Consider the following 72,089-nt stretch of genomic DNA (forward strand, 5'->3'; position numbering starts at 1 on the left):
CAAAGATGAAACTTACCCGCCATATCCAGACTTGCGTCAGTCATCAGGTCAAGCATATAATTTTCTCGAGAGGCAGCCTGTAAAGCCTCGGCAACCGCAGTTTCTTTCAATTTTAGAGCTTCTTGAGCCTGCTGAAGAGCTATTTTTTCCCGCTCGAAAGATTTGCGAGACTGATCCATAACGACAACAGCCTGTTTCTTCATTGACTGAAGTTATTGTCGAAGTTCACTCAACACTTGCGAAAGGTCGATATTCGAAGAATCTTCAACAAAATCGTCGACATGAGTTTTTCTTGAGTAAGATGTAGCAGACGAAGCATCAAGGGGACCAGGTGCCACGGTATAGTTATCAAACCAACTGGAAAAGAAAAATCTCAACATCAATCATTTGGCAAAGTGGCATTCCATTAATCACCATGATATTTACATGTTGATTACAAAAGTTGACTCCTAGTGAGCCGATAAATAAGTTGTCGCAAGTCATAACTAAAGCGACAACATCAAAAGAGGAGGGAAAAGGAAAAATATAGGGACATGATGGTCTACTTGACCTCCGTCTTGGCAGTACTGGTGGAACCAGCAGGCTTCGGCGTGAAGAAGGCGACGATCTTCTTCGAGTGTGGCTTGGCATCCTTCACCAGCGCCTTCCTTTTTTCCTTGTTGATCTTCCCAGAGTCTCCAGCTTTGGCCCAGTCAACATTTTGACCGCTGTTAGCAACCAGGGCAATGGTCCCTTCGACTCCAATCTTCAGATTTTCTTGTCGATAGGCCAGAGCAAGGTCTTCCTTGGGAAGGAAGCGCTTAACAAGCTCAGCGAAGATCTCCGACTGCGTCTATTTGGAAAAAAATGAAGGTTTCAAGATCGACATGTTCAGTGATCTTGTCGCTTAACGCAGTCTCTGCTTTGGCGACACGCTGGCGAAGATCTTCGAGAGAAGAAGCATCGGCTTTGGCTTTCTTGCGAGCCTCTTCACTAGGCTTTGGCTTAGCCTCGAGAGCCTCAGCGTGTTCTTCGGCTTGTCGCAGCGAGACTAATTAAAAGCAAAAGGATAAGGACCTATTATCCAAGAATCAAAGAAAGAGGCATGCTGAAACAACGAGTTGTACAACATAAAAGTTACCTTTCAAGATATCGCCCTCGTTGCGGAACCCAATAGATTGGGAGCCAAGGCGGATGAACTGATCCATCAAAGGCTGTTGAAAAAGAGTGTCGCAAAAGAAACTTAGAAACAAATATTCGAGTAAAAGAAGCATAAAACTCAGGACAAAAAAGGAAAAATGCGACAAGGTGCAGCAAAATAGAATACTAGACAAAACTCACATCATTTAGCATAGGAGTCGAGGAACTCCCGAGGATAAACGTTTGTTCATCGCCAGCCCCGGTCTTGGTTCTTTTTGGAGAAGGCGCTCGGGGGCTGGACTATGGAGTCGACGTTTCGATGATCTGCTGAGGAGGAGGTGAAGATCCCGCGACAACGTGTTGTTCTTCGGATATGACCAAAGTGTTGGACGTGCTCGTCGGAGCAGTGCCAAGATTTGTGGGTCCTTCTTATTCCCCCTTCTTAGAACTGCAAAGATAGGAAAATAAGCATGACGAAGAAAAAGAGTTGTGCTTACAATAAAAGTAAAGGAAGGTTACGAGCTGACAGAGCCAGCGCCCTCATAAGGGTCGAAGGCGTCTTCTTCTTCAGGAGAAGTTTCTTCGGCAGGTGACCCAGCGGGTTTTGAGGTGCCAGAATCTTCGAAGTCACCCCTCTTCCTTTTGCTCCTTGGAGAAATGGCGAAAGGAGTAGAGGTAGAGCGGCCAGACATGGAAGGTTCTGAACCACTCCCTTTCTCGGAGGAAGCCGCGGATTTGTTTGATGCGGCGACTTCACTCTCGATATGAGTAGATTCTGGCGGGTCGTCGTGGACAACGGCTCGTTCCTCTACCTCTCCGCCTTCGGGTAGGGGAGGAAGAGAAGTCAGGACTTGGTGGTTCTGCAGAGATAAGTCTCTAGATAAATACACAATATTTAAAAAATAGAAGCGGTCGAAAAAAATAGCACTATACACAAGTATCTTATCTTTATTAAAAGGTAGGGTGCTACAGAATGGTATCATAGCATAGTGTTGCCCGTAGGATCGAGACCCTAAGTTTGGATTAGAAATAGGAAGACTCTAGGAAACGCAAATCCAATTACCTTGTCTTTATTAACCAAACGTCTCCTATTCAAAATTTTCTCATATTCTAATCCCCAATGATTTTGAAACATTTCCCTTCTTTTCTTAGATGACCAGCCTCATTGAATCCCTCAAGAAAGGACCGGTGATGATCATGACCCTCAAGTGTGACACTGAGTTCCCAAAGGCATTAAAGAATATAATGGAGAGCATGGGACTCGAAGGAGAAGCAGTGTACAAGGGATTTCCTGTGATGGATGATGGGCAAGAGTATTGGTGGGTACAACTTCACCTATACAAGGATGAAGAAGACGACCACGAGAAGATGTAATATTGGATGTTCACCAACCCTGAACTCCACACGTCCTTCTTCGATTCCGCAAGATGTGTTGCCTGGGCAGCTATCAATGAACTTGGAGAAAGACTCAAGTATAGGCTGCACAACACCCAGAAGGACCTCAAAGAAGAAAAGGAGAAGACTGCTGATACGTCTCCAACGTATCTATAATTTTTTATGTTCCATGCTAGTTTTATGACAATACCTACATGTTTTGTTCACACTTTATATCACTTTGATGCGTTTTCCGGAACTAACCTATTAACAAGATGCCGAAGTGCCAGTTCCTGTTTTGTGCTGTTTTTGGTTTCAGAAATCCTACAAAGGAAATATTCTCGGAATTGGACGAAATCAACGCTCAGGGTCTTATATTTCACGGAAGCTTCCAGAGAGCCAGAGAGGGACCAGAGGGGCGCCCTGGGGGCCCCACCCCACCTGGCGGCGCGGCCAAGGGGGGGCCCCCCCTATGGTGTGGCTCCACCAGGACTCCTCTGAGGCTGCCCTTCCGCCTATATAAAGCCTCCGTCGCGAAAACCCTAAAACAATAAGCCACGGGACGAGAAAAGTTACGCAGCCGCCGCCATCGCGAAGCCAAGTTCGGGGGATAGAAGTCTCTGTTCCGGCATGCCACCGGGACGGGGAATTGCCCCCGGAAGGCATCTCCATCGACATCACCGCCATCTTCATCGCCGCTGCTGTCTCCTATGATGAGGAGGGAGTAGTTCTCCCTCGAGGCTAAGGGCTCTACCGGTAGCTATGTGGTTCATCTCTCTCTCCCATGTACTTCAATACAATGATCTCATGAGCTGCCTTACATGATTGAGATTCATATGACGAGCTTTGTAATCTAGATGTCATATGCTATTCAAGTGCTTAATTATGTGAACTTTGGGGTTACTGTGACCTCAGTGTAATGGTGACAGTGTGTTCGCCGTGTGTAACTCCCTTATGAATTGTGGTGTGTTAGTACCTCCTATGAATGCTCACGGTGACGGTGTGGGGTGTTTATTAGTACTTGGGAATACGTCTTTGAGGTGTGCTTTTGCACACTTGCCCAATGAATTTGAGTTCTCTATCCAATAAGAGAGTAGTATGATGAAGTACTTATATTTATATTCAATTATGATTGCAATGTTGAGAGTGTCCACTAGTGAAAGTATGATCCCTAGGCCTTGTTTCCAAATATCGAATCACCGTTTATTTACTGTTCTACTGCATGTTTGCTTGCTGCCATCTTTATTTCAGATTGCTATTACCACTCATATTCATCTATATTACTTGTATTTCACTATCTCTTCGCCGAACTAGTGCACCTATACATCTGACAAGTGTATTAGGTGTGTTGGGGACACAAGAGACTTCTTGTATTGTAATTGCAGGGTTGCTTGAGAGGGATATCTTTGACCTCTACCTTCCTGAGTTCGATAAACCTTGGGTGATTCACTTAAGGGAAACTTGTCAACATTCTACAAACCTCTGCTCTTGGAGGCCCAACACTCTCTACAGGAACAGAAGCGTGCATAGACATCAAGCTATTTTACGGCGTTGTTTGGGGAGGTAAGGTAAAAGGTATTCACATCCTCCGACTACTAAGCTATTTCCTAGCACTTATTGTTTGCGTGTGAGTGCTCGAAGATATTTCCTTTAGATCCTGCAATTATATCTTTTTGTTTCTTGTTTTCACTAGTTAGGCTTAATGGAAAACAACAACAAAATGAGAGATCTTTATGAACTTTATCTTGAATTAGGACATGATGTGTTTGAAGAGAGAATTAAAAAACCCATGGAACTTTATATGCATGCTAATGGGAATGTTATTAGTATGAATGCTTTGAAAACCATTGTTGCTAATGCTATGGAAAATTCTAAGTTTGGGGAAGATGGTTTTGATGAGCATGATATTTTTAGTCCCCCAAGTTTTGAGGAGAAAATTTTCTTTGATGATACTTTACCTCCTATTTATGATGATTATAATGATAGTGGTATTTTGGTGCCACCTACTATGGAGGATAAAGGTTATTATGATTATACCATGCCTGCAATTTATGATGATTACAATGATGGTTATGGTAGTTTTACTCCCACTATTACTAATAAAATTGATTATGCTTATGTGGAGAGTAATAATTTTATGCATATAGCTCATGATAAGAATGTTTTATGTGATACTTATATTGTTGAGTTTGTTCATGATGCTACTGAAAGTTATTATGAGAGAGGGAAACATGGTTATATGCATCTTAATAATATTAAGTTTCCCCTCTTTATGTTGAGAATCTTGAAGTTGCGCTTGTGTTATCTTTCTATGCTTGTTGCATTATGCTTACATGACTTGTTTATTTACAAGATTCCTTTTCATAGGAAGTGGGTTAGACTTAAAAGTGTTTCTTATTTGCTTCTTGATGCTCTCTTTTACTTCAACTCTCATCCTTATATGAGCATCATTAAAATTACTGAGCCCATCTTAATGGCTATAAAGAAAGCACTTCTTGGGAGATAACCCATGTATGTTTTTACTACTGTTTTGTTGTATCTTGGAAGTTGTTACTACTGTAGCAACCTCTCCTTATCTTTATTTTAGTGCATTGTTGTGCCAAGTAAAGTCTTTGGTAGTAGGGTTGATACTAGATTTGGATTACTGCGTAGAAACAGATTTCTTACTATCACGAAATTGAGCAGCCCCGTCAGTAGGAAACTCAAAAAAATCTGCCAATTTACGTGCGTGATCCTCAGATATGTACGCAACTTTCATTCAATTTGAGCTTTTTCATCTGAGCAAGTTAAGTGCCACAGAAATATTCGTCTTTACGGACTGTTCTGTTTTGACAGATTCTGCCTTTTATTTCGCATTGCCTGTTTTGCTATGTTTGATGGATTTCTTTGTTCCATTAACTTTCAGTAGCTTTGTGCAATGTCCAGAAGTGTTAAGAATAATTATATCACCTCTGAACATGTGAATTTTTGATTATGCACTAACCCTCTAATGAGATTGTTTTGAGTCTGGTGTGGAGGAAGTTTTCAAGGGTCAAGAGAGGAGGATGATATACTATGATCAAGAAGAGTGAAAAGTCTAAGCTTGGGGATGCCCCCGTGGTTCATCCCTGCATATTTCAAGAAGACTCAAGCATCTAAGCTTGGGGATGCCCAAGGCATTGATACGTCCAATTTGCATCACTATTTTATATCATAATTTGCTGTTATTCATTGATATATTTCATATTGGGACACAATACTTATATTATTTCATCTATTTTGCATGTTTCATCATTATTGGAGGATCAAGCACCGGAGCCAGGATTCTGCTGGAAAAGGCATCGTCAGAACGCGATATTTTGGAAGATCAACTGTGGAAGGAAATTATACCAAAAATCCTATTTTTCAAGATGACGAAGGAAGCCAGAAGGAGGACCCAGGGTGGGCCCACACCCTAGGGCGGCGCGGCCCATGCCCTAGCCGCGCCGCCATGTGGTTTGGGGGGCCCACGACCCCTTTCGCCTCCTTTTCTTCGCGAAACCCTTCGTCCCGAAGACCTAAGCCACAGAGGGTACCTCGCGAAGAGTTACAGCCGCCTCTGCGGGGCGGAGAACACCAGAGCGAAAAGAGCTCTCCGGCGGGCAGGAATCCGCCGGGGAAATTCCCTCCCGGAGGGGGAAATCGACGCCATCGTCACCGTCATCGAGCTGGACATCATCTCCACCGCCATCACCATCATCTCCACCATCATCACCGCCATCTCCTCCGTAGCACCTCGTCACCGCCGTAGTAATTTGGGTTTGATCTTGATTGTTTGATAGGGGAAACTCTCCCGGTATCGATCTCTATTTGTTGTTGATGCTATTGAGTGAAACCATTGAACCAAGTTTATGTTCAGATTGTTATTCATCATCATATCACCTCTGATCATGTTCCATATGATGTCTCGTGAGTAGATCGTTTAGTTCTTGAGGACATGGGTGAAGTCTAAATGTTAGTAGTGAACTATGGTTGAGTAATATTCAATGGTATGATATTTAAGTTGTGGTGTTATTCTTCTAGTGGTGTCATGTGAACGTCGACTACATGACACTTCACCATTTATGGGCCTAGGGGAATGCATCTTGTATTCGTTTGCTAATTGCGGGGTTGCCGGAGTGACAGAAACCTAAACCCCCGTTGGTATATCGATGCAGGAGGGATCGCAGGATCTCAGAGTTTAAGGCTGTGGTTAGATTTATTCTTAATTACTTTCTTGTAGTTGCGGATGCTTGCAAGGGGTATAATCACAAGTATGTATTAGTCCTAGGAAGGGCGGTGCATTAGCATAGGTTCACCCACACAACACTTATCATAACAATGAAGATTATTTAGCCGTATGTAGCGAAAGCACTAGACTAAAATCCCGTGTGTCCTCGAGAACGTTTGGTCATTATAAGTAAACAAACCGGCTTGTCCTTTGTGCTAAAAATGATTGGGCCACTCGCTGCAATTGTTACTCTCGCAATTTACTTACTCGTACTTTATTCGCTTGTTATATCAAAACCCCCTAAATACTTGCTTGTGAGCATTTACAGTGAATCCTTCATCGAAACTGCTTGTCAACACCTTCTGCTCCTCGTTGGGATCGACATTCTTACTTATTGAAAATACTACGATACACCCCCTATACTTGTGGGTCATCAGGCATCCCTTTCTTCATCGACAACTTATCAGGTCACCTCTAGTGAAACTATATTTTTATTCAGTCACATCTTATGTACTTTACTTGGAGCGTCTGTGTGCTTTTATTTTCGTTTTGTTATTTTCATTCTCTGAATAAATTCATGCTTGTATGGGAGAAAGACACGATCCGCTGTTGCATATGAACACATGTGTTCTTAGTGCTACTTTTAATGTTCATGGCGAAGGTTAAAACTGCTTCGTTCATTGTCATATGGTTGGAAACAGAAAATGCTTCATGTGGTAATTGGTATAATGTCTTGAATAATTTGATACTTGGCAATTGTTGTGCTCAAATAGATCATGTTTAAGCTCTTGCATCATGTACTTTACACCTATTAATGAAGAACTACCATAGAGCTTGTTGAAATTTGGTTTGCATGATTGGTCTCTCTAAAGTCTAGATATTTTCTGGTGAAGTGTTTGAACAACAAGGAAGACAGTGTAGAGTCTTATAATGCTTGCAATATGTTCTTATGTTAGTTTTGCTGTACCGGTTCATACTTGAGTTTGCTTCAAACAACCTTGCTAGCCTAAGCCTTGTATTGAGAGGGATTACTTCTCGTGCATCCAAATCCTTGAGCCAAAAACTATGCCATTTGTGTCCACCATACCTACCTACTACATGGTATTTCTCTGCCATTCCAAAGTACATTACTTGAGTGCTACCTTTAAAATCCTATCCCTTGTCTTTGCAATACATAGCTCATGGGAAAATAGCCTTAAAAACTATTGTGGTATTGAATATGTTGCTATGTATCTTATTTCTTGTAAGTTGCTTGTTGAGCGGTAACCATGTTTCTGGGGACGCCATCAACTATTACACCTTTGTTGAATATCATGTGAGTTGCTTTGCATGTTCGTCTTGTCTGAAGTAAGGGCGATTTTCATGATCAAATGGTTTGAGTATGCATATTGTTAGAGAAGAACATTGGGCCGCTAACTAAAGCCATGAATCATGGTGGAAGTTTCAGTTTGGACACAAATCCTCAATCTCTTATGAGAATATTATCTGTTGTTGAATGCTTAAGCATTAAAAGAGGAGTCCATTATCTGTTTTCTATGTTGTCCCGGTATGGATGTCTAAGTTGAGAATAATCAAAAGCGAGAAATCCAATGCGAACTTTCTCCTTAGACCTCTGTACAGGCGGCATAGAGGTACCCCTTTGTGACACTTGGTTGAAACATATGTTATGCAATGATAATCCGTGTTAATCCAAGCTAATTAGGACAAGGTGCGAGCACTATTGGTATTCTATGCATGAGGCTTGCAACTTATAAGACGTCTTATACATAACACATATGAATTATTACTACCGTTGACAAAATTGTTTCTATGTTTTCAAAATAAAATCTCTAGCACAAAAATAGTAATCCATGCTTCCCTCTGCGAAGGGGCCATTCTTTTACTTTATGTTGAGTCAGTTTACCTACTTCTTTCCATCTTAGAAGCAAACACTTGTGTCAACTGTGTGCATTGATTCTTACATGTTTACCTATTGCACTTGTTATATTGCTTTATGTTGACAACTATCCATGAGATATACATGTTACAAGTTGAAAGCAACTGCTGAAACTTAATCATCCTTTGTGTTGCTTCAATGCCTTCTACTTTGAATCTATTGCTTTATGAGTTAACTCTTGTGCAAGACTTATTGATGCTCGTCTTGAAAGTACTATTCATGAAAAGTCTTTGCTATATGATTCAGTTGTTTAATCATCGTCTTTACCATTGCTTTGAATCACTTCATTCATCTCATATTGGTAGCATGTCACTTCAGAAATTATTCTTGTTATCGTTTACCTACTCGAGGGCGAGCAGGAACTAAGCTTGGGGATGCTTGATACGTCTCCAACGTATCTATAATTTCTTATGTTCCATGCTAGTTTTATGACAATACCTACATGTTTTGTTCACACTTTATATCGTTTTGATGCGTTTTCCGGAACTAACCTATTAACAAGATGCCGAAGTGCCATTTTGTGCTGTTTTTGGTTTCAGAAATCCTACAAAGGAAATATTCTCGGAATTGGACGAAATCAACGCCCAGGGTCTTATATTTCACGGAAGCTTCCAGAGAGCCAGAGAGGGACCAGAGGGGAGCCCTGGGGGCCCCACCCCACCTGGCGGCGCGGCGAAGGGGGGCGCCCCCCTATGGTGTGGCTCCACCAGGACTCCTCCGAGGCTGCCCTTCCGCCTATATAAAGCCTCCGTCGCGAAAACCCTAAAACAATAAGCCACGGGACAAGAAAAGTTACGCAGCCGCCGCCATCGCGAAGCCAAGTTCGGGGGACAGAAGTCTCTGTTCCGGCACGCCGCCGGGACGAGGAATTGCCCCCGGAAGGCATCTCCATTGACATCACCGCCATCTTCATCGCCGCTGCTATCACCTATGATGAGGAGGGAGTAGTTCTCCCTCGAGGCTAAGGGCTCTACCAGTAGCTATGTGGTTCATCTCTCTCTCTCCCATGTACTTCAATACAATGATCTCATGAGCTGCCTTACATGATTGAGATTCATATGACGAGCTTTGTAATCTAGATGTCATATGCTATTCAAGTGCTTAATTATGTGAACTTTGGGGTTACTGTGACCTCGGTGTAATGGTGACAGTGTGTGCGCCGTGTGTAACTCCCTTATGAATTGTGGTGTGTTAGTACCTCCTATGAATGCTCACGGTGACGGTGTGGGGTGTTTATTAGTACTTGGGAATACGCCTTTGAGGTGTGCTTTTGCACACTTGCCCAATGAATTTGAGTTCTCTATCCAATAAGAGAGTAGTATGATGAAGTGCTTATATTTATATTCAATTATGATTGCAATGTTGAGAGTGTCCACTAGTGAAAGTATGATCCCTAGGCCTTGTTTCCAAATATCGAATCACCGTTTATTTACTGTTCTACTGCATGTTTGCTTGCTGCCATCTTTATTTCAGATTGCTAGTACCACTCATATTCATCCATATTACTTGTATTTCACTGTCTCTTCGCCGAACTAGTGCACCTATACATCTGACAAGTGTATTAGGTGTGTTGGGGACACAAGAGACTTCTTGTATCATAATTGCAGGGTTGCTTGAGAGGGATATCTTTGACCTCTACCTCCCTGAGTTCGATAAACCTTGGGTGATTCACTTAAGGGAAACTTGCTGCTGTTCTACAAACCTCTGCTCTTGGAGGCCCAACATTGTCTACTGGGAATAGAAGCGTGCGTAGACATCAACTACTAAACTGAATTCTACTGTAGGTCGACTTCGAAGTGACATGGTTGACTTATCCCTTAAACTTGGTGTCTATGAAGAGCTCAATAAAGCCAAGGACAGTCAGATTGCAACCCTGAGGAAAAGAATGTTGCAGTATAGTGGTTCTACCTGAAGTTAACCAAGAAACCTTAGTTCGACCTCCATTTAAAACTTATGTAATTCGTTACGCTCTTTTGTATTGTCCTACACTTGATGTATGGCAGTACCCACATTTTATTTGTATTCCCAAAAATAATTTTGTTTTAAATGAATGTTTGTGTGATACTTTATTATTGTGGTTTGATGGAATGTTTATTGCATGACTTGTTTGTGCATGGGTAGGAATTTTTATTCCCTAGATCTGTCTATCTTGTTTCTCATCTATGCTAAAACAACCCCAGATGCCGCCGAGACGTGATCCAACCCAGGAAGCATTACATCAGATGATGACAGCCCAAGCACAACTTATGCAAATGATGACTCAATTCATCCAAACCACCCAGAACAACAACAATCCCCCACCGTCACCTCCACCACCACCACCCCCACCCCTAGTGGTCCGACTCGCCAGATTCTTAAGACTCAGACCATCCAAGTTATCAAGTGCCACTGAACCCATTGTAGCTGATGATTGGCTTTGTTCTGTCAGCAAGGACCTAGTCACCTGTGAGTGCACAGAGACTGAGAAGATAAGGTTCACTGCCCATCTGCTGGAGGGACCTGCTGCTAGGTGGTGGGAGACCTATCAAATCACCCACCCTATTGATGACCTAGACTGGGAAACGTTCAAAGAAGGTTTTCGTACTGCCCATATCTCATCGGGCATTATGAACCTGAAGAGGGATGAATTCCGCAGTCTGAGACAGGGAGGAAGGACTCTGAAGGAGTATATGGATGACTTATGTGCCTTGGCGATGTACGCCCTAGAAGACATTGACACTGATGTTAAGAGGAAGGAGAAGTTCCTCAATGGACTTAAAGGTGAACTGAAGATTCCATTGTCTGTAGCCTATGCACCCAACTACCAATCCCTGCTTGATCAAGCCATCACCCTGGACAATAACATCAAGAAGGAAGAGAACCGCAAGAGGAAGTTCAGCAATAGCAAGAACCACACTAAGCCGTTCCACAAGAAGTACCATTGTTCTGAAGGAAGTGGGAGTCACAACTCACACAAGCATAATGGTCATTTCAGTAAAGGGAATGACAACAACTACAATAGTCATAGGCACAATGAAGGATTCAAGAGAGCCATTCCAATAGTCACCACAATGGAAACAATGGCCATCACAATGGAAACAATGGCCAGCACAGTCACAATTCAGGGGACAATAGGGACTTGTCCAACGTCACATGCTACAAGTTTAAGAAGACTGGGAACTTTACCAAAATATGCCCCGATAACAAGCCTGAGGAGGTTACCAAACCTAATCCATTCCAGAAGGGACAGGTGAACCACCTGAATGTGGAGGGAGTGATGACTGAACCTGAAGCTGTGATGGGTATGTTTCCACTCAACTCGTTTACATCATTAGTTTTATTTGATACTGGTGCATCTCATTCATTCATATCAAGAGCTTTTGTGAAAAAAAATGGAGTACCTACTGAAACTATAGGGAAAACAATTAAAGTAAGTTCTCCGAGTGGAGAAATGATAGTCAACTCTGGATGCCCTCAGTTGATCTTAGAATTTGGTCCATATAAATTCCCAACTCAATTAGTGTTTTTTAAATCCCAAGGTCTGGACGTTATCCTAGGTTTGGATTGGATGACTATCCATAGAGGAGTCATAGATTGTGTTAGTAGATCAATCACACTCACTACTGTTGAAGGAAAAAAGGTTTCGATTCAAATCCCAATTGGATGTTGGTGATATTAGACTAAACATCTTAAGGGGGTTAGCCTAGATTAGGTACACATAGTAAATGAATACTCACACCAAGACTAGCAAGTTTTGCAAAGTTCAGTGGAGTCACCATACTGAGGAAGAAGCTACTTGGGAGCGTGAAAACAATATTCGAGAAGATCACCCTCACCTATTTGCTAGCCTTTTCGAAGCCCGAGGACGTGCTTCATCTTAAGGGGGTTAGTCTGTAACATCCCAATATTTTCAAAAAAATTAAAAGTGCATGCATTCATATCATTCTTGCATTAAGTGCATCACATAAAATAACAAACACCTGTGGTCAAACACCGAAAACCTTAAATCATCGGTTTATCGCCTTGTCTATGTACCATTTTATTTTATTTAGCTTTCAATTTTGTTTAAAACACTTCTACTATAGTCCCAAAACAATCCTCTTGTTTTTACAAAAAATTATAAACAAATTTGAGTTAATTCGGAGCTACGGTTCAAAAGTTATACGAGAAACAAAAGGGAGAAAAGAAAAAAAAACAATTTCGGACCGAACGACCGAAACTGGGCCGGCCCAAGCCAACCCAGTCCGGCCGAATCGGCCCAGCCGCCCTGCTCTCTCTCTCCCCCACGCGCACTGATAGAAGGGCCCCACCTGGGTCATCTTCAAGCTCCGTCTTCAACAGCCTTCAACACCATTAACGCCTTAAAAGCTTCGGTTACCGAAAACGGCCATCGCCGGAGTTTACTCCCCCGCGACCCCCACCTCGCCTCCTGCCCCCTTGAGCCTCCTATAAAACCCCCTGCCCCCCCTCTCTCTTTTTCCCACCTATCTCTCTCTATCGCGCCCCCAGGCCGACGCGATTTCTCGCCGGAGCAAGCACCGGCCGCCGCCCTTCGGCCCCGCGCCCCGGCCGCCCGTGACCGCCCCCGGCCACGCCGCCCCTACCCGCCCGTCGGACTCGATGACGCCGACCCCGTCTGCCCGAGCCGCCCGCCGCCGCCTCCCTCCATTCCTGGCCGGCGGGTGAGCTCCCTCACCTTTCTTTTTTTTCTTTTTCGTTTTAGACCATAGGATCTGATCCAATGGATCACAGTAGTGATCCGGCCGAACAGGTATAGACCAATAGGGACGTGGCCTGCCCAGTCAGCACATGCAGTCAAACTCGTTTCAAACTCAATTTAAATAACATATTTGATGTCTATATTATAAAATTCATATAAAATCAACCGTAGGTTCAAATTTAGCAAATTTTATACCGTTGGAAATCTAGTAATCTGTAGAATGCAACTCTGCAGTAATATAGTATAGTTTTTGTAGAAAGTTTTGCACCGTAATTCAAAATAGAGAATTCAACCTTTGGCACTATAAAAATTGTGTAAATTAATCCATTGGGCCAAAATTTATAAATTTGTAGTCTCTGGAATCCTTAGAACATTTAGAACACCATGGAACCAGAGTTGGTCAACTTTGATACGTGCACAAACTTTCTTTTTCAAATTATGTGTAAATCAGTATTTTACCGATAATTCAAAATCTATAAATTATTTTTGAGTGAATCCAATTGCTATGACCTTGTATTAATGTACCCTATCCAGAGATATGAGGTTAATTTTTTACAATTCATAAAACTTGCAGCAGTTAATTATTAGTGGTTTATGTGTTATGCAAATCACTAGTTTTAATATTTAGGAAAAACCCAATAAAACTTTTTATTCCAGAGAACTTTACCAACCTACTAAACATCAGAGAGCCACTATTACAATTTTTTCAAATCAACTAATTGAGTGAACTTAAATCGTGCATATCATGCATGCATACATGTCTATTGTTGTTCATCTAGAATGCTATGTTTATTTTGGATTGTTTATTTGTTTGTTTGATTAGATTGTGAAGAAGATCAAGGTTACGCTTGAGGTTGCTGTGATTGTACTGGTTGCGTTGATCAAGGCAAGTGACATTCAATCCTACCTATTTTCTATTATGCATTAGTGTTTTTCAACTAGTATGCATGATAGGTTTTGTTTTCAAAAGTGAAGTGTATATGCTATGCTTAGTAAACCTGGTAGTGTGAAGCCGCTCTCAAGATACTTGCTAGGATGCTATTTCGCTTTGCAATATAAAATGCCAATGTTGTTTCGTTGTTGGATGAGAGTGTTTGAAAGTTAAAAATTAACAACCCTAATGAAACACCTGGGTGGATTGGTTGAATGGTGGGCGGCTGCTCAGGTCCACGCTCCTAGTCGTAGCTAGTGGGCTGAAGTGGTGAATCCCTGAGAGTTCGCATTTGTAGAGTTGTCGCTTTTAACTGTACACTTGGTTTTCACCAGGGGATCGTGTGGGGGTTTATTACCTGGGATGGGTTTTAACCTTGTGAGTTCCACTTGTGGTTGACCACCCAGGATTAAAGAGATTACCATGTCGTCCATGTTTTAGATAGCTTCCAGTGCAGCCTTATGGTATTATGGGCTATGCCAAGATTAATTAAGTTGTGAGGATTCAACTTGTGACTAGACAGTGGGTGGAGGCGACGGTCAAGGGAACGGGTCTAGTTTGTATGGTTGGATTTTCCTTCTGAAAGATCTTGTCTCATTCTTCTCTTGGGAAGGGTGGGTCGTAAGGTGAAAGTGCACAACCTCTCGAGAGTTAAACCTAAGATCTTAGCCGTGTCCCCGGTTATAGACAATATGAGCTTCTAGGCAAGGAATGTACGGAGGAATCTCATCATTGTTTTCTGAATGTATTTAAAATTTGATCAACCTTGTAAAAATCATGGGAGATGAAACCATGTGATTATTCTAAAACCCATGGAGAATTTAACCATGGTGTGATTTATAATGTCATTCAAATATTTTCAAAATGTTTTGTTTTAAATAAAATATATGATAAAATGGCTTTATGCAAATTAGCCCAAGACTCCACTAGCCAAATATCATGTAGTTAGTCTTTCATAATAGCCACAAAATAAGTGTTATTTGCCAGTACATCATTGTACTGACCTCCATTCGTGGGGCTGCATATTCAAACGTGCAGGTTCGTCTGAAGAGGATTACTAGTAGGATCTCGAGTCTACATTCCAACATGTCTGCCCGTGGCGCATGAAGATGATGGAGACTCATTGAAGTTTATTTTCCGCTGTGTTTGCTTGAACTCTGTTATGTGAGCTAGTCCAAGTGACTATGCAGTTTGTAAAACCTTGTCTTATCTCCTGAGGATCTACGTTGTAATAATTTGATACTATTGAAATGACTACTATATTTTGTAATGTGTGTGCTATCAGTGATCCCGGGAATAGCACTATACACATGTATCTTATCTTTATTAAAAGGTAGGGTGCTACACATAACAAAATGGTACTCAACATGTCCTTTATGAAATAGCAAAACATAAATGCTAGGACACCTTCAAAATTCAGAGGGTGACTATATACAAGTAATTTGAGAGCAAACAATAACACAATCATGAATCACTCAATAACAATTTTGGAACTATGCATATTGCACTAAGAATGACAACTATGCTCTCTTAATTGGTGCATAAAGTAGAAGATGAAGACTAAACATAATAGCAAAAAGGGTCTCTTTGTAGAGTAAGCAAGATAAACAAGTTTTATAAACCTTCCAAAAAGTATGGTACTTATTAGTTTTGAGCTCTCATTACCCCTATCATAAGCATCTTGAATGGTTAAAGTTAATATGAGTCAAAAATGAGCTATATGCTTGCAAATCACAAGTTGAAAATCGCATGCCCCTTGAATGTGAGTACCTAAACCTCATGCTACTCAACTTAGGTCCCAAATAAGTTCTTGTCATTGTAAGTGTACATGTATCATGGAGAACCGCCAACGGGGTACCTCTTGCTCGATGATATGGAGGCACTCTTGTAAGAGCAATCTGATACGTCTCAAACGTATCTATAATTTTTGATGCTTCATGCTTGTTTTAAACCAATCCAAATATGTTTTGTTTATACTTTGTTGCACTTTTATATGATTTCTGGCACTAACCTATTAACAAGATGCCACAATGCTAGTTCCCTGTTTTCTGCTGTTTTTGTATTTCAGAGAAGTTGTACAGGAAATATTCTCGGATTGGACGAAACAAAAGCCGAAGTCAATATTTTACCGAAACGAAGACGAAGTCTAGAGGGGGTCGAATGCCACAGGGCGGCCAGACCATCCCATGGCGCGACCTAGGCCTGGCCCGCGCCTAGGGGGGTCTGGGCCCACCAGGATCCCAACCTACCTAATTCCTCCGCCTATTTATACATCTTCTCGGGAAAACCATGGTTACCCGAGCCTCCATCCACGAAAATTTTCGTCACGGCCGCCATCGCAGAACCCATCTCGAAGGTTCTGAAGCTCTTCCCGGCACCCTGTCGGACCGGGAAATCATCGCCGGAGGCATCTACATCGCCATGTCCGCCTCCGAAGTGATGCGTGAGTAGTTCATCCCTAAACTATGGGTCCATATCAGTAGCTAGATGGTTGTCTTCTCCACTTTGTGCTTCATGTATCGATCTCGTGATCTGCCCTACATGATCAAGATCATGTTTATGTAATCCTATATGTTTGGTTTGCTGGGATCCGATGAATATTGAATACTATGTTGAGATTGATTATATATTCATGTCATATGTTATTAGTGATCTTGCATGCTCTCCGTTGCTAGTAGAAACTCTGCCCAGCTGGATACTTGTGACTCAAGAGGGGGTATTTATGCTCGATAGTAGATTCATGCCTCTAGTTTTCTGGGAGAGTGACTTTATAACTTCTACAATCATAACTTCTAAGATTGTAGATGTGTTGTTGCCACTAGGGAGAAAACAACAATGTTTTATCCAAGAGTAATTCTATTGTTTACTTCAGACACATTGCTTAATGCGATAGTCTGTTGCTTGCAACTTTATACTGGAATGGGTGCGGACGCTAACCTGAAAGTGGATTATTAGTCACTTGGAAAAATACCCGTGCGTTGCATCGGGGGAAGAAAAAAACTACGTACTAAAAGATGAGTACTTTTACTAAATGCATATTCCCTAAACACAATAATTTTAGTTTGGTACGAAGAAACAAAATTTCATCTAAGTTACCTAAGTTTCTAGAATAACAGAATATAGAATACCCATAATTAAAAATTAAAGGGCATGACAAATATCTTGAAGATGCGAGAGCTGACAAAAGACATAATCTAGACAGGTTTAGACTGTAGATAGGAGAAGATAATGACTACATCATTCCTTATGAAATCACACAAATATTTAGTTTCCCTATCTTCTCCAATCAAGCATTTGTTGGATCATTATTTGCAAATATAAATGTCTATACATATTGCATTCATCACCAAAAAAAAAAAAGAAGAAAACACGCAACACCAGAGGCAGGCGCCTCCTCGCACAGACACTGACACCGCGGTCCATCCTGCGCGGCCCCATCGGCCCTCACACAGGACCAGCCTACGCGTCGCTGCCGGATTGGCCCCACGCAAGGCGTTCAGCGACGAGTCCCAAACAAAAACACAAACGCACCATAGCAGAGAGGAAGACACAAGAGAAAAGAGGAAAAAACTTATCTGCCCTCTAATCTCCCCTTACCCCTCTCCTGCCTGATAGATAACCACCCCCACCCCCTCTCTCTCTGCGCCGCCGCCGCCGCCGCGGCGCCACCGCGACCCCTCGCCGCCCGCCCCTCTCCGGCGCTCGCCGCAACCCCGCACCCCTCTCCCCCGCCTCCGATCCGATTTTTTCACGGGAAAAATCGCAAAAAATCCCCTGGAATTCGCCGCGCCATCATTTTTCGAATAAATCGCACGGCTGCTCGCGCTGCCCCGCCCACCCGCCGCGACCCGCGCGCGGCCGCCGGCGCCGGCGATCGCATCAGACAATAAGCGCCCTCATCGGGCCAACCCCCCGCCTCCCCGCGGCCCGAACCTTCGCTCCTGCCGGGAAGACCCGGCGCGCGCGCGGCCTCCTCCTCGGCACGAGGTGCGTCTCCCCTCGCTGCCCTTCGCGGGGTTTTCAGGGAATCTGCCAAGTTTCCGCTTATAGCGCGCGGGCACGAGTCGGGCGCACCGGTTCGAGCGCCCCGCGCCCGATCCGCGCCGCGGCCAGCTCGATCTGGCCGCCGCCGGCGCCGATCTACGGGCGGCGCTCGAATCCGCCGGGATTTAGGGTTTCCGAATCCGATTCCAACTTCATTCGCTCGAGGCTGCTCAGCGCCATGCTGCGCTGCCTCCACTGCTTGATTCTGATTAGAGCTATTTCTCCCCCCTCGACAGTTTGATTCATTTGGTGTTTATTACAAAACTGACCAAGCCCTAGCATATAACTTAACAATAGCGTTCGAGTTGGAATGCATGTTTAGGGCATTACAACTCGGCCAGGAGCTACAAATTGACTTCGTTTGATGAACTGCAGGGAGTGACAGACTGCTGAGGCCCTCGGAGTTCCTTCATGTGGTGCTGCCATAAACTGTGATGGCATTCTTCAGCAATTCTGGGAGCAGGGCTGATTCGGGAGGGTACAACTTGAACGAGAAGGCCGACGACGAAGGTGCATACGAGTCAGTTGCGGATAGGGACGTCGACTTGAACTCTGGGCATCTAAACTTGAATGAGAAGGCTGATGATGCTTACCACAGTGAGGAGGAGCAGTACCAGCCAGGGCCAAATTCTCCCGAGATTAAATCAGGGCAGAATGCCCAGAGACTAGGTGGCCCGTCTGACCCATGGGGTACAGGTTTTTTGAAGGATTGCAGATCCACGCACACCGCAATGGATGAACCTTCAAATAGTGGCCGGGTAATGGAAAATGGATATGTGGCTGGTTCACATGATGACATGGATGGTAGTGGAGAAGATGATGAGCTAAACAGAGGGCATGGGGATGTGCCAGCTGAGGAAATGCTTTCTGATGACTATTATGAGCAGGATGAAGAGGATCAGATTGATTCATTGAATCGTCGTGGGATGAGCCACCCAAGCTGTTCCAATTCTACCGTTGCAGCAAAATCTGTCCCCTCAAGACAAAAGAAGTCAACAAAGCGTAGTGCTTATGGCGATGATGACGACGACGACGATGATGATGAGAATGATGATGATGACGATGACGCAGATGGTATATTTATACCTTCAGCCTTGTGCTCAGCAAAATTAATCTGTTGCATTTGACAACTTCTCCATTCTCAGAAGATGGCAGCTCATCGTTTGACTCAAGATTTGTTTCTTCCTTATTTGCAGAAGATGATCCAGATGATGTAGATTTTGAGCCAGACAGTGAAACCGACAAGGCTGCTGTTAAGGTCATTTACCAACTTGAATTCTCATTATCACATGATGTGTAACTTTGGTGATTTATTGTAGTATTGTCTACACTTTAAGTTTAGCTATAATTTCATTGTTTAGGATAGATGGTGCAGTGAAATTTTGTTGCCGATGTGTTTGAGATTCGCATGATGCTGATGCTAACTTGTTGGCTGTGTGGTTCATACATGATTTTTGTGATGATGAACTGGCCAGCAACTGTTCAGTTAGCATGGTGAAAAATGTGCCCTAGCTGATCCAACTTGCACACAAATTCTAATTGAGACAACATTAAATAACAGTGGCCTATTTCAACTGCATTATAATGTTTTTTTTGCGAAAATTCCACCGATATATTAATAATCATCATCAGCAGTACAAAGATGGCTAAAAGTAATAAAAAATACAAATAGGTTCATAGACCACCTAGCGACGACTACAAACACTAGCAAGAGCCGACGGTGCGCCGCTGTCCTCGCCCCTCCATCATTGGAACCGGGCAAAGCTTGTCGTAGTAGAGCTTGTTGTAGTAGACAGATGGGAAGTCGTCGTGCTAAGGCCCCAAAGGACCAACGCACTAGAGCAGCAACAATCACCAATGATGACATCGGTAGATACGAAGAAACTGACCTGAAAACACACCAACGGACATGAAAACTGACAAGATCCCACGAGATCTGCCGGACTACTGACTCCATGCGCTCTCCGTCGGCGCTACAATGTATCCATAAAATTCTAACCAAATCCTTGAGTTACTGAATTCAATTTATTTCTGTGGTTGATTATCATGGTTGCATTTTCATGTACTTCCCATTTTCCTGGGTGACATTATGGCTAATCACATCATTCGAGAAATGTTTTGGGGTGTATATTCTCTTTGTACTGTGGACACATGCATATTCTTGCTCCTGTTTTAACCAAAACGTTTTTCTTAATCAGCTTAGTCTCTAGGCTATTAGAAATTTTGAACTTACTGAACAGTCGGGTAGGTTTTCCTTCTATATTGCTAGTTTTTTCTTTTGGTTTCTAGTCTTGACAGTTTTCACACTGTTCCTTCTTAATATTCCCGTTTAGCTATCCGAGCTTTTTGCTTGTCAGTCCATGTTGAGTATTTAAGCTAACCTCCTTGTGGAACTCGAATTTCAGGATAAGCTTGCGGAGAGTGAGAACTCAGGTGAAGAAGAAGAAGATGACGATGAGCTTGAGCTCTCAGATGATGATGAAGATGATTTTATTGAGAGTAGGAGGCAATCAAAACGACTTAAGGTTGGAGGAGCAAAAGCTCCCCAGCGAAGAAAGCCTCCCATGCAGGCTCCACGCAAACGAGGGGTATCTCTCACAGATGAAGAATATTCTTCAGGAAAAGACTCAGATGTACCCAATAATGCTGATTTTAGTCACCGGTCAAAAAAACCTGTTAGGTTGCACCTGAAAACTGTGGGCCATAATGATGTTTTCTCGAATGTCAATTCCCATAATGAATCCCGAACTTCTGGGAGGAGGAGGACACTGAGAAATATCTCATATGCTGAAAGTGAAGAAAGTGACGATAGTGAGGAGAAGTCTGCTAAACAACAGAAGGTTAGAATTCAGTATGAATCATGTATCAAATTATTTATGTCATCGAGATGGTCTGTGATATAAATGAATTTCAGTTGTTTTTGCTACGTGTCGGATTAGAGTAGTTGGATAATAAAGAAATCCTTTCTCTGAGTTGCAACATTCTTTGTGTTCTGTGCTTGCTTAAGGGTTAACCAACTGTTACTTGGCCTGTAACTGTTTATAAATCTACTATTTCATATGTACTGTCTGTACCCTTTATTATTTGTTATCACAGACCTCTTACAAATTTCCAATATATAACTAGATCTTGAAGGAGGATCAAGATGAGGAAGACACAGAAACAATTGAAAGGGTCATTTGGTATCAGCCAAAGGGTGTTGCTGAAGATGCACTAAGGAATGATCGATCGACTCAACCTACTGTTATGAGCATGCCATCAGATTTTGATCTGCAATGGGATGATGTAGAGTTCTATATAAAATGGAAAGGGCAGTCTTACCTACATTGTCAGTGGAAGACACTGTCTGAGCTTCGTAGTGTAAGAGCTTACCTCGATATCTTCTTTAGTTGACATGTGCTGTTCGTAATCTTTGTAGTTTGTGCTTTTATCTCTTTAGCCTGTTTCTTAGATCTGCGTTCACATTACCTTGTAAATGACAGGTTAGTGGATTTAAAAAGGTTCTAAATTACATGAAAAGAGTGTCTGAGGAACAGAGGTTCAAGAGGTCGCTATCACGCGAAGAGGTAACAAAATGCAATTGGCTTTATATTTTCTGTGCTGTAATTACTGAAGCAAAGCATGGTGATTGTCAGTTGCCAGAGAATAAGTAGTAACCATAAGTTAATCTTGAAGGGTGGAAATGAAATGTATGTTTTATACTAGATTATTCATCATGATATGATAACTACTAGCATGTATTCCCTTTGTTCCATAGTATAAGATGGTATTACAACCAGTATACTCATATATTGGCTGTAATTACATCTTATATTATGGGACGGAGGGAGTAATAATTACTGGATGACCTGTCACTGTATTTCTATAAATAATAAAGTCTATTCTGTGCTGTTCGTAAATGACTGAAGTGTTACAAATTACCAGTCTTAACAAAAACGTCAACTCCTTGATATATTTATTCATCAGATCCGAAATTCTTCATGTATCAGGTCGAGGTGCATGACGTGGGCAAGGAAATGGAGTTGGATCTTATTAAGCAATATAGCCAGGTTTTCCCATTAAGTCCAGCTTTAGACTATTATATATGCTTTCTATTACTGTTGTATTTTGTGCCCTTTCTTAAGTATCAATCTCCAGGTTGAACGGGTATTTGCTGATAGGGCAACCAAAGTGGATGGTGATGATGTGGTGGTGCCAGAGTATTTAGTGAAATGGCAAGGACTTCCTTATGCAGAATCTACCTGGTAATTGCCGTGATTGATTATGGGTTGTCCGTTTTCATGGATATGATAATACTTTGCATGTTGATGTTCTTTTGTGCAGTCCCATTGATAGGAATGAATATGAATATGTTACAAGTGATACCATGCATAAATTGTTCAGTTGAAGCTGTCAGTGTTGTATGAGGATGCTGTTGTTTGTTAATATTATTCAATTGTGTTTCCCACATTGTTTTGTTGCAGGGAAAAAGATACAGATATTGAATTTGCTCAAGAAGCAATAGATGAATACAAGGTAAGCACTCATGTGTAGATACATCCGAATTTAGAGAAACCTGCGACATCTTTTTCGGGGCGGAGGGAGTATCTGATTTACACGTAGTGCATAGATGCATTAGATTGTATGATAATCGGGTTTATGCTAAAAACAGGCCCGTGAAGTTGCCACTGCTATACTGGGAAAAGCGGTTGATTTCCAAAGGAAGAAAAGCAAAGGTAGCTTTTCTTGGTTTATTTGTGCCTGCTTACTGGATGACTGAATTTTTCTTGGCTTTGATGACTACCTTTCATGTCGAATGTGATATTTACTTGTTGGTCTAGAAAGCATAATGTATATGTTTTATGTGGAATGTAATTTCATCTTTTAACGCCTAGAAATCATAAATTCCTGATAGGCACTCCCTGGTAAAAAATAAACAAATTTTCTGATAGGCACTTTACTGTGACTACCATGATGTGATGCTATGGTGCTATCTATTTAGGTAGTGCATTTCACTTGTGAATTTGGTGCACCATCACAAATTATTTGTTGAATTACTGGACCACTATTCTTGAGTTTCATCTAATACTAAGTTTTACATTATTCAGCTAGTTTGCGGAGGCTTGATGACCAACCAGAGTGGCTAAAAGGAGGTAAACTTCGCGATTATCAGCTTGAAGGCCTAAACTTTCTCGTTAATGGGTATGTAAAATCTATAGAGATATGCATAACAGAAGCACCTTACTTTCCAGTTTATGCTTGCTAATTCATTTATAAAACAGGTGGAGGAATGATACTAATGTTATTCTTGCTGATGAGATGGGTCTGGGAAAAACCATTCAATCAGTTTCCATGCTTGGCTTCCTTCATGTAATTCTTTCACATTGTTCTTGTTTTGCATGGTCCCAGGATTCTTTTTACTGATTAATAATATTTTTTTTTTGAGGGAATTGATTGATAATACTTGGTATATCGCAGAATGCTCAAGAAATTAATGGTCCATTTCTTGTTGTCGTCCCACTTTCAACATTGTCAAATTGGGCAAAAGAATTTCGGAAGTGGCTACCTGACATGAATGTTGTAATTTATGTTGGAAATCGTGCTAGCAGAGAGGTAAAACTCAGTAAAGTTCTTGCACTTTTGTTTTGCCTCCTTTGAGATTTATATGTAGCCTTAATGTCATTTATTCTGGCAACCTTTTCGATGGCACCTGGTGAATGTAATAATTACTACATACTTGCAATTCATCAAATATTTCAAATACCACGTTCATCGATCCACTAGTCTTCATAATGACCAATTTTAAATATGTGGCTCCACGTGCACAAGCAAATGACTATGTTGTCCCTGGCGCTCAGCTTGCTGACTTGAGCAGATTCACGGCAGCAAAGGGTCATCTACTGCCTGGAAAACAGCAGGGAGCATAGGTGCTTGCCGAGCATAATAATATATATATTTCAAATAATGTATCTACTGCCTGGACAACAGCAGGGAGCGTAGGTGCTTGCCGAGCATAATAATGTATATATTTCAAATACCATGTTCATTAATCCACAATCCTTTATATTGACCAATTTGAAATATGTGGCTCACGCAAATAAGCAATTGACCACGTAGTCCGTGGCTCTCAGCTTGCTAACTTGGGCAGAATCACGACAGCAAAGGGTCATCTACTGCCTGGACATCTACCTAGAGTCTTTTACATGATCATTGTTTAAGTCACGGTGTGTACCTTAGTGATTTGGACAGTGGTAAAATCTGATGTACTTAGTATAAACTCTATAGCACATGGTCTTTTTTTTTCTGGTTCAAGAATGAATTAAAAAGAAATAAATAAGCATGTAAAATTTTCAGTGCTTATGGTGAACATATAATTTGCTGTTAAGACATTTACCTGGATTTTTTTTGAGAAACCAACGCTTTCTTCACATGTCAACCCAGCAAGGTTTTCACTCGGGGTTTTCACACCTTCACAGGGAGGACCCGGAAAGCTGTAGTGTCTCTAGCTATTTATCAAAATCATGCGTTTTTCATTTTCGTGGCGAGGTCCCAAAAAAGGGATTGTTAGACGCAAAATACGACTATTCCCTGTTACTATACCAAGCTTCATGAATGAGACATTTTGATGATCTCTGCATAACTTAGTCAGTGTTGTGCCACATGTTTTGGGTACTACTCTATTTATATATTTCTAGCAGGTTGTTTTTGGAATATATATAACTCTATTTGCTCAGGTGGCTCCTGCTTTTCATCCTTTTTTCTCGACTTTGTATTCAAAGGGCATGCAATTCTTAGTTCTGAACATCGTAAGGAGTTATGTTCACCTTGTTATGTACTTTACATTCTTCCCAATACATTTGTGGCAGATGTGTCAGCAGCACGAGTTTTTTACAAATAAGAAGGGGGGCCGGCATGTAAAATTCCATACATTGATTACTACTTATGAGGTGATACTTAAGGACAAATCTGTCCTTTCAAAAATCAAATGGAATTATCTTATGGTTGATGAAGCTCACCGTTTGAAGAACTGTGAAGCATCACTGTATATTACTCTTTTGGTATGGACATATTCTCTTGAACTAAGCATAAGCCTTATGTATTGGGTGACTACTGCAATATGGTTAAACTGCATCTGTTCTCATTGTCAGGAATTCAGCACCAAAAATAAGGTTCTAATAACTGGGACCCCTTTGCAGAATAGTGTTGAAGAGCTGTGGTATGTCTTTTTTATGTAGACTTGTGCTAGGCAATTTTATACATATGCTTTATACTGTTAATATTTACTTGCAATTTGATACTGCAATATGCGAGTATGTAGGTATTTTAAAAGTGAAATGGCGCTGTGCGCAGTACCCATTTCTTCTCCTTTGCATCCACTTCAAAATGCTCTTAACGTTTCCGGAAAGACTCATGAATGTTTTATCATAATGTAAAATTGACATTTGCAAAATTTGGTACAAAAATACGACCATGCGTTGTGCACAAAAAATAGATACAGCCTGTGTAGTGAATATTATGATATTTACAGGTGCAAAATGTCTTTCTTGTGTGTAAGACATGTGGTTATATTTTCGCACTAAATTTTGCTAGTGCACGCCACATTATGAACAGCCATGATTTATTTTATTGAGAATAATCTTCTTGAAGTGGATGAAAAAGAGAGCGAACATTGGTTGTGTGCCAATGTGCTCAAAATTCAGGTTCAGAGTATGCTCATTATTTTTTCCTATTGTTGCTTTTTGCAGGGCCCTACTTCATTTCCTTGATCCAGTTAAATTCAACAGCAAAGATACTTTTGTTGAGAGATACAAAAATTTGAGTTCGTTTAATGAAACTGAGGTATTGCTTTTGTGTGATGGTTTTGTCTTGGCTTGTATTGTGTTCACAATTATGTACACTAGTTGATGGTCATTAACTCTCCTTGCTTTGATAATTTATAGCTTGCAAATCTTCACAAGGAATTGAGGCCCCATATTTTAAGGCGAGTTATAAAAGATGTTGAGAAATCTTTACCTCCAAAAATTGAGCGGATTCTTCGTATCGAAATGTCTCCCCTACAGAAACAGTATGTAGTTTTGCATTAACTTAAGTTCAGCAATGCATTTCATTACTCTTTGAAATAACCTTTTTAAAATATTTTGCTAGATATTACAAGTGGATTCTAGAGCGAAATTTTCAGAATCTGAATAAAGGAGTCCGTGGAAATCAGGTAGGATTTATCATTAATGTGAATTTCTTTTGATCTGCTTACCTTAGTGGTTTTGTATTTATCCAAATGGTATCCGCAATTCAGTTTTCTCTGTGTGTGCTATTAAACAAAAAATGTGTTTATTTTGATTTTTTTTGTTAAGAGACGCCACTGTTTTTTTCCTGAACTGTTTGTGTAGGTTTTTCAGTATTTTAGTCTCAGGATTAGGTTGACCAGTGTGAAACATCCTGTATTTGAGAAATGAGAAACAGTTGATAATAGTGGATCTGTTTAGGGGGTCTTGGACTGTTGTTTCTTTAGCAATGCTTTAATGCTTTTGAGTCAAATATGAGAGCCACTGCAATCTCAAAGGAAGGCTTGATGCCCCTGTGCACTAAATGCCATACTAGTGACAAGTCTATCAGCCAAAGACCACTAATGTGAATATATCTGCCCTTGTTATTGACTCTATAGTTGATTTTTCTTATTCATCTGATTTCTGATGTGACTGGGTGTTAATCACAAATTATTATTTTTCCTATTGTTCAAAGCCCCTTTATAGCGTTGCATATGCCAGAAAGCATAATCTTTTTAGGTAGTTCTAGTTTTGTGAATATCTTGGGTCAGTATTTTTGTTTTTTAATTTGATGTTCGTCATTGATTCTTCAAACAGTTGCTCTAGGATATGCATGTTCTACTTGCTACCAAGGTTTATAAATGTCTGGCAATCTATCTTTTTTTTGCGATGGAAAATGCTATATTAATTTACGACAGAGTTACAATCCTTGCGCACAGTTTCAGTAAGAACAACAGGATATCTTCTAAGCCATAACTGCGTGACTCTTATCTTCCCTTCCTATTATTGCCAGTATATTTCCAGCTTCGTTTTGTGTTCTGTCGATTTTCTTGATCACAATATCCCTTTCTCCGAGACCTTGGATACTAGTAACCAGATGGACGAGGGTTGAGTGATCCTTCTATTCTTGTTATTTTGTTTGCTTTTCATGTTTAGTACATAAAAAATGGAAGAGTGAATATCATAATTCCTATTCTTTTCAACATATTTGAGTTGCGACCTTAATTTGTCTGGCTGACTGTATCATGGTACATGCAGGTTTCGCTTTTGAACGTTGTTGTCGAGTTGAAGAAGTGCTGCAATCATCCATTCTTGTTTGAAAGCGCCGATCATGGTTATGGTGGAGACAGCATTGGTGATCGCAATAAAGTTGAACGCATTGTTATGAGTAGTGGGAAATTAGTTTTATTAGACAAACTATTGCTAAGACTGCGGGAGACTAATCACCGAGTGCTTATATTCTCTCAGGTTTGTACACATATTTATTACTTTCTTTCCAAACTATTTCAGTGTGCGGTTTTTCTTACTGGAGCTTCTGTTAATTTTGGATGTATCAGCCTACTATGGTTACTAATAGAACCACCAATTCTTCTATATACTGCACCACACGTAAAACTATAATATTTGCTGACAGTTGACAAACTTCTATAGCTGGTTACTTTTCTAAGTAGTACGATTCGTTGACTTTGGACATAGTTTGACGTGTTAGTTGCCGGAACTGTGTTCTTATTGGACAATACAGATTACATATGCTCTCATATGATTTAGTATAAAATGATTTCTGAATTTTCATCATTGCAGATGGTGAGGATGTTGGACATCCTTTCTGAGTACCTGTCCCTTCGAGGATTCCAGTTTCAGAGACTTGATGGCAGTACAAGAGCGGATCTTCGTCATCAGGCCATGGAGCACTTTAATGCTCCTGGAAGTGATGATTTTTGTTTCCTTCTGTCTACACGTGCTGGCGGACTTGGTATCAATCTCGCAACAGCAGATACGGTGATAATCTTTGATTCAGATTGGAATCCTCAGAATGATCTACAGGTCCTTATATCTCTCTGATTAATTATATAAATATTTTTGGTTATGAAGCAATATTTCCTTATCTCTTTTTTTTTTTGCATCCTGATATGATTGCAGGCGATGAGTAGGGCACATAGGATTGGGCAACAAGAGACTGTTAACATCTATCGTTTCGTCACCTGCAAAAGTGTTGAAGAAGATATATTGGAGCGGGCAAAGAAAAAAATGGTGCAGACACCGAATTGCTTCATATATTGTTTAAGAAAACATGAGACACATTTAACCTATTTATTTATCTGTTTATTTATTTCAGGTTCTTGATCACTTAGTGATTCAGAAGCTGAATGCTGAGGGCAGGCTCGAGAAGAAAGAAACTAAAAAGGGAGCATCAATGTTTGACAAGGTAGAATTTTGCATAACCTGTCTGGTTTTCTTTGGTTAGTTTTGATAGCAACATTCTGGTATATGTTGGTGCAGAAATTTTGTTATCCGCTTGTTTACAAGATATATATGTATGTTTTAAATTTATAAATGCTTTAATGATATAGCTTGTAGCCTTGATGCAGTTTTATTGACTGTCATGTACAGCATGCTTTTGGCATTTGCCCCTAGTAGGTGCATTGCCTAGAAAAGAAATAAAATGGCTATAGGGACCTGCAAAATTCAGAGGGGAACATATAGCCTAGAGAAGAAATAAAATGGATATACGACCTCCAAAATTCAGAGGGGAACATATAGCTATACAACCTGAAAAAATCAGAGGGGAACATACATATAGCCTAGAGAAGAAATAAAATGGACATATGGCCTGCAAAATTCAGAGGGGGGACACATTGAGCCTTAAACTTTGGAGTCTCTTACTATTTACTTTCTGTTTTATATTTCTTTCTCTCTATTTTTGCACTTATGTATCTAAACCATTTCGCAGAATGAACTTTCGGCCATACTTAGGTTTGGGGCAGAGGAGTTGTTCAAAGAAGAGAAGACCGATGAAGAGACCAAGAGGAAGCTTGAAAGTATGGACATCGATGAAATTCTTGAGAGAGCTGAGAAAGTTGAAACAAAGGCTGCTGAAGGAGAGGAGGGCAATGAGCTTCTTAGTGCTTTCAAGGTACGCAATGTGCACAACCATACACTGATGCAAAGCATGGAAATATTATTGTATATTGAAGTTCCTAAGTATTTTGGATAGGTTAATAATTGTTCTTAAAATGTTGGATAGGTTGCCAATTTTTCGAGCGGTGAGGATGACGCCACATTCTGGAGTAGACTGATACAACCAGATGCTGAAGATATGGTTCAGGTATTGATCTGATCAGCTAATTCAGTTCTTGCTTGCTGTCAATCAGTGACTAATGGCAGATATGTTCTGCAGGAAACTTTAGCACCTCGTGCTGCGCGAAATAAAAAGAGCTATGTTGAAGATCACCAACTTGACAAAAATAGCAACAGGAAACGGCGAGCGGTTGATGCACAAGAAAAGCCGAGAAGGCGCTCTAGCAGAACAGTCGATACAATTGTTTCATTACCATTGATTGATGGAGCTGTAGCTCAAGTACGTGAATGGTCATTTGGAAACATGCCTAAGAAGGATGCCTCCCGATTTGTTCGAGCGGTAATCTGCGCTTACTACCAATATATTTGGTTATTCTGCTTTTCTGACTGGTTGTATTTGCAAATATCTTCGAAGTATGCATTGTGTCTCTTAGTTCCACGTTTACTATAATAATATCTACTCTAATATGTGTTCACGAGATGCTGTAACATTTTAGACTCTCATCTTTGTCTGATTAGAGAAGGTCTACTGCTAGTTTCTAGATAATTGTAGTTATTGATGTGTCTGTGTAACCATTGATTTATATTTTTTGCTTCTGATGATATGTTCTGCTACCTTGGTATTTAACTTACTAAGATACAACAACAACAATGACATCAAAGCCTTTTATCCAAGCAAGTTATGGTAGGCTACATATGAAACCCAACGGAAACATAAGAAAATTGGGTTTCATATCCATAGGACTGGCTGGTTTTCACGTTGGCTTGCCAATCCTATCACAACCCTCCTCCTTTACCTGGGCTTGGGACTGTGATACTAGTACTAAGTTTTTCCAGCTCAAATTTGGCAGATTTTTGATATTCCTGTGATTGTTTGCCAGACATGTATATTGCATTGAATTGTTTTGGGAGCTATAGATGTGCGGGGTGTACTATCTAATTCTGATAGTGAACTTTAGGTTAAAAAATTCGGAAACCCAAGCCAAATTGGCTTAATTGTGGATGATGTCGGTGGTGCAATAGCAAAGGCTCCATATGAAGCACAGATTGAGCTGTATGATTTGCTCATTGATGGCTGTCAGGAAGCTGTTAAAGAGAACACAGACGTCAAGGTAAAATTCATTGTGATGCCGCTTAGAGAAATTTGATAATTGTTTCCTTCTGTCTTATCTACCTTTATTGAGTTCAGTTCGTTGTCCTTTAAATGTAGGGCACGGTGTTGGATTTTTTTGGTGTACCTGTGAAGGCCTATGAGTTATTAGCTCGTGTCGAAGAGCTTCAGTGCTTGGCAAAGCGCATTGCACGTTACAAAGATCCAGTTAGGCAATACCGGATCCAATCTCCTTACAAAAAGCCGCAGTGGTCAGCAAGCTGTGGATGGATTGAAAGTAATTGCTGTCTGACTCCCCTTCTTCAAAAATGTTACTCCCTCCTGTTCAAATTAATTGCCCAAAAATGGATGTATCTATACATGTTTTAGTGTGTAGATACATCCATTTTTGGGCAATTATTTTGAACCGGAGGGAGTAGAGAATATAGGCTCATAAATCTATTATATCTGCAGCTGATGATGCAAGGTTGCTGCTTGGCATTCATTGGTATGGTTATGGAAACTGGGAGAAGATACGGTTGGATCCAAATCTTGGCCTGACAACAAAAATTGCACCAGCAACACTTGGTGAAAGAGAAACGTTTTTACCACGTGCCCCAAACTTGGATAATCGTGCTAGTGCTCTCCTGCAAAAGGTGCTCCCCCTGGTCTATTCTCCTCCCCCGTTGGGTGCACTTCTTCCTCTCATGTTAAGGATGTTTTGTGTAAGATGTGATTAATTTTGTACTAATTAACTAGCATCTGGAGCTCTTATTCCCTGGTTATCCAAACTTTTGAAGTTCTCGGGGTCCACCAAGATTAGTTATACCATCCTGCTCATGTATCGCTGTACCCATATTTATGGGATACATTTTTTTTTCCAAGCAAATTGGGATTTTCTTGCTTCACTATCTGTTATACTCCCACAGTCCACAATTATGGGGCGTATACATTCAGTTAAACAGCCAATCCATTCTGAGTTTGACCAAATATATAGAAGGGGATATCAAGAACTACACTATTTAATAAGTGGATCTATTGATATTGATTTTGTATTTTAAATCTTCATATTTTATATATATACTTGATCAAACTTGGAATGCATTGACTCTTGACTTAATTTTTAGCGGAGGGAGTATTTCTGATTGACAGTTAAGTTTGCCTGTGAAGTATAATTTGATGCTTCAGTTGAATCCCGTGTCTGTTTGTGTATACTCCCTCCGACTCATCTTTGACAATTTTATCCACTGACAAGAAATTCTGTCTTTGTAGGAATTTGCCAATCTGAGTGGAAAGAGCTCAAAAGCCAAAGGAGGCTCTAGTCAACCTGTCAATAGTGAAAGCAATGGTGGTGCCCGATCATCGAGAGGCCGACAAAAAGATGCAAAACCAAAAGATGATATTAAGTCAATCAAAGATGACATTAAGAAACGCAAGGTGGTGGAAGCTGAAGCAAGAGAAGAGGGTGAAATTTCAGAGTCTGAAGCAGAGACTAAATATCGTTTGGACAAGGAGGAAAAGTGGCTGGAATGGTGCTCTGAAGTTTTGGATGATGAGCAGGACATATTGAAACGCCTGGATAGGCTACAGAATACAAGTGTAAACCTTCCGAAGGAAAAGGTTTCTGCTTTGCCTGCAGATAGTGACAATCTATTCTTAAAATGCTCTTCTGCCACTAACTTCATAACCCTATATTCCAGGTTCTTTCAAGGATACGCAGGTATCTCCAGATAATTGGTGAAAAGATAGGAAAGGTTGTTGTCCAACATGGAGAATCATACAAGCAATCCCGTAAGTGTCTAATAGGTCCGACCTTTATGTAGGAAGCATGTCTGCTCAAGATTTTGATTTGCTTCATGAACATTGCAAAGACATTTTTTCATCGTCATTTATTTTCCATTTCTTGAGCATAACCCTTTTATTCCGTCAAAGAATACCATGTAAATAGTTTGCATTGGTTGCAGGTATGACCACGAGATTATGGAATTATGTGGCAACCTTTTCAAATATGTCCGGGGATCAATTGCGCGATCTCTACTTAAAACTTAGTCAGGACCAAATGGAAGCTGGAGTTGGCCCCTCACATGGGGGCAATTTTGCACCGGTTCCTCCCAACAGAGGAGGTGCTTCAAATCAGCCTCATCCTCCTAGAAACCAAAGGTCAACAAGGTCTTTCCAGAGCACTCCGGAGTCTCTCAATAATGGTGAAAACACTGGGAATTCGGAAGCTTGGAAACGACGGAGGAGAGCTGATCCAGAAAATCAGTTTGACACCCAACCATCGTATCAACCTCCCCCAATCATGACAAATGGAAACAGGGTGCAGGAGTCTAGCAGTTCTGCTGGTATTCTTGGTTGGGGTCCAGTCGAAATGAGACGATATGGCATGGAAAGACCAAAACGAGGTGTTCATCCCAATCGATTTCCTGGTGGGCCTGGACCTTTGCTTTAGCTGAAAGTAGTAAGCCTTGTCAGTTCCTAGAAGTCTTCAGCTTCTATGGAGGTAGAAATGGAGAATTGATTTTTTTTTGGCAAGATAAAAGAATAAGATGTCAATATCTGAATCACAGCTTGGAGTCTGCCTTAAAGAAACAGCAGGGGTTGCTGAGGAGATTTTGGTACTTTTGAACAGCTGTACACAAAAGATTCCTCTGACACCAAAACATAGATACAGATCTTATAAACCGCCAAGAGGAAGAGTCTCGAAAATTTTGTCGGTTCAGTTTTGTGAAATAGAAGAAAATCAGTTGGGCTCTTTAAGAAGGTTCATCTCAAACATGATCTAATAGTTCAGCCTCAGTACATGTATCTTTTACATTGCAATATATAATGAATTATGGTTTATTTGAGCCTTTCTCTCTCCACACAAGCAAAAGCAAATCCAATGTTTCTCTCTCTCCCCCCATCCCCCTCTTTTTTGTGAATTTCACATATGAAAGAAATGCATCATTGCTTCCTTTCGGAGGCAACAACAGAGGTAGTACGGGATTGAGTATTTGCATTCATATGTTATTGTGAAGAGAGGTGGGATGGCAGGGTACTAGTATTGCTTCAAGCCTCCCATAGTGTTTTTAATTATGGACAATGCAGATCATGACTTTCCTACATTTGAGAGAGATAAATAGGTGGGATTCTATCTTTATTGTTCGCTATCAATGCTCTCTACATAGGAACTCTATTCTATCTATATCTGGAAAATTATTGTTTGCTAGCTCTACATAGTAACTCTAGTTTCATATTTTGTTCCAGATCATGTGGTGCAGGTGAACCGAACAAAGCTTGCCAAAAATCTGCCTGATTTGTTTCCTCAAAGTTGTATGCTTCTTCAAAGTTGTATGTTTCTTGGCCACTATGTATTCATGTAGTTGATGAATCATATGGGACACTCATGAAAGTTTTAGCTACAAATCATCCAGCTGAAGCAAGCAATTCTGAAGTTATAAATTTTGACCCTTTGTGAGTTTGTGGTTGCACTGTGAGTTGATTGTGAGTTTTGACTTGGAATTATTGGAACGCCATATTTCAGTGTCGCAGCGGTAGCACATGTTTCCATCCTAGGATGTTTAAATCTGCTTCGGTCACAGCTGTTATTGTGAAGTCATGCATTTGGTTTCTTGATGAAAGGTAGTATCTATTTTGAAACACTGGACATACATCTATCTCCAGATTAATTGCATGCATAGCTATGTAAAAGCCTCTTCATCCCCAAAAGACCATTTTGATTATTTTTTATTGGCTTCACGCAGTGGTACTTTGCTTAATTATTTTTCTTGGCTACTTTCTGCCAACTTTTTCTTGGCTATATGTGGGCATGTGGTGGTACTCACGCTGGAGAGCATCCTCGGGAAGAAGAAATCAAATTTTCTATGGATTTACCTAGTTCATGGGAGAATATAATTGCACTTACCTTTTGTGGTCTAGTTCATAGGAGAATATAATTGATCACTATCATAGGCTCACCTGGAATCCATTAGAAGGAGGGAGAATCCATGGAAAGGCCTCCACGGGAACGCCTTACCTTTTGTGCTACTGTTGTTGCCTAGCACGTAATTTCTCGCATCTGTTTCCGAACATAATAATTAGACTATGTTTGGGAGCTGTCCTGAGAGTTTAAGCTTGCCCAATGCTCGTCCGCCTCCTACCATTGTTCAACATGCGTTAATAAGTTTTAGCATTATCAAAATCAGCGTGAACAGGATCGCATCCATTCTCCATTGAAATATTGAAGCCCGGGGGGAGGTATGCCACGTTACTGTGAAAAAATTCCTAGGAATAGAACCGCTCAAAATTCCACTAAACCAAAATTTGTGTGCCTACTCAACTCTAGTGAATTTATGAGCATCCACGCATTGATTGACCGCTGATCATGTGCTGTTGCAATTATGTGGTTGGTATATTGCGAGCAAGATTATCCATAATATGTCGCATATGCGAGTCTCACTTTCGAAACGATATCTAACAAGATGTCCCATATGCATCATTTGTGACCAGCAGGTTCCAATTCCTTGGAGTATTTTATTTTGATAAAGGAAATATATTAATTTCGAGAGATACGAATTACACATAGCCCTGCATACGGATGCATACAGCTAAAAAGTAAAACGAAAACTAAGAAATAAAAAGTCCCACTACGGTATTTCACGTAGCAGTAACAATACATCCACCACCAAGTCAACACCTGAACTCCATGCTCTCCAAAAGCGACGACTCCAAGAAGGGAATAGTACACAAGTGTCGTCGTCGCTCGATCAAAATATCTTAGGCTTTCACCCTGAAGGTAGTTCTCGCTCTCAAAACAATGACTTCAAAAAGGCCATTGCCAGTCACAACCAATTAAAACCAGACCTTGGATTTTCACCTTGAAAGGTAAACTCTGAATTTCACTTGTGTTGTGTTGCCGCCCCCACTTGTATACTGCTACTGCGAATCCAGAATACCAAGCAAGTCCCTCAACATCGCAGAGATTCGAACCTCCATTGCTAGTCCTCTAATCCGACCTTCATGATATCACCATGGACTAGAATGTCATCTAATGGCAACATAGAGTAGAGTTTCGCGCCGCTCCCTCCAGAACAAAACGGTCGGAAGAAAAGCATGAGTGCGCACGATCGAGTACTACCCGATCCAGCAAACTCCAGGCATAACGTGCACCGTTACATTCGCCAGCGGAGTCTTTTGGAACTCGACACTCCAGCCAAATCCAGTAGAACATGCAGCAAGCAGGTCATCGTCTTGGCGCGTGAGAAATCCTAGGACTGTCGCCTTTATTCAGGCCGAGCCCCCATGCAATCGGCCATCCCCACCGCCCATCACACTGAAAAGCCGGTAGAACGAATGACCCTGGGATGCGGGAGCCAGCAGGCTACACAGCAGCCCCCGATAGCCGCGAAACTGCAGCCCGCCTAGCCCATCTGGCCCAGAAGGCCCTGGCCGTACCACTGCCGGTAGTAACTCGAGGCCGCCGCCGGCAGCAACCACCAAGGGCAGTTGCTGCCGTAGCACCGCCTCCGCATCCTTCCACCAGCCGAACCGCCCCACGCCCCACCACGCCACCACAGAATGACGGGCCTAGATGGGGGACCTTGACCCGCGACTTGCCACCACCATGCCGCGAGACAGCCGCCGCCAGGCCGAGAACGCCGCCCCGACCTCCGCCCACGACCATGCCGTCGACACCACCCCAGCCGCACCAACGGACAGCCACCGCAATCCTCCACCCCAACACCTTCAGTACCAGGGGCCGCCGCCGCCGCAACAGACGCCACCGACAGCGGCGGGAGGGAGGAAGCTCGAGGGAGGGGAAGTCAGCGGTCGAATGTGGGCCCCCGGCGGCACTCTGGGGAGCACCACGGGAGGGGAGTGAGGTTAGGGTCTGAAGCAACCCCGGGCTGCTCCAATTCCTTGTATGTATTGAGAAAAATATGGCTACAAACATGACTTCATGACCATTCAAATTTATCCGCTCTATTTCACCCCTATTCAAAACTGCCACCCATGAGAAGGTGGCGTCACCTCTCCTCGGGATTTAGGGAGTGAAGACTAGAGAGTTCATACCTACACTCTCAAAATACTGTATGACCGACATATGCACGTACCTAGGAATGATTGTTGGAAAATGATCATAGGTCAATGATACATACAATTATAAATGAAATAAAATCATCGAGATAAATTGACACATGTAAAAATGCCTAACTAGAAAACATAATTGCAGCCGAATTGCGCCTAGCTCGGATTTACTTTGAAGAAATCATGGTTTCAAAGAAACAAAGTTCCCTGATCGGTGGAAAAGGGGACAAGTGACAGAGTTTTACCTAAGCGCACGAATCCCACACGCCACTTTGGAAAAAAAAAACCCCACAGGAGCCACTGAATCGGATCGATGACGCGTTTGGAGTTTTCTGCATATTGTGTTGGAAATGTAGGTGGAATGGTTATATGGATCTTGTTGAGTCTATGTATGGGCGGTGGCTGAAGTCTGTACATCTTTCCAGCAGTGGTTTAAGAACAGGTTGACTGGAGTATATGAAAAAGGACAATGTAATGGCGACACAAAACTTCATGTAGAGATTTCAAGTGACAACACAAAGCTTTGTGTAGAGACTTCACCGAAGCCTCTTCTTTATCGTAATGATATGGCAGTATAATTTCGGGTGACAATCGTATATCTAATCAAGTATGTGACACACTAAGGCTGATCCATAGGGCAGGGCAGAGGGGCGCTCGCCCCGGGCCTCCAGGAGCTAGGGGCCCTGGTCCAAGATTTGTTTGCATATTTAATACACTTATACATATATATATTCTTTGGGTTGTATAGTTTAACATAATTCTAGAAAATATAGATGTTTTATGATGAAGCTTACGGCTCCTCTACTCCGATTCCTAATACCAGAAAAATCAACAATTACTTTTTAGGCCATATGGCTTAGAATAATTCTAGAAAATACAAAAGATACAATCTGCAGCTTGCCATACCTCTACTCCGACTCCTTTTACAAAAATAATTCAATACTTCTAAATAATTTTTCCCGGTGACACGATTTCTCTCTAGCCTTTTCAAATATGAAGCACAACACCGACTCTCATAAATTTTCTCCGGTTAATTTTAGAGATATACATGTATATACACGTGTATAAATGTAGATATGGTAAAAATAAGAATCGTGATATGTAGTTTGCTCAATCAATAGAAATAAATAGTTTCAGTGTCTTTACCGAGATTCCAAAGATCATGAATCTTTCAAATGTAAATATTATTTAGTTTGCTACTGCATTACCTGAGTATTTCTCTTGTGGAATACTAATAATATTTTTTAAAATTATGCGTAACCAAATGGTGGAACATGACGGAGATTGTTTAGGGTGCCAAGAACACCAATTGTACATAAATTGTGAATAAAATTTAAAAAATTAGCATAAATATATATCTTTAAGGAATTCTTCATAGTAGGGGGGGCATGGCCCCCTGCCCTAAAATGTTTCCACACTGTAAAGAAGGAACCCTTGGTGCCGTGTTGCCCTAGGCTCCCGAAATATATGGACCGGCCTGCACACTATGCACAAAGATCACGAAGCTCCAACGAGCTAAATACAGGCATACAACACACTAAATTTTCGAATGGTCACACAGACACTGGCGACAGTGTGTCACGGGGTTGATGAAGGCTGGCGATGTTCTCGATCAGCGCACGAGCACCGGTGGCATGCGCACCACCACCTCGATGCGCCCTGCCTCCTCGGCGGCGCGGGGCTGTTGAAGGCTGGCGCGGCAGCAGCAGCATGCCGCGGCTGCAATGGGGATGGTCACAGCCATTGCCCCGATAACAATGGCAGCGACGAACACTCGGCTAAGCCGGCGCGCCGCTGCTGGCTGGTGGGAAGACGGCGGTGACTTGAGCCAGTTGAGCGCGTGGTCCCGGTCTTCCGTACCGGCCGGCCACTGCGCCGAGAAGGACGAGGAGCAGGGCACCAGCAGCCCCATGGTCGACTCCGACGCCATGACGAGGAGTAGCACAAGGGCGACAGCGTTGCAGGCTTGTAGCCGATTCTTAGCTATGGATCGCAAAACACGATTATTTTCTTCTATCTGAGGCACGCGGTGCAGCGTCTTCTCCTTCTCACGTATATATAGCGGTTTCACGGCTGCGCGCGCACAATCGATTAATGTTTTTTCCCCTCTTAGGTAGAGCACGATGTATACTACCCCTCCATGCCACTAAATTTGTCAATATTTAAATATATCTAAACATTATCTAGTACTTTGTATGTTTTTTTTTTGGATAATGAGTACTTCGTATGTGGATACATCTATTTTTTGATAAATCTAAGACAACTCTCGTGAAATGGAGGAAATACATCCGTTCCAATGAATAATGCATATTTTATTTTTGAAAAGTCAAATCATGTAAAAATTTGATTTTTTTTAAAATCATTAACATGCAAAATAAACAATATAATTAGATACATCATGACATATATATTTATATAATATATATAGAAATTCATATTTATAATTTTTATAAAAGTTTAATCAAGTTTCACCATCTTTACTCTTCTTGTTAACTATAAATTTTAAAATTTTGAAATTTTGAAATTAAAAATACATTAATCTGAGATAAGAAAACGATGGCTAGAGTTAGGCCTTGAAACCAAGAGCTATGAATTCCTACACATATAGAGTTGCATGTTGGTCACGAGGAAGCTTTTAACCTCTTACAAACTTTATCTGTTCTTGTTACTAAGAGATAAGAAAGTTATATATCAAAGATATATAGATAATTAATTTTCAGTTAATCTAATAAGGGGACATGTCTCACAAATTCTTTCCATCTGACGGTTGTCGTTAGGATGCGTGCCCCGGCCTATAGGGTGGAATGACAACGTGTGGCTGCATGTAACAAATCCTTCCACAGAGGAGCTGAAAACAGTTTCTAGCAGAAATAGCGACCAACGATACGGTGGGACGCGTTCGTACAACGCGCTCGTACTAGCAAGCTGAGCCACCTCGTGAAAATTGATGAAAGTTTCTACGAGTTTAGTGGATAGCAATAGGGGGGGGGGGGGGGGACACCGGTACGGGAAAATACGACCATACCGTCCACCCATACCAGATCCAGGATCGTAATATCAACCCAACGAACATATCCAATGGTGGCAACCATCAGAGCGGGTGGATTTGACCCGTGCCGCCCGCCCTTACTGAGTGTCCAGCCTCATGAAGACGACGGTGGCTGGCAGGGAAACCCCCAAGCCAGCCATTTTCTTCTCTCTTTCTCTGAAAAACTCAAACACTAATCCCCCAGAATCTTCGATTCTTCGCCGATTTCGTTCATTTGAGTTGGGAAATCTTCACATCGGTAAGTTTCTCGCCCAATCCATGTATTATTTGCAGCAATGAACGGTTGAATCTCTCATATTGAGTACCTAGCATGTTCTCATCACCAAAGGGTAGAAGTTCTTGAAAGACAATGAAAAGATTGGGTGTCATTAGGTCATGATTCTTGATGTGGAGGTAAATTATTTTCTCTAAGTTTAATTCTCTTTTGACTCACATGTGCACCCTTAATTTGACCAACACATACATTGCTTAAAATTTCTATTTACTCTCAATAAGAAGAGAGGCGCCGAAACAATGCATTCGCAAGCTTAGCCAAACTCTTGACACTATCCATGGGTTTGAGATTTATTTTTGATTGGCAAGCTACACGTGGTTAGGAAGCGACATTAGGTGCAACCATTTGAATATCTTATGATCATGTTTGAAGTTGCAAGGTTTTAGAAGATGAATTTGATATCACTTCGGACTTGTGAGCTCTTCTACTAAAGTTTATTTCTCGCTATTGTTCCTTTATCACTTTGTCACTCGAGAGCGAGTAACAGCTAAGCATGGGGAAGTTGATAGCTCCAAATATTGATGCTTTTTTTACTTTGGATTCTTCACTACTTATCACTTAGTTTCATTGGATTTTCATTGGATTTTTCGTTTCAATTAATGTTAATATCGTAATCCAGGAGAAACCTTGTTTTGAATTATGTATTTTAGGAGACCCTCACAAATGGAAGATCCCAGGGCATTTATGAGCTGATTGCAACAAAATATGAAGATTTCCTATTGAAGCCAAATTGATCCTGGCACAGCAGGGTGTTTAGCGGGCATCCGTACGGACAGGGCCGACCGTACCACCCACCCGTAGTGTGTGCCGCCGCCTTCCTCATATCAATACAAGCCTATTTCATAAAGGCAACATCAACAGAAAAACAAAGCAACAACCACCATTTGCACCAGAACAGAGGAGATTAGATCTAAAGAAGGAGAAGACCATCATCGACTCTCGCGAAGATCTGCCCCCTCTAGATCATGCACTCATCCATCACACCCCACTTGCACTGAGAGAGAGAGAGAGAGATTGATAGTAATACTAGGGATTGAACCCTTTATTTCATCCCGGTTTGTATTTGATTTGATCATCAACTATTGTGGCTTTCTACGATAATATCGAGATGAACTCCATTTACATTGCTATGATATCATTATTGTTTTCTCCTCTCATGTGTGAGTAGATCATATAGGCGTGGGAGATGCATGGGATTGGTGAGATGTGTTGTGCCTATTCTATTCCATCTATTTGTGAATTATGATTAAGATGACTATGTATGAGAATCAATGTCTATGTGCATCTACTGTTTGTTATCTAATTTAAGGGCCGATGTAACATGTTCTCAAGAACTCATAGACATGAACTTGTTTGCTAGTGAATCGGCGACCACTGAGTGACACGACCGATATCAAAGAGGATCTACCAATACTCGAGGATAAACAAGGAACCACCAAGCTTAAAGCTTTGATCTAGTTTAACCACCTTAATAGATGCACTGGTAATAGGCAAAACGATCATTAGAGAAAGATGAAATCTACCAAGAGGAGTCTTTCTCTCTTTTGGGTTGCTTGCCTACTCAAATATAAATAGGAAGAATCATATTCATTTATCACATTTATTCCACCAGACACATTCAATATTACCATGAACTGAATCTCTCCGCGCCTACTCTTTCATCTGCAGAAACTCATTTTATTTCTTAATAGTTGTTTACTTTTTTGCACTTTACTTTATTCCACTTTCAATACTCAAAACTCCCATATTTATATTCACCATTTTCCATTTCAATCCTTGCAGTCAATTCACCTAAGACTTGTGACACCTTGGGTGCCACAAAAACACCGCAAATAAACATCCTACTAAGCTCCTTGTTGGGATACAATATAAAAATAGAAAGAATAATTCCACAAAAACATGCATGAATGACATTGTGTTCTTGCAGGCCATCAGGGATCATTGGTAAATCTCCATAAATAAATCTAAAACATGGATATAACATCATATATGTTGCAAATATGTGGGAATATGTGTCAATAAAGTACAAGTTTCATGTATGCATTTTACATGCATCAACATCCCCAAGCTTAACCTATGCTCGTCCTCGAGCATAAAGGTGATAAAACTAACATGGACTTTGGATTTTATTTCCTTGCTTCTATACTGTCATGCAAAGTTTCACAAGGTTCTATCATTAAAGAATAACAATAAGCAAATGAACTATAAAGTGATATCTCTTACATTCTACAAAGCATGCATAGTAATAAGTGGCATTGTAAGCAAATAAATGAGAAGTATGATGAACCTTAAAGCATGCTTGGATGAACCTATAGAATTTTTGGAAGACTCTTTTTCTTCTCTTTTGCCTCTTTTGCCTCTTTTGACTCTTGAATAACAGAAAGTAAGTAGGGAGTATATGTGCTAGTCCTCCAACAAAATAAAAAGATAATAGAGAGCATAAACTAAAGTTTTGGGCTATGTAATTCATGTCAATAGTGTAAGGGTATTTTACCCTTATCCATTATTTTGGTAAAAATGACACCGTTGCTAGAGTAATCGAACTAATGCATGCCTATAAGATTATTCTCAGGTATTAGTCTAACAGGTATAATGGTGTATCAATGGATCAAGAAGGTAAAGGGAGACCCCCCACTTCGACAAAAATGGGGTACAACATTTTTACCTCGGGTCGGAGTATGGCCCAGCGGCATCGGCTGTGGCGCCAGCTGGCCCGGCGCCGACTGGCCTTGGCACCGGAGCCAACCGGGCACTATCCAGAAAGATTTCCACCCTCGCCCGGTGCTAGCCCGGCGCACGGTCCGGTTTCTGCCGGGTGATCTGGCACACGGCCAAGCGGCACCGGCCCCTACACCGGATGGTCCGGTGCCAGGCCCGGCAGACCGGCCTCCTCGACAAAATGCTGAGCTGGACAAGTCACAACAGTTGGATTTCGAGAAGACTAAATACCCCTTCACCTAGCTCAGAACACTTAGGCACTACACTACAAACTGTTCTTGAGCTCTCTCTCGCTCTCTCATACTCCATTGTTAGAAACACCAAAAGCCTCAGATCTCCCTCCTCCTCCACCCAAACTCGAATTTCTTCGGGGAAAAGCTAGAGGAGGTCTTGATATATAGTTCCACCGAGCCAAATCTTGTTCCCCCTTGTATTCTTCGAGATACCTGCTCTCTAGGGTTCCTTGGAAACCCTAGGTGGGCAAAAGAGTCTGGAAGCATCCGAGCTGTGGATTTGCTCGTGACAAGATTGTGAAGGTTTGGAGGCTGCCTCAAAGTCTACCACAAGTGAGTGAGCTATTCCTTCGTGGGATAGGCTCCGGAGAAGAAGGTGAGCCTTTGTGGCGTTGGGGAATCCTTCGTGGGACCCCCACCTCTCCAAACGTAACGTACTTTCTTGCAAAGGAAGGGAACACAGGAATACATCTTCGTCTCTGCGTGCTTTCGATTATCCCTAACCGAACTCTTTACTTGTGTTATATATCCTATGAGATCCTTCGTGCTTGAGTTACTTGTATCATCATCTAGGGTGCCTCACCTTGTTTGCATTAGGCTCACCTTTAAATTCCGCAAAGCCTAATATTGCAAAGAAAGAATTAAAATCTGTAGAAACCTATTCACCCCCTCTAGGTTTACCATCACTGAACTTTCAAATAGTAATCATAAGGATGGAGCTCCACGTATCTCTTTGTTACTTTGATTTAGAGATACTCATGGTTCATGTGTTTGACCTCTTATAAGCAAGTGCCTCATCCCCTTTAGTCACTAACAAACCACACCTGGTGATACTCAATTTTAGATTATCACAGACCTTTCACATATTGTTTCAACCAATTATCGCAAAGGGGTACCTCCATGCCTCCTGTGCAAAGGATCCAACGATATTTTTTTAACCTCACTTATATAGGCCATATATACCGGGAAGACATGAAAATAGACAAATGGGTATACTCCTACTAAAAAAATTGTTTCTTTCTTTTATTTTATTTTATTTTATTTTCTCCTTCTCCTACTAAAAAAATATGTTTCTTCCTTTTTTAATAAAGTAACTAAGTAAAAAACAATAAAGGGATTGTTTTTTTTTGTGTTTTGGATGCAAATAAGAAGGTAAATATTTTTGTATTTTCGGATTAAAATAGTGCAACAAATAGAAAACAAGATAAAAGCAAGATAACAGTGTTTCTTATGATAAAAAGTGGACCGGGGTTCATGATTTCACTTGACTATTCTCTCTTTTAAGTTGTAGTAGACAAATAGCAATTCATCAATGAGATATGATGATGCAAAATAATAACATACAAAAGATACACATTCATATGGGCATCACGTCCTAACATACAGATGATGCAACACATCTCTCTTATACTATACAATAAAGGAAAAACTCCATGCAATCTTGTATTAAGAATTAACATAGCATAGCCATAAGTACTTTGACATGATGTTTGAATATCAAATATGCTACCCTGAACAAACAAGATCATCACTTTTATCACGTGAAGAACATAGCACATGCATTCACTTTATTCCTAGTGAGGTAGCAAAAGAAAATGCAAAACCAAAATAGATCATGAATTTGTTGTCACTATTCAATCACTAAAACCATGCTACTACATCTAATACACACATGACCCCACACATACTCTTTCATAGATGTTGGATCTGAACAAATATTTAAGAACGGGGTGCATAATATGCATCTATCAATACCTCTTGCATATAATATGATCAGATCTCATAGCACAGTATCATAGAATAAGGATCCACCACATAGATATTACAAATATGACCATAATCATGTAGGGCAATGAAGGAGATATGCCCAAGAGGCAATAATAAAAGTGGTTATTATATATCTTTATGTTTATGATAAATGTTTATATATCATGCTATAATTGTATTAACCGAAACATTGATACATGTGTGATATGTAAACAACAAAGAGTCCCTAGTATGCCTCTTAACTAGCTTGTTGATTAATGGATGATTAGTTTCATAATCATGAATATTGGATGTTATTAATAACAAGGTTATATCATTGTATGAATGATGTAATGGACACACCCAATTAAGCATAGCATAAGATCACGTCATTAAGTTATTTGCTATAAGCTTTCGATACATAGTTACCTAGTCCTTATGACCATGAGATCATGTAAATCACTTATACCGGAAAGGTACTTTGATTACATCAAACGCCACTGCGTAAATGGGTGGTTATAAAGGTGGGATTAAGTATCCGAAAAGTATGAGTTGAGGCATATGGATCAACAGTGGGATTTGTCCATCCCGATGATGGATAGATATACTCTGGGCCCTCTCGGTGGAATGTCGTCTAATGTCTTGCAAGCATATGAATAAGTTCATAAGAGACCACATACCACGGTATGAGTAAAGAGTACTTGTCATGAGACGAGGTTGAACAAGGTATAGAGTGATACCGATGATCAAACCTCGGACAAGTAAAATATCGCGTGACAAAGGGAATTGGTATCGTATGTGAATGGTTCATTTCGATCACTAAAGTCATCGTTGAATATGTGGGAGCCATTATGGATCTCCAGATCCCGCTATTGGTTATTGGTCGGAGAGAGTACTCAACCATGTCCGCATAGTTCGCGAACCGTAGGGTGACACACTTAAGGTTTGATGTTGAAATGGTAGATCTTGAATATGGAATGGAGTTCGGAGATTTGTTCGAAGTCCCGGATGAGATCCCGGACATCACGAGGAGTTCCGGAATGGTCCAGAGAATAAAATTCATATATAGGAAGTCATATTCCAAGTTTGGAAATGATCCGGTGCATTTATGGCAGGTTCTAGAAGGTTCTAGAAAAGTCCGGAAGAATAGCACTATGGAAGATAGAGTCCCGGAGGGACTCCACTAGCATGGCCGGCCAGCCCTAAGGGGAAGGAATCCCAGGTGGATTCCACCTGAGGTGGCCGGCCACCCCACCTAAGGAAAAGGTGGGAGTCCCACCTTGGGTAGGACTCCCTCCTTGAGTAGGTTTCCCACCTTTGGGAAGTTTTGGTGTTGGGGTCTTATTCGAAGACTTACTACAACTCTTGGGGCTTCCACCTATATAATGAGGGGCATAGGAGAGGGGGCTGACCACCACAAGCCCATAGCTTGGCCGCACCCCTAGGTGGCCGGCCACTGATGCGCGTGGTTGACGTATTGTCTTTTCGTTCGACACGCGTCCGTTGGGAACCCCAAGAGGAAGGTGTGATGCACACAGCGGCAAGTTTCCCTCAGTAGAAACCAAGGTTTATCGAACCAGTAGGAGTCAAGAAGCACGTTGAAGGTTGATGGCGGCGAGATGTAGTGCGGCGCAACACCAGGGATTCCGGCGCCAACGTGGAACCTGCACAACACAAACCAAGTACTTTGCCCCAACGAAACAGCGAGGTTGTCAATCTCACTGGCTTGCTGTAACAAAGGATTAGATGTATAGTGTGGATGATGATTGTTTGCAGAAAACAGTAGAACAAGTATTGCAGTAGATTGTATTTCAGTATAGAGAATTGGACCGGGGTCCACAGTTCACTAGAGGTGTCTCTCCCATAAGATAAACAGCATGTTGGGTGAACAAATTACAGTTGGGCAATTGACAAATAGAGAGGGCATGACCATGCACATACATATTATGATGAGTATTGTGAGATTTAATTGGGCATTACGACAAAGTACATAGACCGCTATCCAGCATGCATCTATGCCTAAAAAGTCCACCTTCAGGTTATCATCCGAACCCCTTCCAGTATTAAGTTGCTAACAACAGACAATTGCATTAAGTATTGCGCGTAATGTAATCAATAACTACATCCTCGGACATAGCATCAATGTTTTATCCCTAGTGGCAACAGCACATCCATAATCTTAGAGGTTTCTCTCACTCCCCCAGATTCACGGAGACATGAACCCACTATCGAGCATAAATACTCCCTCTTGGAGTTACTAGCATCAACTTGGCCAGAGCATCTACTAATAACGGAGAGCATGCAAGATCATAAACAACACATAGATATAAATTGATAATCAACATAACATAGTATTCTCTATTCATCGGATCCCAACAAACACAACATATAGAATTACAGATAGATGATCTTGATCATGTTCGGCAGCTCACAAGACCCGACAATGAAGCATAATGAGGAGAAGACAACCATCTAGCTACTGCTATGGACCCATAGTCCAGGGGTGAACTACTCACACATCACTCTGGAGGCGACCATGGCGGCGTAGAGTCCTCTGGGAGATGATTCCCCTCTCCGGCAGGGTGCCGGAGGCGATCTCCTGAATCCCCCGAGATGGGATTGGCGGCGGCGGCGTCTCTGGAAGGTTTTCCGTATCGTGGCTCTCGGTACTGGGGGTTTCGCGACGAAGGCTATTTGTAGGCGGAAGTGTAGGTCAGGGGGCGTCGCGAGGGGCCCAGGAGACAGGTCGGCGCGGCCAAGGGTGGGGCCCACTTCGTTGACTCTTCGGTCTTCTGGAAGCTTCGTGGCAAAATAGGACCCTGGGCGTTGATTTCGTCCAATTCCGAGAATATTTCCTTACTAGGATTTCTGAAACCAAAAACAGCAGAAAACAACAATTGGCACTTCGGCATCTTGTTAATAGGTTAGTTCCAGAAAATGCATAAATAAGACATAAAGTGTGCATAAAACATGTAGATATCATCAATAATGTGGCATGGAACATAAGAAATTATCGATACATCGGAGACGTATCAGCATCCCCAAGCTTAGTTTCTGCTCGTCCCGAGCAGGTAAACGATAAACAAAGATAATTTCTGGAGTGACATGCCATCATAACCTTGATCATACTATTGTAAGCATATGAGCTGAGATCAAATCATTCAAAGCAAGTATCTATATTGATATAAGAGATGATAATGCAAGAGTTAGACAAGCTAGAAGTTTTCATGAACTATTGCTTTAAAGACATGCAACCGTACAAAGTTCATTAAAGATGTATTAAGTATTCAGCATAGAAGTTCTATCCTTCATTCCAAGCATCAAGTAAATTTTCACAACATAAGAAGGATTCAGTCAAGTAAACATAAACATGAACGTCATGAATCAACTGTTTCGAAGTCTACTCAACCGGTGAGCGCAAGCATTTGGTATTAGCACCAGGATGTTATGGCATAAAGAACGTTAATGGGGGTTTGGAAGGCCAAATGGAAGAAAGACTTGCAAAGCTGTAAATGACCATTAGACAAGAGGAGGCCTTATGATCGAAGCTATGCAAGGAGTAGTGATTGCCATGCAACGGATGCACATAGAGCTATATGTGTATGAAAGCTCTCCAATGGAACTAGTGGGGGTGCATCCAACTTGGTTGCTCACGAAGACCTAGAGCACTTTTGAGGAGGCTCATCATTGGAATATACAACCCAAGTTCTATAGTGTAAATTCCCCACATAGTTATACTAGTAAAACATGAAAACTCTCTCATATGAATGTAGGTGCTAAACATGAGCACAAATGATGACTATGAATAATGCGGGTGCTAAAACATGAGCACAAGTGTGGATAAAAGATAGTAATGCTGCCCCTTTTTCTTTATTCTCTTTTTTTCCTTTTTTCTTTTTTTTCTTTTTTTCCTTTCTTTTCATTTTTTTCTTTCTTCTTTTTTCTTTTTGATGGCCTCCACGGCTCTTTTCATTTTTAGGGGCAACATCCTAATATGACAACACACTTTTTGGTACAAATAACTCATAATGAATGAAACATGATGTATGAAACTGTATGCCTCTGCCAATGTAGCAGGATGTGCAATAATCTAGCGTAACATGGGTAAACCACACATCAGCTGTGTATGATCATGCAAAGCAATATATAAATAATAAATAACAACATGGCATGTAATGTAAAAATGGATGTTGCATGGCAATATATCTCGGAACAGCTATGGAAATGCTGTGGTAGGTAGGTATGGTGGCTGTTTTGAGGAGATGTATGGGCTTATGTGTAGGAGAACAAGAGAAAGTTCTCCCACGGGTTTGGATGTACCGGCGAAGTATGCACAATTCTCAATGTGAGCAAAAGGCAATGCACGATCTTGAAGAGGCTAGCAAATTTGGATGGTGGAAGTGCCAAAAACCGTAGCTTAACATTAGTCAAAAAGAACTCACAAGCTTATTGCAAACAACTAGCAGGTTCATCATTAAGAGCATGATTAAAATTTACTCCAAGGAGGGCCGTTCACGGTGGCACAAGTACCCCGCTAGCTCCCTCGACCTTCAGCACAACTTAGTTATTACGATGAACTTTCAGACATGGAAAGCTATCAAGTCCAACTACGCCTTCAACTATTTAAATAGAGTTTGTAGTACGGCACAAGCTTAAAGACAACAATCCACTACTAATTTTAAATTATTTATCCAGCAAGCCTTACCATCTAAATATCTCAAAACATTTGCAAAGAATCAAGTTATCAAAGCTCAATGTTCTACAAGTATTTTATTATACACTACCACATGCAACATTTCCCGTTTCCAACCATACAACAATTTAACGAAGAAGAAACTTCGCCATGAATATTATGAGTAAAGCCTAAGGACATACTTGTCCATATGCAACAGCGGAGCGTGTCTCTCTCCCACACAAAGAATGCTAGGATCCATTTTATTCAAACAAGACAAAAACAAAAACAAACCGACGCTCCAAGCAAAGCACATAAGATGTGATGGAATAAAAATATAGTTTCAGGGGAGGAACCTGATAATGTTGTCGATGAAGAAGGGGATGCCTTGGGCATCCCCAAGCTTAGACGCTTGAGTCTTCTTGATATATGCAGGGGTGAACCACCGGGGCATCCCCAAGCTTAGAGCTTTCACTCTCCTTGATCATGTTGTATCATCTCCCTCTCTTGATCCTTGAAAACTTCCTCCACACCAAACTCAAAACAACTCATTAGAGGGTTAGTGCACAATCAAAATATACATGTTTAGAGGTGACATAATCATTCTTAACACTTCTGGACATTGCACAAAGCTACTGAAAGTCAATGGAATCGAAAAATCCATCGAACATAGCAAAACAGACAATGCGGAATAAAAGGCAGAATCCGTCAAAACAGAACAGTTCGTAATGACGAATTTTATTGAAGCACCAGACTTGCTCAAATGAAAATGCTCAAATCGAATGAAAGTTGCGTACATATCTGAGGATCACTCACGTAAATTGGCATAATTTTCTGAGTTACCTACAGAGAATTTTGCCCAGATTCGTGACAGCAAAGAAATCTGTTTCTGCGCAGTAATCCAAATCTAGTATGAACCTTACTATCAACGACTTTACTTGGCACAACAAAATACTAAACTAAGATAAGGAGAGGTTGCTACAGTAGTAAACAACTTCCAAGACACAAAATAAAAACAAAGTACTGTAGTAAAAATATGGGTTGTCTCCCATAAGCGCTTTTCTTTAACGCCTTTCAGCTAGGCGCAGAAAGTGTGCATCAAGTGTTATCAAGAGATGAAGCATCGATACCATAAGCTCCCCCATCTGTAGTGGTACTAAGGGCTTTATCAATTTTAGGCCTATAATAATGTTTTTTTGGTTTAGGCACTTTAGAGACATACATAAATTTTTGCTCCTTACCCACATAAGCTTTCTCCTTATATTTAAGAGAAGAAAAGGTTGATCCCAAGGTTCCCATAGCCTTTTCAAGTTCGCCGATCCTATCGGTTTGATTATCATGGACAACACAAGTTGCTAGGACCCTAATTCTTTCATCAATTCCTCCTAAGGATTTATCAAGTTCATCAGTTTTATCAAGTAACATTTCCAATTTAGTTTCAACACTTGGAAAATTTTTCTCTATGGTTTCCAATTTTTTCATAACATCTTCAAGAGAGATTTCAATTTTAACCTCATCAACAGGGGGTATTCCAAATAGACTCTCAATAATGCAGCTAGCTTCTAATGCAGGAGTACTTAGGAAGTTACCTCCTGCGAGACAATCAAGAACATACCTATTCCAGCTAGAGATACCAACATAAAAATTACTGAGTAAAATAGTGGTGGAGTGTTTCTTAGTGCACCTATTATGGGCATTACTAATTCTATACCAAGCATCTCTTAAACATTCTCCCCCTTGTTGCTTAAACGAACGAACTTCAACTTCAGGATTACTCATTTTAGCAATAGTAAATAAAGCAAACTAGATAAAGTAAATGCAAGTAACTAATTTTTTTGTGTTTTTGATATAGCAAACAAGATAGCAAATAAAGTAAAACTAGCAACTAATTTTTTTGTATTTTGATTTAGTGCAGCAAACAAAGTAGTAAATAAAACTAAGCAAGACAAAAACAAAGTAAAGAGATTGGGATGTGGAGACTCCCCTTGCAGCGTGTCTTGATCTCCCCGGCAACGGCGCCAGAAATTTTGCTTGATGCGCGTGGTTGACGTATTGTCTTTTCGTTCGACACGCGTCCGTTGGGAACCCCAAGAGGAAGGTGTGATGCGCACAGCGGCAAGTTTCCCTCAGTAGAAACCAAGGTTTATCGAACCAGTAGGAGTCAAGAAGCACGTTGAAGGTTGATGGCGGCGAGATGTAGTGCGGCGCAACACCAGGGATTCCGGCGCCAACGTGGAACCTGCACAACACAAACCAAGTACTTTGCCCCAACGAAACAGCGAGGTTGTCAATCTCACCGGCTTGCTGTAACAAAGGATTAGATGTATAGTGTGGATGATGATTGTTTGCAGAAAACAGTAGAACAAGTATTGCAGTAGATTGTATTTCAGTATAGAGAATTGGACCGGGGTCCACAGTTCACTAGAGGTGTCTCTCTCATAAGATAAACAGCATGTTGGGTGAACAAATTACAGTTGGGCAATTGACAAATAGAGAGGGCATGACCATGCACATACATATTATGATGAGTATTGTGAGATTTAATTGGGCATTACGACAAAGTACATAGACCGCTATCCAGCATGCATTTATGCCTAAAAAGTCCACCTTCAGGTTATCATCCGAACCCCTTCCAGTATTAAGTTGCTAACAACAGACAATTGCATTAAGTATTGCGCATAATGTAATCAATAACTACATCCTCGGACATAGCATCAATGTTTTATCCCTAGTGGCAACAGCACATCCATAATCTTAGAGGTTTCTCTCACTCCCCCAGATTCACGGAGACATGAACCCACTATCGAGCATAAATACTCCCTCTTGGAGTTACTAGCATCAACTTGGCCAGAGCATCTACTAATAACGGAGAGCATGCAAGATCATAAACAACACATAGATATAAATTGATAATCAACATAACATAGTATTCTCTATTCATCGGATCCCAACAAACACAACATATAGAATTACAGATAGATGATCTTGATCATGTTCGGCAGCTCACAAGACCCGACAATGAAGCATAATGAGGAGAAGACAACCATCTAGCTACTGCTATGGACCCATAGTCCAGGGGTGAACTACTCACACATCACTCCGGAGGCGACCATGGCGGCGTAGAGTCCTCCGGGAGATGATTCCCCTCTCCGGCAGGGTGCCGGAGGCGATCTCCTGAATCCCCCGAGATGGGATTGGCGGCGGCGGCGTCTCTGGAAGGTTTTCCGTATCGTGGCTCTCGATCGGGGGTTTCGCGACGAAGGCTATTTGTAGGCGGAAGGGTAGGTCGGGGCGTCGCGAGGGCCCGGGGAGACAGGTCGGCGCGGCCAAGGGTGGGGCCGCGCCGCCTACCCTCCCGGCCACCTCGTGGCCCCACTTCGTTGACTCTTCGATCTTCTGGAAGCTTCGTGGCAAAATAGGACCACAGGGCGTTGATTTCGTCCAATTCCGAGAATATTTCCTTACTAGGATTTACGAAACCAAAACAGCAGAAACAAAGAATCGACACTTCGGCATCTTGTTAATAGGTTAGTTCCAGAAAATGCATAAATATGACATAAAGTGTGCATAAAACATGTAGATATCATCAATAATGTGTCATGGAACATAAGAAATTATCGATACGTCGGAGACGTATCAGCCACCCCCTCTCCCAAACCCTAGCCGCCCCCTCTCTCCTCCTCTTCTCCCGCACGCTTAGCGAAGCTCCGCCGGAGATCTCCACCGCCACCGCCACCACGCCGTCGTGCTGCCGGATTCAAGGAGGAGCTACTACTTCCGCTGCCCACTGGAACTGGGAGAAGGACGTCGTCTTCATCAACACCGAACGTGTGACCGAGTACGGAGGTGCTGCCCGATCGTGGCACCGTGATCAAGATCTTCTACGCGCTTTTGCAAGCGGCAAGTGATCGTCTACTGCAGCACTAAGAGCCTACTCTTATAGGCTTTGGAAATCTTCAAGGGTTAGTCTTGATCACCCCCTCGTTGCTCCCGTCTTCTAGATTGCATCTTGGCTTGGATTGCGTTCTCGCGGTAGGAATTTTTTGTTTTCTATGCAACGAATCCCTACAGTGGTATCAGAGCCGTGTCTATGCATAGATGGTTGCACGAGTAGAACACAATGGTTTTGTGGGCGTTGATGCTCTTGTTGTCTTTAGTTTGAGTACTTTGCATCTTTGTGGCATAGTGGGATGAAGCGGCTCGGACTAACTTTACATGACCGCGTTCATGAGACTTGTTCCTCGTTCGACATGCAACTTGTATTGCATAAGAGGCTTTGCGGGTGTCTGTCTCTCCTACTATAGTGAAGATTCAATTTACTCTTCTATTGACAACACTAGTATCACCGTTGTGGTTCATGTTCGTAGGTAGATTAGATCTTACTCGAAAACCCTAAACCACGTAAAATATGCAAACCAAATTAGAGACGTCTAACTTGTTTTTGCAGGGTTTGGTGATGTGATATGGCCATAATGTGATGATGAATATGTATGAGATGATCATTATTGTATTGTGGCAACCGGCAGGAGCCTTATGGTTGTCTTTAAATTTCATGTTGAGTAGTATTTCAAAGTAGTTGTAATAGTTGCTACATGAGGTGAACAACCATGAAGACGGCGCCATGAACCTTGACGCTACGCCGACGATGATGGAGATCATGCCCGTTGATGATGGAGATCATGTCCGTGCTTTGGAGATGAAGATCAAAGGCGCAAAGACAAAAGGGCCATATCATATCACATATGAATTGCATGTGATGTTAATCCTTTATGCATCTTATTTTGCTTAGAACGCGACGGTAGCATTATAAGATGATCCCTCACATTAATATCAAGATAATAAAGTGTTCTCCTCGTATGCACCGTTGTACAGTTAAATCGTTTGAAGCATCTCGTGATGATCGGATGTGATAGACTCAACGTTCACATACAACGGGTGTAAGCCATGTTGCACACGCGGAATACTTGGGTTTGCTTGACGAGCCTAGCATGTACAGACATGGCCTCGGGACAACGGAAACCGAAAGGTTGAACACGAGTCATATGGATGATATGATCAACATGTTGATGTTCACCATTGAAGCTACATCATCTCACGTGATGATCGGTTTTGGTGTAGTGGATTTGGATCGTGTACCACTTAACAACTATGAGGGATGTTGTATTAAGTGGGAGTTCATTAGTAATTAGATTAAAACATGAACTAATTATCATAAACATAGTCTAAGTAGTATTTTGAATTAATTTTGTAGTATTGGCATCCGTTTTACTACTATGCGCTAGTCTTGAAATTGAGATAGAAATACTGTTAAAATCTGACAAGAAACTTTACGGATTGGTACCGTATTGTTAAAGAATCAAGAATTGATTAAGTCCTATTGCAAACTTTTAGTAAACCTCACATTGTTGATTCAAAGAGCTATGGTTTCAATTAGTACCTAAAGTTATCTTGTCTCCGTGAAACTTGAAGTTCAAATCTGTTTGAAAAGTAAGGAGCTGAAAATTTAGTTTTCAGAAATAATCAAGGTATAAGATATATGTGATATCTAAGACCTTATTGCAAGATGATAGAATATAAATTTGGTGAGACTACATAAACTCATAAGTTTTATGGGAATGTATGAAGGTTGAAGACGCCAGGCGTCACAATCCTCCAACTATTGGGGCACTAATAATATTCGCATATCCATGAAGTTATCATCCTTAGTATGCACCGTTGCTAAGACTCGTCGTTTCGAAGCATCACGTGATGATCGGGTGTGATAGATTCTACGTGTGCATACAACGGGTGCAAGCCAGATTTGCACATGCGAATACCAAGGTTAAAACTTTACGAGCCTAGCATGTACAGACATGGTCTCGGAAAGTCGTCATGATATAATGGATAAAATTATGAGTGAAATTGTTCATCATATTACAAAGTTACTAATAGTGAAATCTGAAACACTTGCCATATGCTGATCAACTTAAAGTAAGAACCTCAAGGTTATTGGTATTTGACCAACAAACCTAGAAGTTAATAGTGTTAAAGTGTTTTTCTGAATAATGAGGAAAGCTAAAAGAGAAACTGCAAAAGATATTTTGGCAAAAAGAAAAGAAAAGACTAGAAAGTCTAGCTCAGGTGTATATAAATGATATACATGTTATGGTTGTATTCCTAGTCAAGTCACACTATGAAATTCTTGGGTATTAGTACTATATTGGTTGGTATGAAGTGTCATACAAAACAACGCAATACAAGAATACAATGGCCTAAGTGACTGACAAGGAATATGATAAGAATGCACGTCTGGAACAAAATAAAGTGTTATTATGTTCGTCGTTAGCATTCTATCTAACCCTTAGAATTTATAATAAAGAACTTAATAATTGTTATTTTGCTCTGGTCAAATGAAAACAATAAGTTGTTCAAATTATGACATTACTCCATGTACGATGGATAAGTTATTATAAATCTTAATGGTGAAACACACATACATAACACTGACGCTAAAATGCCATAAGGCAAATGATTTGAATTCCACTTATTTGTGGAACCGCCATTTAGGTCATGTTAGAAAGGAACGCATGAAGGAACTCCATGCAAATGGATTTTTTGGAGTCATTTGATTTTTGAATCATTTGGCGCTTGCAAATCTTTTCTAAAGAGAATGACTAAAATACCGTTTATAGGCCAAGAGTTGAACGGGCAACAAACTTAGTGGAAAAATACATGATGATGTATGTGGTTCACTGGGCATAGTTGTGTGCGGGAGATTCTTCTACTTCATGAAAACTTTCAACAATGAATTGAGTATATATGTGGATATATTCAATAAGGAAGAAGTTTGAAACATTTGAATGGATTCAAATAAATTTCAGCATGAATTGGAAATCATCGTAATAGAAAAGTCAAATATCTATGATTGGATCATGGTGGAAATATTTGAATTACAAGTTTTAGCGAACATCTAAGAGAGTCATGAAATTGTTCTACAACTCACATTTCTTGAAGTATCATAATGATGATATAGTATCCGAGAGATGTATCCAAACCTTGTTGGATTAATGATGAGATAAAATATTATGACGCCATTATATTTTGTGGATTATGCTTTAGTGATTACCGCTTTTACACTAAATAGAGCATCATCATGATCCGTAGAAATGACACCATACGAGTTATGGCATGGGTAAGAATCCTAATAGTCTTTTCTTAAATTTTGGTATGCATAGCATAAGTAAATAAGTTTACAACCAAAATCGGATGAATGTCTTTGTTGGTTATCCCAGAGAATTGATTGGGAATTCTTCCCACTATGGAGACAAAGACAAAAGTGTTTGTCAATGTTTCTTATTTCCAAGAAATTGTTTCTAGCAAAGTATTTGAGTGGGAGGACAATAGAACTTGATAAAGTTTATGAACTTGAGCATAATGATCAGAGTAGCGCAGCATTGGAATTGGTTTCGGAAGCGGCCACGACGATCATGGCTCCCATGACTACAAAGTGTTTTAGCCATGGAAGATCGAAGTACATATTGAACCTTGTAAGTATGGTTTACTTTGTGATCAAATAAATGATTTGTGGACAAAGGATTGATTTTGAACAATGATAAACCAACTACAAACAAAGAATTTATGATGGGCCCTGGCTCCGTTAAAATGGCTATACGCCATAAAATCCAAGATAGATGAATACTTTTTGAAAGTAAATGGATCTATAAAATTGATGGACTTGGATGGAATATCCTTGAAGAAGCTCGACTTGTTGAAAAGTTGTTTACAACAAAGTTCAAAGAGTTGACTACGATAAGATTATATCTTCCGTAGCGATGCTTATTGTCTATGCGGATTGTTCTAGAAATCGCTACATATTTCTTTATGAGATTTGCTAGTAGGATGGCAAAATACACTACTTAACAGAAGTGTGTATTAAAGGTGTATACAAGATACAACCAATTGTTTTGCTAGTCCGTAGAATACTAGATAGGTGTACGAACTTCAATTGGATGAAGTAAGTATCGCGGAGTTGGAATTTTCACCAGATGAAATAGTCAAAGAGTTTTTGATTTCATCAGAGACGATGAAGAGGCTTGCATTTGCAAAAAAATTAAGTGGGAGCGCTGAGACATATTTATAATACTTTATGTAGATGACATATAGTTGGTTATAAATGATGTAATTATATACTTGATTAAAAGATTTCATTGAGAATTAACTTCAATGAAAGGATATGAACTGAAACAAATTTAGTGTCAAGATCTATGAAGATAGATTGAAACACATAAATAAGTTTAAGTCAAAGTACATAGGATGGATATTGAAGTAGTTCAATATAGAAATATTAAAAAAATGTTCTTGTCATGTGAAGGTTTAATAAGACTTGAGTGTATCTGACACTCAATGAGTAAAAACACATGAGTGATTATAGATCACGAATAATATGTACACAATCAGATGTCCTATGCTCTAAAAGTATTATGAGCATGTACCAGAATGATTCATGTGATGGTCATTGAAAAACAGTAAGAATATTCTTGAGTACTTAAGAAGAACCAAGTATATATATATATAAATTTTTGTATGGAGAAATGACAAACAAATCGCTGTAAGGTGTTGCACCGATATTTGTTTTGTCACATATAAAAATAAAATTTCAATCTCAAATTTGACTAAGTGTTGTTTAAAAGGTAGCACAATGAGTTAGAAGTTGTCTATGTTAGATTTAGAAGAGTTCTAAATATTGTGACGGATTCTACAAACGAAAGGCAGAGTATGTCATTGTTTTGACAATGACTGAGGATGTTAAGTCAAGAAGTTCTTTGAGAACTTGGTGTAGTTCCGATAGTGTCAGAACTTTGAAGCTATATTGTGTGTGACAATATTAGTGACATATTTCAGACCGCGGAATTAAGGTTCCACCAGAAGACCAAACATATTTAATGCCGACTCATTTGGAAATGAGTGATGCGTTGAGACGTAAATGAATTACAAAATACATACGGTTCTGAGCATGTCAGATCCGTTGACTAAAACCTCTCCCGTGAGCAAAACATGATAAAGCACCGGAAGGCCAAGGTGTTATATCTTTACAAATGTAAACTAGATTATTGACTCTAGTGCAAGTGGGAGACTGAAGGAGATATGCCCAAGAGGCAATAATAAAAGTGGTTATTATATATCTTTATGTTTATGATAAATGTTTATATATCATGCTATAATTGTATTAACCGAAACATTGATACATGTGTGATATGTAAACAACAAAGAGTCCCTAGTATGCCTCTTAACTAGCTTGTTGATTAATGGATGATTAGTTTCATAATCATGAACATTGGATGTTATTAATAACAAGGTTATATCATTGTATGAATGATGTAATGGACACACCCAATTAAGCATAGCATAAGATCACGTCATTAAGTTATTTGCTATAAGCTTTCGATACATAGTTACCTAGTCCTTATGACCATGAGATCATGTAAATCACTTATACCGGAAAGGTACTTTGATTACATCAAACGCCACTGCGTAAATGGGTGGTTATAAAGGTGGGATTAAGTATCCGGAAAGTATGAGTTGAGGCATAAGGATCAGCAGTGGGATTTGTCCATCCCGATGACAGATAGATATACTCTGGGCCCTCTCGGTGGAATGTCGTCTAATGTCTTGCAAGCATATGAATAAGTTCATAAGAAACCACATACCACGGTACGAGTAAAAAGTACTTGTCATGAGACGAGGTTGAACAAGGTATAGAGTGATACCGATGATCAAACCTCGGACAAGTAAAATATCGCATGACAAAGGGAATTGGTATCGTATGTGAATGGTTCATTTCGATCACTAAAGTCATCGTTGAATATGTGGGAGCCATTATGGATCTCCAGATCCCGCTATTGGTTATTGGTCGGAGAGAGTACTCAACCATGTCCGCATAGTTCGCGAACTGTAGGGTGACACACTTAAGGTTTGATGTTGAAATGGTAGATCTTGAATATGGAATGGAGTTCGAAGATTTGTTCGAAGTCCCGGATGAGATCCCGGACATCACGAGGAGTTCCGGAATGGTCCGGAGAATAAGATTCATATATAGGAAGTCATATTCCAAGTTTGGAAATGATCTGGTGCATTTATGGCAGGTTCTAGAAGGTTCTAGAAAAGTCCGGAAGAATAGCACTATGGAAGGTGGAGTCCCGGAGGGACTCCACTAGCATGGCCGGCCAGCCCTAAGGGGAAGGAATCCCAGGTGGATTCCACCTGAGGTGGCCGGCCACCCCACCTAAGGAAAAGGTGGGAGTCCCACCTTGGGTAGGACTCCCTCCTTGAGTAGGTTTCCCACCTTTGGGAAGTTTTGGTGTTGGGGTCTTATTCGAAGACTTGGACTACAACTCTTGGGGCTTCCACCTATATAATGAGGGGCATAGGAGAGGGGGCTGACCACCACAAGCCCATAGCTTGGCCGCACCCCTAGGTGGCCGGCCACCCCCTCTCCCAAACCCTAGCCGCCCCCTCTCTCCTCCTCTTCTCCCGCACGCTTAGCGAAGCTCCGCCGGAGATCTCCACCGCCACCGCCACCACGCCGTCGTGCTGCCGGATTCAAGGAGGAGCTACTACTTCCGCTGCCCGCTGGAACGGGGAGAAGGACGTCGTGTTCATCAACACCGAACGTGTGACCAAGTACGGAGGTGCTGCCCGATCGTGGCACCGTGATCAAGATCTTCTACGCGCTTTTGCAAGCGGCAAGTGATCGTCTACCGCAGCAATAAGAGCCTACTCTTATAGGCTTTGGAAATCTTCAAGGGTTAGTCTTGATCATCCCCTCGTTGCTCCCGTCTTCTAGATTGCATCTTGGCTTGGATTGCGTTCTCGCGGTAGGAAATTTTTTGTTTTCTATGCAACGAATCCCTACAGGCAACTCATATGGCATTAAGAAGTATGAAGAACATGAGAGAAATAGACCAAGCTACTGCCACAAACCCGTAGTACAAAGGTGGACTACTCCCCTTGATCATGGTGATGATGATCAAGACGTTGGAGAAGGTGGAGATCCCTCCGGCGGTGATCCCGATGGAGTTTCCTCCCACCAATCTTCGATGCTGCCTCTGTTTTCGTGTTTCTGTCTTTCTGCATCGCTCTCCTCCCGAGAACTCCTCGGAGCCATATATATAGTAATTTTTAGGTCAAAATACGTCAGTAAGCGAAAGAATCAAGTCAATTGGACGATCGACGGCCGAAAGAGGGTGGGTGGCGCGCCCACCATGTTTGGGCATGCCACTTGACCTCTTTTAGGCCTCAGGCCCATCCAGGTCTCCTCCAAAGCTCTAGGGTGCTTCTCCCGATGAAAAAGTGACGCTCCAAAATGATAAGGTCTCTGAAAGTGAAAAATACACGAAACATGGTTTTCCTGTTCTGCAGAGTTATAAACCAAATAAAGGGAATCATTGGTAAATCCCCATAAATCAATGTAAAACATGTTAGCATCATCATATATGTTGCAAATATGTGGGAATTCAATATGATAAAGGAAAAAAAATTCATGTATACATTTTACATGCATCAACATACTCTAGTCCTTTGAGATAACCCCCTTTATTTCGTTCGAGGTGGCTATCAAGTAACAAAAAAACAAGATGATCAACTCAAAGATAAGTGCAATGTTGTAATGTGTTTCCCATGACATCATGGTTCCGACCAAGCTCATTACTTACAATTTGTCAAACTCACAACTTTCATAGTGGTGTTTTTCCTTCCATACCTTACTTTCCCATGAGCTTGAAATTACACAAAAAAGATATTTTGAAGCAATTGGAGGCATAACACACGTATTATAGTTGGAATAGAAAGTTCTATATATGTAGGTATGGTGGGTATTTGGGTTGAGTTGATTTGGATAGAAGTCTAAGCTTGTGTGAGAATTCATTTTTTTTAGCTAGCATGAGGTCTAGAAACATGCAATAGTGTTCATAGTGTTATTCATTTATCATCAAACAATTATACTTAATGTTAAAAATCTATGTATACTAGTGAGACATACCACTAAATAAGGCACCCATCAAATCATCGTTCAATAGAGCATTTGAAACGTGTATTACCATGCATAACTTAATTTTCCGCATTTTGTTGGCATTCCTCATTTTCTTTTCATAACATGCAACTCATTTTCAATAAAGAATAGGAGAGTTTATTTCAGCAGCTCTTTCATATGCATGTAAGGTACTTATCATGATGGTCTTATTTATCTAAAAGCAAAACTAGACACAATAAAAATAATAGACGCTCCAAGTTTCTGTGATAATTCTATGTTGCTAAAAAAACAGAGATTAGGGGTGTGCAAACCGAGAGTTTAAAGATGAATCCAGTGAGTGCCTTGGGCAAACCCAAGCTTATGGACTTCACCATTCTTGGATAGCTCATAGTGTGATCTTCCTGATGGGGATACACCTAAGGGGGTCCACCATTAGTCTCACTCGCCGCAGGAGATAAGGCCCAAGAAGGAGTCCAGTCGGCTAGGGCGACTGGGCCTAAAATCCTGAGCGACTGGGCTTAAACCCTGGAAGGTGGCGAATGGCCCGGAGGCCCAAGCGACTGAAGTTGTTGATAACTTGGGCGTGGGATAAAGGATCCCGGCCTTATAGCGATCGGGTAGATACGATCTTATCTCCATGTAACCCTGGATCGGGGGTGCCTATATAAACCCCCGATCGAGCTAAACCCTAAAACAGATCCACACTCAATATCCACACCTCCATAGCTCTTGGTCCTCCAGCTGTCTAAGTCACCCCATTGTAAAACTCCGTTGAGTAATAGATCTAGCAGGACGTAGACCTTTTAATCTTCGGATGGGCTGAACCTGGGTAAAACCCCATGTCTTGTGCACCTCACTCCGCAGATGGCTATGCCACCTTGCCCTTGCATCAACGAAGTGTTGCACCCTGTAACACCTGCCGTGGTCATATCCACGACAGTTCCGCTAATCCATGTGAAAAAACTTCAACACAAAATTTTCTCCCATTTCTTTTCTATGAGGTGGCATTAGTGGTACAAGAATAATATGCTTTCTGCCATATTATTCAAATATAAAATTATTTCTTTATGAACCAGAGAGTACATAATGCCATAAAAATTCTTAGAAAATCAAATGATTCAATAAAAAAATCATTTTGAAACCCAAAAGAATGGTTCAAACATCAAGAGGCGGAATCTGTCAAAAAAAATAGCAACAACAAAACAAAAAAATTGACCACTTAGACATGTCCAGAATTTTAGACAATTTTTGTGCATATAGAGGGTGAAACTTTGCAGCTACTGTGAATTTATCAAGATGTTAGGAGTTACCAAAAAATCATAAAAAGCGTGCACTAAAAAGTGCAGTGCAGAAATAAAACAAGAGAGTACACAAAAAGGAAACCTTCCTGCAACAACAAGGGTGGAAAATAAAAACAAAAAAATCTCGGGTTGCCTCTCATAAAGCGTTTTCTTTATAGCCATATAGCTAGGCTTATTTAATTGATTTAAGTGGCATGGAAATCATGTGGTAGTTTGAATCTTGGTGCTGCCTCCTTCTTCCTTGGAAATTACTCCATACACTTCTTGTGTGGGAATTGAAACTTCACATTTCCTTCTTTGGAGTCAATAATAGCACCTAGAGTTCGCAAAAAGGGACTTCCAAGAATTGTGGGACTAGAGGTGTTGCTCCCCATGTCCATGACAATAAAATCAACGGGCACATATATCATATGTCATTCAACCATAACATTATTTACTCTTCCTAAATCTTGTTTAGCTGAATCATCAGAAAGTAAAATATCTATTGAGCATTGTAAATCATATAAATCTTTAGATAAAACAGAGACACTAGATCGTAGATCTAAAATAGCATGGTATGTCTCTTTGTCTATAGCAATTAATATCTTGGGATCCAAGCATCCCTAAGCTTAGGTGGCATCATAGCTTTATTATTATATCTTTCTATCTTTTCTTTGATGACATAATTAGCTATGTATGAGACAAATCCCGCTTGATGAACATTAATAGTAGGATCTTTAGAAAACTTTTCTAGAATAGCAATTAGTTCATGCAAGCTACATTTGTGAAGATCAAGTAATGGCTCTTTTGCTTCACTAAGCATTTATACTTCTTATCTTTTTTTATTTGCTATTGTTTGTGTATCTTCCTTGTCAATAGGTATAGTAATATTTTCTTCTTTTTTCCACTGGCTATTTTCTTTGATAGTATTGGTGGTTTCTTGTGGTGCAAGAAGATCGGTGTATTGCATTAATTCATTGTATGTTTCTTCAAATGTAGGTGGTTCATTTGCCGTAATGGTGATAGAATTCATACCAATAGATGGTGGCTTTGATAAAGCTTTGTCCAAGGGATTTCCTGGTGTTGTAGTCCCTTTATGTCAAAACTTATAGATGCAACATACTTATGTAATCCTTGTATCATGGTGGCATTGCTAGCTACTTGTTCAGTAAGTGTTTTATTTGACTCTTGTGTTTTTCAGCGTTCTCACTAGTTTGTGGGATAGTGGTAGGCTTTCATTTGTTTTCATTGGCATTAGGATATGTAATGAAAGGACAGTAGCCATAGTTATTTTGAGCATAAGGTGGTCTACCATAGGAGTTGTTGTAGTTGTTCTCATATACATTATTACCAAAGTTTCTTATGTAGTTGACATCTACTCTTTCATTAGTGTTTTCAACTAGTTTTTGTAGGGGAACATTATCATTATTTTGCTTTGTTATATAATATAACATGGCATCTATTTTTTTTGATAAAGGGTCTACTTCTTCAATTCAGTGTATCTTCTTAGTGGGATTAGGTGCTCTTTATGTATGCCATTGACTATGTTTATGTAGCACGCTTTCTAAGATGATTTTAGCTTCAGACACAGTTTTACTCATAAAGGCACCACCCCGCACCAGAGTATATCATGCTTCTGAAATTATATTTGACCCATTATAAAAATAATGTAGGATTGTCCATTCATTTACTCCATGTGATGGGCAAGTTCTAAGCATGTTTTTAATTCTCTCCCAAGCTTTTGCTACATGTTCATTGTCATTTTTCCTAAATGATAGGATGTTTTTTCTATTTTGTAGGATCTTAACAGGTGGGTAGTACTTTTTAATAAAGTATTCTTTAAGATCGTCCCAAGAATTTATGCTAGTAGTAGGTAATGATAATAGCCATTCTTTAGCTTTTCCTCTAAGTGAAAATGGAAATAATTTAAGCTTGACAATATTATTTTCCACATTTTTAAGCTTTTGCATATCACAAATTTCACAAAAAAAACATGCAAGTGCATGAAGGCATCTTCACTAGCACTACAGCCAAATTCCTCTCTAGTTATTAGATTTAATAAGCTAGGACTTACTTCAAAGCTTTCAGCAGTTATTTGAGGTGTTGTGATAGGCTTAGCAATAAAGTGATCATTAGGAGTGTTTGTTTAGCCACCCAATTTACTACCTCTTTCTCTCATAGCTTCTAACAGAAAGTTACTACTAATTTTTATGTGTTTTTGTGTTTTAAAGAGAAAACTAGAGAGACATAGATCAAGCTGCTGCCACAAACTTATAGTACAAAGGTGGACTACTCCCCCTTCATCATGGTGTTGATGAGGAAGACGTTGGAGAAGGTGGAGATCTCTTCGGCGGCGACTCAGACGGAGTTTTCTCCTCCAATCTTTGCTGCTACAACCTCTGTTTTGGTGTTTTAGTGTTTCTGTAGTGCTCTCCTCGGGGAAACCCTGGGGGGTCATATATATGTATATATAATTTTTTTTAGGTCAAACGAAGTTTGTGGGAGAAATAATTAGGCGAAATGGACGGTCGAGGGAAAAACGAAAGGGAGGGCGCGCCACCACATCTCGTTTGGGCCTTAGGCCCTTCCTCGTCAGGTCCAAGTGCTTATGCTTCCCATGTTGAAATATTCATGTCTCCAAAATCCTAGCTCAATTCGACTCTATATGGATCCCTAAAAGTGGAAAATAAACAAAACAGAGTTTTCCTATTCTGCTGAATTATAACCCAAATAAAGTAAATCCCCATAAATCAATATAAAACATGGAAATAACATCATATATGTTGCAAATATGTGCTAATAAAGTACAAAGTTCATATATGTATTTTACATGCATCAACGATTATTAATTATTACATGTTTGTAAGTTCCTAAGAATAAATTATAGGCTCATAATACGATCTCAAACAACATGCACCATCAGAACAACAATCCAACTAGCACGACCCCGGAGAGGAAATATAACAGTTCGACCGTACTACATCACGCATGATATTATCTAGGTCAAAATTTCAACCTTTAATTCTGTATCTTCTCGCCTAACTTGTCAATCCTTGCCTCCATGTCACCCTGATGCTTTCCTGCTTTTACAATGTTGGCCAACTCATCTGTTTGATCACACTAGGCGTTGAAAACATCTGGGAGCTCTGCGATGACCCTCTTCTCCATCGCCAAATCTGCAACAAGGCCGTTCATTGTTGAGCTAGTAGGACGCACGTGCACCTCATTACGAAAAAGTTAGGTTTGGCTTTATTCTTTGATAGGATCTTAGATATAGTTGTGGCCTCACTCTTAGGTCCTCCAAATACCATAGGTACATAGAGTTGTTCTTTTATTTCGGCATTGGTTTGCAATAAGGAAACAAAGTTATCAGATGTGCATGAAGATACATTTGCGTTCGTGAAGACTCTTTCATAGCTCACTTACCAGTGCGTCTCGGTGGAGAAGCAATTTCGCTGGATGGCGAGGCACTCCTTTAATAAATCAAAAGAAGTGTGATCCTTATAATTGTACTCTTTTCCCTGAAATCAACCTTACATGTACATGGACCTGGTATAAAGGTATGTTATTTAAAAAAGCTCGTACAAACAGCTACCTACTTACTTTAATGAATCTACATCATAGAAGTTAACAATTTTCATATGATATTGGTAAAGTCAACATCATGGAATGGAAACGGTACAAAGAACTAAATACATACATGCAATATCACGTAATTTTTAAATCTATACTAATGCATTGAGCCAATATGAAACTAGATAGACATCATACTTGGTACATCATTCACACTGTTCTGATGAACTAAACAAACGTGGTGCACTTCATAGTAGCATGACCCAGTATCTTGATGAAGTTGAACCTTGGAACGTATTTTCTATTTATTAGCACACATCTTATACATGGATGGTTGAATGGAACTGACCATGGCATGGAGAACACTGCAGTGCTCCATAGGCTTGTCAAAAAACCCTTTTTCGGTGGCACTTTAACCTAGTGTCTCATTTGTTCTTAATCTAGTGTGAACGCACATGCACATGATTCCTAATTGCATTGTTGCGTTCTCTTGCAAACTTTTATGCTATGACATCATGCTCGATTCTGGTCTTCCATTTTGGATTGACAGCTGGAAGTTTGCCACGCAAAAGCCGAGGTAACCTTTTGAGTCCTTTTGCCTTGTTTTCTCCCCTTTCAACATGACCATCACCTTCATATTCCATATCAACATATAAAACAAATGTTCAGAACATTAAAGTGGTACTCCTAGAAGTAACATACTAAATACACGAAACATGCCTTATGCCACATTGTGGAGTTCAATATCTTTAAGGGCATGTCATGTATCATCTTTACATGTGTTAGAGGGAGGAAGTTAGGGTGTGGTTATCATGAACCACATGTAAACTGAACACACATAAAACTAGGATGCTAAGCCTCCCCTTTTATTAGAGTTTTTTATGTAAAATTGGTTTGTAAGCGTAGAACCTAAACGAGAAGCACGAAGTCGGTTAGGACCAGGAAGTCTCATTACATCCTCCTGCCTATGCATCTTTTGAGTTTGTTTCCCAATGAGAGCTAACATAATAACCACAAAAAAAAGAGACGTATACCATGATGTGTGTGAGCGATGAACAAAAGCAAAAAAAAATCAAACAGAGACACTACTGTAGCAAAAGAACCAACAACCAACAAAATCAAGGTGTACCGGGCAGTTCCTTTAGAGCAAAGAGCAGCGTTGAGCTGCACTTTAAATAATTAGTAACCTTTTTGTTAAAAAAATCAACATTTTGAAATATGTCTTTTCGTAGCGGGAGAATGCACCCAGGAGTCGAATTGAGTTTTTAAGTAGGATCTTTTAAGACAAAATCTCTCAAGATCAATATATAGATGCAAATAGTAGTGTAAGAGAGCTTACGACACAATGCCCAACGCATTATAGATGGCGCGGTGAAACATGCTTTGCCCTCTAGTCCCATTGTATGTCGAAACTTGAAAAAGTTTTTTCCGCTCGCTCGGCCCTCAACGGAATCGGAGCAGGTAAGTGAACACTCTGTAGGCGTATGAAACTAATCATCTCTGTCATGTGCCTTCGTTACACATGTTAGATGCTACCGTCTAACCTAGGTGATAATTACCTCATGCATCGTCCCAATATTGCTGTGAGGTCGCAGTCTTGATAAGACATCTAGATTGTCCTGCTCGTACACGTATTTCGACAATTTAGTCGTTTGTTTTTAAAGCACATTTTGTACAACCATTTCCCCACTCCTTTCCTCATGATTGTTCTTCCAGATCAGCATAGATAAGATAAGGACTCTAGAAGTACTGAAGAGGATGCTAAATCCAAAAGCAACAAATATCTGGATGCCTGGAGCTTGATATTATAGCATAAAAATCTAGTGATATTTTTGCCATGGCTTGAAAGGGGAAAGGGATGGGTGATGGCTACCGCCTACTCGATTGCTTGCAGGTCTCCAAAACCATCTTCTTTTAAGTTCCACTCTCCAGCCTAGTGAGAAACCATAAGACTCCAAGAGGACGGCGAAGGTTCTAGCCCACTCTCCAGCCCAGTGAGAGACCCTAAGACTCCAAGAGGACGGCGAAGGTTCGTTAAAAGCAACACGAAGGGTTCTGCTGCATCAAGGTAACCTTACTTGCCCTCTCCAATTTTGAATCTTCTCCGTCGGGATTTCTTGTTCTCTGCTGATTGGTTTGGAAACATGTATGCAGAAGGAAGTTGCCTCAGCTTAGTGTTTTTTCCTGGATGCAATGGTGCCATGGAGGATGGAAGCACGGCTGGCAGAGACCGTGTGGGTGGTGCTCCTCGGCTGGCTCTCCTCCTGCCTCACAGTCGCCGGCGAGGTAGCCCGTGCCATTAGAAGCAACGACCTCTCCATCTAGGCCACCTTTGGCATCGCCAGCAACAAAGAAACAAGTCAACCAACCCAGCGTCTGCAAAGTCAGCACTTCATTTGGCACACAGGGCGAGGAGACAAGGGCGCAGCAGGGTAACCAGTAGCTTGACAGAGTTCATCCACAGCAAGACAAGTTCAATGTAAATGTGAAATCTTCATATAGCATAGATGTAAAATCTTGTGTCAAACAAAGAAATAGCTACTGCTCGAACTGACCTGGCTTTCTAATAAAGATAGCGTACATAGCTGGTGCAAAGGAACTAAAGAGTTCACAAGGTGGAGTGGTATATACGGATTCTAACTCATTATACGGAAGGAGGTTCCCTGCTATCTGGACTTAAATGCTATCACCGCCTTGTTGATTTCTTGAAAGACTTTGGTTTCCGATGACCTCTTGGAGCCTGCTCCTCTTCTTCATCGTCATCCTCCACCTTCCTTCTCTTCTTGTGGCCACCGTCCTCTTTCAATTTCTATTATATAATAACAATTGCGACTTTAACATAGCTGCAGCTGTCATAGCAAGTATGGAAGGTGACAACAGACACTTTAAATTGATAGCCCCGTTGAGTACATACCGTCAATGCGATCCTCCTTGAATCGGATATGTGCTCACGAAGTATCATGATTTCATCTGCATCTACTTTACGATCAGGAATTTCGAATCCTGCAAAAAATAGTGATGACTTTAGAAAGAAATCTCCAGTTTATGTGTGGAAAGGAGACAAGCAACAAGAAAAATTATTACCGAGGAGCTGCTCAATCATCTTAAACCACTGACCCTCATACTGATTCACCAAAGATACAGCATATCCTGATTGCCCTGCACGTGCAGTCCTACCAACCCGGTGTACATAATCCTGCATTTGGAGCAATATAGGTTAAACATCAATGATAAAATAAAAATGCATCAACAATAAAAGCAATATATGTTGATCAGCAACAGGTACTGGAATAAGTAAGGTCAAAACCTTAGAATTCATTGGTATATCATAATTGATAACCACATCAACTCCTTGAATGTCAAGACCACGACTCGCCACATCCGTGCAAATAAGAATGTTGAAATCTTTTGCTTTGAACTTGTTTAAAGCACCTAGTCTTTTGTCCTGATGAAGAGAAGAAAATCTAATTACTCTCCAAAATGGCACCTGCTTTAGCCTCCTAAAAGGGCTGCCTAATTGAATTCGAAAATCAAGTACTTTCATCTATCTGATTAAAAAAGTTAAGAAAGTAAACCTGACTCATCTGGCCACTGATAGAGAGAGCTTTAAAACCAAGATTCCTTAAAGTGAGAGCAAGGAGCCTTGTTGACTCACAGGTCCTCACAAAGATCATGATCATGCCCCCCGGCAACTCATTCAGAACATGAACAAGATAACAATCCTGAAATCGAATAGAAAAATGATGAATGTACAGTAAAGGGAAATGGGTAATCAGGACACTGAAGGTGAATAGAGAATTATAATCTCAAAACAGAGGATGCATGGAACTAAACCAATCACCAAAGTCCAAACATCATAGTCCCAAGGGTATAATCGTGGGCATGCTTTATCAGGACAGTTTATTAACTGTATAGGAGAATCTAAATCCAAGGATTTAACCATGGGCTTAACTAGTACAACTCATATTGAATGTACAGGAGTCCAAATTCTCTATGAAAAAGAAGTCCAAAGAGATAACAGATGCATGCAATACAATTTACATGAGCACAGAGCCACATATCGTGAATTCCTGTTATTGAAAGACAGAAATGGAACTTGGATCGTAATTACATTATTACATTAAGTGCAAGAATTAACCTTGTAATCTGCAGGAACGAAATACCACTCTTGTTTAAGTGTATCCACTGTCGAATATTTGGAGGATACTTCCACCTGGCCCCAAAAACAAGCAAGTCTATTAGTAAAGAGTATCAAGGCTCCTCAAAAGGTCCTCTTCTACTCATGTTTTGCTCCTTATCAAATGCCTTAAAAGAGAAAGAAGAGTGTCTTCACCTTAACAGGGTTTCTGAGACAAGCACGTTGCAGTTTGCTCACCTGCAGAGAAAACTCATAAGCTATTGTGCAGTCAATCTAACAAAAACACATATGTCACAAAGCAGTAAACCGCCATTTAGAATATCGCTATTCATGACTAGAATATTATAGTTGGAACTTGGAAGGGCATGCCCAAGTAGTAGTCCTAGATACAAAGAGTGGCTCAATGCAGCAGAATCAATTAAATTGTACGACATACTACTAAATTGTACGACATACTACTACATTTGTTCCTCAAAACAAGGCGTATTTTTTTCTAAAGCAAAGTTTGTCCATATTTCTAGAAAAAACTACCAATAATTATAATACTTTATAGATATAATATGAAAATAATATGATCATGTATCTAATTAGATTGATTTGGCATTGCAGAGGTTGTTAGTTTTTTCTAAAAGTTTAGTCCAACTTTCCATTGCTTGACTTTTGACAAAATTTGTCTACACCTTGTTTTACGGACGGACAGAGTACATCTGAAGAATTTAGTGTATCGCCAAACCAAGTGGCAACAAGGCCATATCAATCTGACGATTTCGATAGCGGCAAACTGATGATGTTCTCTTTTTGCCTCATAATTCAGAAGAACCATAAGAAAAACACTTGCCTATCCACCAACCTTTTTGGTCATCGTGGCTGAGAAAAGGTATGTTCTCCGTTCTTTAGGAATGACCTTCAGAATATCATCTAGTGATTCCTTAAACTCCAAATTAAGTAATTTATCAGCTTCATCAAGTACCTACAAAACCATAAAATAGAGCGTCAAAATAAAAGCATCTGAATTTAAACAAGTTGATGCAATTGGCCCAAATTGTGGAGGCTCTGACAATGTCAGGAAATAGTGGAGAACGATTTTCAAGGTACAGAACATAGTAGTCGCCAGATATTTATGATCAGTAACATACAACACATTGCTTCAACTTACAAGTTACAACTAGAAATTACAACAACCAATTAAGCATAAGGAAAACCTACCAGTTAACTTAGTATTGATGGATCAAAGAGGAAACTAGGGCTCTTCAGTTTGACAAAACAGGCTTTAAGTAATCATAATGACAAGATAACTTCACAAAATCATGCACTCAACACCCAACAAGGCGACAATCAGAATGCTATAAGCGCAAATGCAGCATATATGCATTGAAAGAGAAGTGGCAACATGAAGGCGGCATTTGGCATATAGCCATATATTAAACATTACTGGGAAAGAAAAATACTGCACATTGGTGGTGTATAAATTAAGTTGTAAGAAGGAAATTGCATGATAGTCAACAGAGTAGGCCAACAGATCCAAATGAATAAGCAAGATAAAAATAGTGGAGATGTGAAAAAATGCATACCAAGTACTTCACTTTAG

The 72,089-nt window shown here is 40.6% G+C and overlaps 2 protein-coding genes across 2 annotated transcripts in view; one reads left to right on the forward strand and one right to left on the reverse strand.

The window, feature by feature from the left end:
* The first annotated feature begins 17,845 nt into the window (after positions 1-17,845).
* LOC127331756 (protein CHROMATIN REMODELING 5) lies at positions 17,846-33,591 on the forward strand. Its single transcript, XM_051357942.1, has 31 exons — positions 17,846-18,274; positions 18,707-19,405; positions 19,528-19,589; positions 20,737-21,171; positions 21,458-21,691; positions 21,814-21,897; positions 22,321-22,380; positions 22,469-22,575; positions 22,795-22,846; positions 22,983-23,046; positions 23,419-23,512; positions 23,593-23,680; positions 23,789-23,923; positions 25,177-25,368; positions 25,459-25,526; positions 26,056-26,149; positions 26,251-26,375; positions 26,456-26,519; positions 27,613-27,822; positions 28,156-28,398; positions 28,495-28,605; positions 28,691-28,780; positions 29,306-29,488; positions 29,600-29,680; positions 29,753-29,992; positions 30,612-30,764; positions 30,863-31,040; positions 31,217-31,398; positions 32,015-32,362; positions 32,443-32,533; positions 32,707-33,591. The coding sequence occupies exons 2-31, from the start codon at positions 18,766-18,768 to the stop codon at positions 33,192-33,194; spliced, it is 5,196 nt and encodes a 1,731-aa protein (XP_051213902.1). The 5' UTR covers positions 17,846-18,274; positions 18,707-18,765; the 3' UTR covers positions 33,195-33,591.
* A 35,252-nt stretch (positions 33,592-68,843) lies between these two features.
* Positions 68,844-72,089, reverse strand: part of LOC127331757 (DEAD-box ATP-dependent RNA helicase 10) — a 5,098-nt gene continuing 1,852 nt past the window's right edge. Inside the window, exons 4-12 of the mRNA XM_051357943.2 lie at positions 72,073-72,089; positions 71,352-71,471; positions 70,697-70,738; positions 70,502-70,576; positions 69,939-70,085; positions 69,671-69,808; positions 69,448-69,559; positions 69,278-69,366; positions 68,844-69,172 (exon numbers count right to left, since the gene is read on the reverse strand). The exon at positions 72,073-72,089 is cut by the window's right edge and continues 58 nt beyond it. Coding sequence (XP_051213903.1) covers positions 69,050-69,172; positions 69,278-69,366; positions 69,448-69,559; positions 69,671-69,808; positions 69,939-70,085; positions 70,502-70,576; positions 70,697-70,738; positions 71,352-71,471; positions 72,073-72,089 — 863 coding nt within the window. The 3' untranslated portion in view covers positions 68,844-69,049. The remainder of the gene's footprint in view (positions 69,173-69,277; positions 69,367-69,447; positions 69,560-69,670; positions 69,809-69,938; positions 70,086-70,501; positions 70,577-70,696; positions 70,739-71,351; positions 71,472-72,072) is intronic.

This window comes from Lolium perenne, chromosome 2 (genome assembly GCF_019359855.2).
Source record: "Lolium perenne isolate Kyuss_39 chromosome 2, Kyuss_2.0, whole genome shotgun sequence".
Taxonomy (NCBI): Eukaryota; Viridiplantae; Streptophyta; class Magnoliopsida; order Poales; family Poaceae; genus Lolium; species Lolium perenne.

Bases quoted from the DNA above. Each gene is read 5' to 3' on its own strand.
- LOC127331756 (XM_051357942.1), top strand. From the start codon at position 18,766: ATGGCATTCTTCAGCAATTCTGGGAGCAGGGCTGATTCGGGAGGGTAC. The intron at 23,047-23,418 runs GTAGCTTTTCTT...TACATTATTCAG, and splicing joins CCAAAGGAAGAAAAGCAAAG to CTAGTTTGCGGAGGCTTGAT. The intron at 25,369-25,458 runs GTATGGACATAT...TCTCATTGTCAG, and splicing joins CACTGTATATTACTCTTTTG to GAATTCAGCACCAAAAATAA.